At 39.4% G+C, this 72,089-nt stretch overlaps 1 protein-coding gene across 1 annotated transcript; it reads right to left on the reverse strand.

Annotated features, from left to right (window-relative positions):
- Nucleotides 1-31,380: 31,380 nt before the first annotated feature.
- Nucleotides 31,381-32,889, reverse strand: LOC124165990 (jerky protein homolog-like). The gene is made up of 2 exons (XM_046543559.1): nucleotides 31,849-32,889; nucleotides 31,381-31,489 (listed from the first exon to the last, which is right to left on the reverse strand). The coding sequence occupies exon 1, from the start codon at nucleotides 32,873-32,875 to the stop codon at nucleotides 31,868-31,870; it is 1,008 nt and encodes a 335-aa protein (XP_046399515.1). The 5' UTR covers nucleotides 32,876-32,889; the 3' UTR covers nucleotides 31,381-31,489; nucleotides 31,849-31,867.
- Nucleotides 32,890-72,089: the final 39,200 nt, after the last annotated feature.

Genomic DNA, 72,089 nt, shown 5'->3' on the forward strand with positions numbered 1-72,089 from the left:
ATTTCGCACTTTTACGTTATCAGGGAATAATTATGTTAAGGAAACGGTGTAATTTGGTTTTAAATAGAGAAGAAGGTGTATCATAAACTAATATCTTTATACTTGTTTTTTTTGTAAAAATATTCAAAACATATAAATTCTATTCTTGCAAGAGAGTTTGATACCAGTAGGAATAATAATGGCGTCATTTACTGAATATTGGCACGCATTTTACAAAACTTCTTTGAAGACAAAATTTTATACCATTCATCCAAGTAAAATCGCTGTTTGCATTTCGTATACTATTTTCATTTTTTGTTGTCAATTCCCGTTGATAATAATTCTCAAATACTTTCAACACCATGTTTTTATTTATTCGTGATACACGCTCTATTTTAAGTTTCTTAATAGCGATGTCTCTCATAGAAAAAAATTAAAATTCTTCATACTTCTTAGATATTATTTTGAATATTTTTGTGTACTTATTTACGTTTATTTGGTTTAGTTATGGATTCCAAAGGTTTTTAAAACTTTTTTAAAAGTTTACAATCTAAAAAAATGTGTTGAGTCGATGTACCTCGGGCGAGTAATCGACATGGACAAATAGAAACTTTATGGTCAAATTAATAGGTAAGTAGTGAAATTTGAAATTGATTCGTTAGTCGGAAGCCGGTGATTTCAAGTTTCAATGATACCCTATATATCTTAATAGGTGTTGTATCACCGGAGCATATACGGAACGACAGAGAAAACCTTTTTGTTATAATATAGGGTGTTTATAAATGAATATCGGGGTTTTAAGGCATTATAATATTTATTAGTTATAAATTATGTGTCAAATGGAAGAGCAACTCAAAAAATTTTGTTTTTTAGCAACAATGCACATATGCGTGAAATGTTTCTGGCGCAATCCGCTAGAAAGCGGTATTAGCAAAGATGGCGACTAGTGAACAGAAAGCGTTTTGTGTTTTACAGTTTTCAAAGACTGAATCTGTAATTAATGTGCAACGTGTGTTGCACAGTAAATCCATATCCGCAAATTATGAGTGTTTACATGTCCACTGAGGTGAAAGGTCGACTCATCACTGTAGACAACATTATCCAGAAAATCATCATCGTCACGAAACAACATTTCCATGGTGTAGTTGGCAGGTAATCCGTGGTCTGTAGGCTTTAGAGCCTGTAGTAACTGTAAACGGTAAGTGCGTAGTGTTAAGCGTTTCATTAAAACTTTCCAAGAAGTCGACACCGGAATTTCTAATTCACAACTAGCCTTTCGGACTGATTTCTTTGGGCTACGAGTGAACGACTCTCTCACTCGCTCAGCAGTCTCTTCGCTAACTCTTGGTCGTCCCGTGCTCTTCCGTTTACAGAGGCAGCCTGTATCTTCAAACTGATGATACCATCTACGGATGTTGTTGTCACTCGGAGGATAACGACCGAATTTAATGCGGAACGCACCTTGCTCAGGTTCAGTGTTTGCAAACTGTAAAACACAAACACGCTTTCTGTTCACTAGTCGCCATCTTTGCTACTACCGCTTTCTAGTGGATCGCGGCGGAAACATTTCACGCACATGTGCATTGTTGCTGAAAAAACAAAGCTGTTTGAGTTTCTATTTCATTTGACGTATAATTTATAACTGTAAGTATAATGTAATAAATATAATAAAGCGCTAAAACCCCGATATTCATTTATAAACACCCGGTATATGATGATTGGTTTTAGCCGTACCTGGAGTCAAAAATTAAAATTTATTGTCACTTAATGTTTTTCATTGAATTGTATTTTATTTATTTATATTTATTATATTATATATTAATTTAATAAAATTATATAAGCTATTTCATTTAAAAGTTACTTTTTTAAAACGTTCGCTTTTATCTATGTTAAAATCTACAAATGGTAATTTCCACACTTCGATATCCTACTCCTCTATCGACCATTTTTTTGACAATATATATCATTGTCAAGGTCAGAAACTGTCGAAACCATGGTCGGTCGTTGAGTATTATATTAAAAATGTGAAAATAACCGTTTATAGTTTTTATAATAGACATATCGTAGTATTATTTATTAAGCGGTCGTTACCAACTCGTGTTTGTTTACATTGGGCAATTTTTGGCCAAATTTTGACTTTATTTCATTTAAATTCATAGCATAAATATATTTGGCATGCACGGGGTAATTTTGACGGATAATTTTCGGTAAATAATATCTGAAAATTTTCCTCCCAGTTCCTAAATATGGGCTGTCCTACTGTGCGTTTACCAAAACCCAAGGCAATCGTGATATTTCTCTTTCTTCGTGAGCATTCAATGCTATTATGGAAATAATATTTTCAATCGAAGAAAAAAAATATGAAAATGGTCTGTCATGGTAGTGAAAACATCAGATCCATCACGAAGTCTAGGATTCTTCCATATTAATCTTGGCTCCATGCGCAGAATCCGATAAACGCCCTTGAATGTATTTTTTTCGTGTGGATAATTGAATCCCCTCTATTGTATCGTCGCCATAGGAACCACTCATTCACCTACCTCTCGAGTTATCGGAGTTTTCCGAGAAGCGAGAGAAGTTTCAGCGGCAAGTGATGTAAATCGTTTCATTAGTCTCTCTTCGTTCCCCCAAATCTTCAGCAAATCGTTTTCCTTCTCCAATCTTCTCCATCGTCTCCATCCTGATCACCTCGCCTTATCTTCATTTGCGAAACTGCCTTCATCTTCGTTGGATTGGGTTTTGTGTTGAGAGGTGAGATTTTCGGAAACAGATATTTAGTGTCTACATTCTCCAGATATAATTTCGGTTAGAGATGGATTTGGTTGCAATTAGAATCGTTTTAACTAGCAGATAAATAGTAGGAGCCTATAATATAAAATGGATTAAATATTTGTTAGATCTGAAAATAAAATAGTTTTTTGTTGTCTAAGATAATAGTTATTGAATTCATTGGATGTGGAAAAATCAAAGTTTTCAAGTTCATATTCGTTTTTCAACTGTTATTTTTATTCATTATTCGTCATCGTATCAAATAGCCCATAGCTAGTGGCCAGCCATGCTTGAGGAAATTCATGTAACAATAAAGCTGAATGGCGCTAGTTCCATAGATGTGCCGCTCCTAGATAAGTCATCGATATAGCTTTGATTAAAGGATGGGCTTTAATCTTAGAACAGGTGTTGACCTTTCTGAATATGAGAATCTGAGGTCTTCGGCCTTGAATAGGAATGGTATAGTGAAGTATTCCAAAAGACATTTGTATGTATATTAAGACAAGTGAAGTGCTAATATTTGAGATCGAAATAACGCTAAAATTGGCACTTCACTTGTCTTAATACGCATCTTGACATAAATAGTATATAAGCTCTATACATCTTGACCTGATTATTTGAGCTTATTCTCCTGGAATTTTTAGCGTACGTGAGTATCTTTCCGTATGTTAGTCATTAAGGGTCAATGAGTTTCAGTTGAGAGGCAGTGTTTGATTCATGTGGTCTTTTGTTCCATATCTGCTATCCCAAGCGTGAAATACGTTACGTCCTTTGGAGCACATCATTTTACCATTGACTTTTTCCGTTAACTTCAGTCAGTGATTCAGCCCTAAGGTTGGTGGTGATGGGGGAGGTTAGAGATCACCTCATACTAAGCCACAGGCTTGTGAACTTGCACTTTTTCAGGGTAGGGGAGGCCTGATGAGTGAATCAAACATGGAACCCGTAGGTCAGGAGCTAAATGCCCCTTGCCGGACTAGGGCGGATCAAACAAATGACTACAATTCCTTTAAAATCACTTAAAAATTTACTTTAAGTGAAACTATCTTTTTTCTGTAAGTCGGAAAGCGTCTTTCTTTACTATTGTACTGTTGCAAAGGTTGAAATATTGAAAGAATGTGTACGTTTAAAGTTCAATAAAAAGTAGTGAAAACACTGAGATTAAGTGAGTAAACTTCTCTCGGGTTTCCCACCGGGTTAAAGGCTTCATAATGGCCGACGTTTCGAGCTCCGACTCGGCGCTCATCATCAGGGCTACTGGATGACTGATGATGAGCGCCGAGTCGGAGCTCGAAACGTCGGCCATTATGAAGCCTTTAACCCGGTGGGAAACCCGAGAGAAGTTTACTCACATCATTCGCCGGGAAAGCATCAAATCTTTCTTCACTGAGATTAAGCATCTTAAATTTTAATAAGTTATTATCCTTGAATATCCTTAATTTATCCTCCCTCCCTTTGGTGAATAATCTCCATTACTAACTTTTTTTAGTCACCAGTTTGATTTTTCAGCCGCGAGGCAAGTCGAAATGTGGAACGAGAAAAATGAATATTTTTATGTATATGAATATTTATATATCCCTGATGATTGTAACGGGAAACCATTTTCGCGGTAGTGAATGATTTAATTACCACGGCAAATTTATTTACTCTTTTCCGTGAATAAAATGAGAGGGATATGCTAATTAATTTTCCAAAATTTATCGTGCACGAAAGCCTGTGCATTCATCGAAAATGCGAATTGTTCTTGTGTTTGGACCTCTGCATGAAATTTTGGTCGGATAACCTGCAATGATTTCCACGGATTTCCATGGATTAAGTCCTAAGAATCACTTTAAAGGAAAATAATTCTCTGTTAATATTAAAACTTGATGAGAAAGAAATTGATTGTGAGAGGGGAGAGTTTATTAACGTCTACGCCAGGTTAAATTCTTTCAAAATGAATTTAAATCTTTTGAATGGTAGCTGTAAACGAGTATAGAGCATTATTAATTTTTCTTTTATGATGGCGAAACGAGAATTCAATGTTGATTATCCTAAATTGATTTAGCCTTTTTTATTGGTTGTTTAAACATCTACGTGGATAATACTCGATAATTACTAATACTTACACTAATGGTGCTTAATGATGCCGATAGTATGTAAAATGCTAGGTCAAATTAAATTTTATTGGCAATATCCCTCGGTTTTGTTACATTCGAATTATTTTGGGCCAGTAGTCATGTTTTTCTTATGCCATAACCCGTACGCCCTATCATAAAGTATTCGGTAGGTATTATTTCTTGTTGGTTCACATTGATTTTAAGTCTCTTTGTTTGCCAATAGACAAGAAGTATTCGGAACTGAGGCCGATACGTATGGAGGAAATTGTTAGGCTATCTCGAAAACGTCAATGGTACATAATTAGTATCATGCAATGATTCGAACGCATGTATTCATTGAATGTACTTTCGTACGATATTCTGCATTGTTTTACTGCGTTGTCTTTTATTTAAATGGTGTTATTAAACGCAGGCAGTTAAATAGACTTAATACTGATGTCTGTAGAAGACAGAAGATACTTTGGTGTCTAAATAAGCTATTATTATGTATTATAAATTAGTATAATGAGGAATACATTTCAAAATCCTCAATTATATTGTAAAAATTTCGCCGCTCCAGGTCTATTTAAAAATAATTTCTAACAACAAGACTTATATGTTGAATGGTAGATTGTTTTCAAAAGCAAGTTTTACCTTCACCGTCAGTCACAATTTATCCAACCTGAAAGGGATTTAACGTTCTGGTTAACCATATTATGACGTACTTAGTGTTCATTGGCTATTTAAAGAATAGTATATATCTGATTTTCATTCCAAACGCCATTCAGTTATAAAACGTTGAATGAGCTCATAAGTTTTTTGAAAGCGCTTTTTCCTATATCAAAATCAATCATTCATAATTTATGGGAGACGTATGATGAAATTATCTAACAAAATGTTACCCGTCATGTTCACTTTTGGTGTTGTCAATTGTTGTGATTGTGTCTTTCTCTGGGTTTTTCTTCATCGAAGCTTCCCTAAGATCTAATATTATTTCCCTGGAAATGAATTGCCATCTCTACTTGTGCAGTCGGTTATATTGTTGTCAGATTCAAGGGATTTAGGTGAGCATAGCCTGTCAATTAGTCTTGACAGTTCGATGACGGGTACCGTAATCGAATGATGATGTTGAAAATCCAATTTCCTCACGCGCCCATCTTGAAAAGTTCTGAAATTTCGCTTCACCTCGCGTCAAAACGACCTGCCGTCATTTCGAGAAATTTCCTCGCTTCGTGCTCATAGAAATTGCGCGTCGTTATGAGCTACTGACTCATCCGTTGCAGATAAGAAAATTCTTGACTACGCCCAGCTCATCCAATTTCGACCTGGTATTCCGAGCATCGCTCATAAATATGCATGAGTTTTTTTTATTTTCGTTTTATCAAACTTTTTATACTCTCTTTCCGTTTTCGAAGCATATTTTTTTCCGAAAGGAGCGTCTTCGTAATGGCTCCATCATCTCTGTAATAGCTTCTCTTGAGTGGTCGATAATGGTGACGAAAGGCTGTCCCAAACTGTTATGTGGCTTTTTTAAAGATTTATTCCGTGGCTGCTCATAGTGGTTGGTTTTCATCTGGAAATAAAGTTTACAGCTTAATAAATTATATATTTTATTAAAGCAAAGATTCCCTCGCATTGACAAAGGTAACTTGGCTCGCTGTATAGGAATATCTTTTATCGTATACGTGCTTGAGAAAATTTGAAAATTAATTGAAAATCCTTTCTTAATTTTTTACTTTAAATTAAGGTGAAATAATTCGAATATTTAATGATGACTTCAGAACCTGTACTTGCAGTAATGAGTTTAATTTTATGAACTCGTACGTGTTTATAATTTTTTTCACCTTATTTATTGTATAATTCATTTGTTTACGGGTGTAGTTTATTCCTATGCTTGGCATCTAGATTTTTTGTCCTGTGTGTATTGTTCCCACTGAGCTTAGTGACTGGAAAATTCACTCACAATATGCTTTCTTTCTTTATTCAATTTTTATTTTGTACCTATTTTTTGCATTGATGATAAGCCCAATATTCTGACTAGACGTTATCTAACGGCAATAAGATTTTGAAAAGGAGGTCTTCGTGAATTTAATACTCGATGATGTCAGAATAGCCTTCCAGGGCAGGCCTTCAAAACACTAGCGAGCGTCCGTTAATAGATCAATTTTTACTAATTTAGTCCCCTCAGATTCTTCTAGCTTTCTCAATGATTCATATCTGCCGATGCTTATTCTATCAGCTATGCGACATTTAAACCGTTTTCTAGCTATGTTGTGTGAAAACCTTCTCGTGGTCCTCACACTGTCACAGGCGTGAAATTTATTGGTACTTTGAATCCAATTTTCTGCTTTTCATCAAGATATTTATGTCTATCTTTGCCTATAAATCCTTATCCCATTCTTTAGCTTTTCCCCTATTTCATAAGCGCTCTCTCCCTAACTTACCCGACCTGTTTTCCCAACTCACGTATTTTGGAGGTTGTTAGTGTGGTTAAGGACCGATTTTCGATTTTAGGTGTGACCACATTGCGTGAAAGAGACGTTATTAGCCCCAAAACGTCTATACCGTTTGTATATATGGAAGTCTATTGGTAGGAAAGATTTGTGGACGTCCTATTTATATCGATTTTGCATAATTTATTTTCTTTCATAATCCATCAATCTCATTTCTGGCTTTGCCTCAAATTTTCCCGTCAGCATCCCTTCGTTATTGGCTCATCGGGAGAAGAGGTTTAAATGTTAAAAGACATCAACCAGAGATTTCCACTCTCCTCACGTACGTATAGTTTTACATAAGGCTCTCGTAGGGCCCATTTTGGAATATGGCTGCATTATTTGGTCACCCTTTTCTTATGCCGTAACACTTTCTGTTGGAAAATATGAATGCATAAATTTGGTGATGTATGTATTTCCTATGTATTTGTGGTACTGGGTGTATCGATACCTTTGATCGATACTATCGATTGTTAATTGTCGGTGCGGTCTGGTTGGTAACCAGTAAATAAGTTGGTGTTGTTGAAGTTTAACTGTTTCTTCTCTCGCTTGTGTCACGTCGATGACTGTTTAATTAATAAACGCAAAGTCACGCAAAGTCTATATATAAATCATTCAACACCTTCATAGTTTTACATTGATGTGCTTAGTGACTAGAAAATTGACTCACAATCTGCATTCTATCTTTACCCATTTTCTTTATATTTTACTTTTTTTAATGGATGAAATTAAAACCCAATATTCTGACTCGACGTTATCTAGTGACAATAGAGTTTGAAAATGGGGTCTCCGTGATTTAAAAACTTGATGATATCGATGTAGCCTTGCAGGGCATTACTCCAAAAAACTAGCGAGCGTTGAATCCCTAAATGCTATACAGATCCCTCTTTATACTCATAAATTGTAAAGTGGGTTTTGACAACTGTCAAGCACCTGTGTCAATGCTGGAGGTTCAATTTGATCTGCAGCCACTGAAGATCAGGCGTGATATCTCTGACTTCGTGTCCTTATTTAAAACAGTGAATTGCATTATAGACTGCCTTGATATCTTGGGGAAGGTTGACATAAAAATACCCGCAGGAATACGTTCCAGGTCAAACTTCTCCAGAAAATTCAAACTTGTCTTCTATGCCTAAAATTTTATTTTCTGATAAGCTGGTTGTTGAGCGTAACCGAGTTGATTGGTGATGAATTTTCCCCGGGAAAAGGTTTTTGAGACATAACTTCGCGAAGCCTACGTAAGAAAAAAGTTTACAGTGTGGGTTCCATTTATGTTAATGTATTAACGAGTTATGACAAAACATTTCACCACATAGTAAGCATTGACCCTTATTGGATTGTGAATGTTTTGGTCAAAGTAGGCGTATTCCTGCCACACTTCGCTTCACGCTCGGAACCAGTGGTGCTCCCTCCAGTATATTACGACCTCCTTGATTACGCGTGATGCATAGTAAGGAATGAACTCCATCTATAATCTGATTCTCTCGTGGGATACTGCGCCGTGGAAGGCTTTTAAAGTTTCTCACTGGGTTAGAAGTGTTGTGGTCAGCAAATATTACAGTATTAATGCAATGGAAAACCCGAATTGCCTTTCAAAATTACTTTACGTTTATTTTTTTAACAATTGCCTGCGGAATCGGAGGTTTGAAAATATTGCCGTCCTATTTTGTCAAAATTCCTTGCCTAAAAATACTCGAAAAGAAAATGATGAAACCTGTTCTTTGTGCCAATGTTTACCGCATTTACCATTATGTGAAGTGGGAGTTATTACCTCCGCAGGTGATTTTGATCGCCGCTGAGGGATTTTTCGCAGGGCTCATGGTTAATTCATGATTGCTAATACACTCGAGTTTCGGCCTTATTCCCCTCAATTAGCGCAGAGTTTAGGCTTAATTTTCCTCACTGCCGAAGGCGAAATGTTAATTGTCATCGTTTACCAGCTATAATCGATAGCGCTATCAGGCCGATTCCGAAATGTGTATTCCAAGTAGTGATTTAAAATGCCTACGTGTTTATTACTCAGTGTATTAAACCTGTGTCAAATACCTAAAACTTACGAATAACCTTTTTATGGCTTACAATGAAACACAAAATTGACTCCTTACAAGAATCGTATGGATTTCCAACGAGGAGGATGCCTTTTGTAAATGACTTATGAGTCATATAAAAAATATGGAAAACATTTCTCCTGAAGAAAATGTATTAATCCATTCAAAGGATGGATTCATTGCAGCACCTATCCTAGCAAATATATTACTTCGTGGTTGATGCTATAGAACTTAAAAAGCCTAAAAATGCAATATTTTTTGTATGAATCTTTATCACTCATTCTGTGCTGCAACTCCGAAGGTTGGTTTGGACAGATGTGGATAGAGCTCACCCCAGTCCAGGCCATAGGCGTGTGAGTGTCTCTTATTCAGAACTGGGGGACCTGTACGTCTCTCTGAGCTACATCACACGACAAGCTTTTTTTTGGAATCGAATCATATTGGAGGTGCCCCGAGGCCTTATCCGGGCTTTGAATTCTGGACGTTTAGATAAATATCCAAACGCTCTACTCACTGGGCTACCTCCAAATGAATACAAAAATATTTTTCTTAGATGCTGTATGTAATAAACACCGAATATTTTCAACTTCTCCAGTGAAAAATTGACATTGGCTAACTTGATTGAACGTCATGCTTTTCTGTAGCCGAGCACGATCTTATGGTAGAAATTAGGATGACATTATAGATTTTGTATTCGTCCTCTGGGTGAAATAGTCCTCACAGCTTGGGAGTTATTATAAAAAGGAATGCGAAATCACTTACTAGATTAATACTTTTTAGATAAAAATATTGCAATTAAATCATAAGTACACACGTATACATATGAAGGCAAGTTCATTGAGTATTTTTATGGCTTCCTTATCATTCCTATGCTATCCGTAGAGGAACGTATAACTGTATTGTTTCCTCGAATAAAAATTAGTTTAGGGTTTGATATCGTACTAATAATTATACAGTTTCGATTTAGAATAATTTTGGTGCGTACAAAGTTTGATAGTGTGAGCAAAAGAGTTATGACTGCGAATGAGTTATAATATTTGGTTGTCCGTTGTTTAGGACAGTATAGATTGGGTCGCTTCTCCTAGATTATCACTGGCCAGCAATGCTAAGATTGCTTTGACGCAGCTCTCCACTCTTGTCCTATCAGCTAATCTTTTCCCACTTACGTATTTATTCCCTTTCACATACTTCTTTACTTTTTCCATGTATTTTATTCGAGTTCCTCCTTTTTCGTTCTTAAAATCTACTTGTTCCTCGAAGGTTGTCATCATCAGGCCATTGTGTCTCAAGATGTGCCCGTTGCTTCGATTTCTTATTAAGGATTTCATGAGCCTTCTCTTCTCTCATACTCTTCTTTGAACTTCCTCATTAGTAACTCGGTCGATCCTTATGATCCTCATAATTCTTCTGTAGCACACATTTCGAAGGCCTATACCCTTCATTTATCTGCATGATTGTTCATACATTTGCTTCCTTGGAGAAGCACTTGTAATCTTCCGATATGTAGGCACTATATTAAATTCATGGTGGAGACATGGTAGCAAGGTGGGAGCAGTCTGTATGTGAAGATGAGCCGGCCCTACCTCGCTTTTAAATTCAGCTTCTTACACTCTCACAGCCCAATGCAATTTTTTCAGTAGTTATGACGGACAGTGATTCAAACTGAGTACACTTCCTTGAGTAAATTGACACCAGGAGCAATTTAAATGCGGTGTATTCGATTTGCCTAACTACCTCGTTTTCGGATTAGGCCCCATTAGAGTCGTTTACGGAACAATCTGTGGACCTGTATACGTATATTTTAATGGCGAAGAAATTCGACCGCGGCGATTTAAAGGTCATTTACGACCTCCCTCCTATATTATACCCCTGACCCGTATGGCTATCCTTGCTGGTCAGGGATATAACAAATGACGTACGATTTGGGACTTGGGCCCACTTGATTGACCTGTGACGGCCGGCCGCCCAATTTCGCGGTGCTCGCGACCGTAGCTTGCCTTTTCGTCCTGCGTTCCCATGCACCAGCGATTCTCTCGGTGATCTGTGACCTCAGATAATTTTATGCGAGCAAATGGAGCGTGTTTCTGTAAGGAAGCGACGTTGACAACAGCAGAGGAGTCAAGAGTGGAAGCATTCGAAATGTGGTGATACCGAAGAATGATGAAGTCAAATGGGTGGACTGAGTATTGAACTACACATTTAGGCTAAGGATAGAGTAAAGATAAGCCCTTTGACTCATGCTTCCCTTTACCGAAGAGATGTGATGAGTGTAGGTGCCCTTAAGTATCCGACTTATCCTTACAGTATGTGACAAATACCGTGTCGAGTGGATACGGTTCAATATAGGGGGACCTTGAATCCCTTCTTGGAGACCACCCTACTAATTTGAATTATGTAATTTTATTTCTCAAGGAAATCGGTCTGTTTAGTAAAATATAAAAGTTCCTACCTATTTTATGTAAATAAATTACGCATTTGCAACCCATTGAATAAACGATTTGAATCAAATAACTGAGAAGTGGTGCAGAATGACCTAGGCGTCGACGCATCCGAACACTCAATTCTACTACTATTTAGTGGCCGACTAGAGAATCGTCAGTTTTGGTATTCTTGTTATAAACCTGGAATCACGGTCAAGAAACAACTATTGTTTAGCGTAAATTATTGTAAAATTCGGGAGTGATTGGACTTTTGATCAATTGAAATATAAAATTAGTCCTGTACTTAATATTTCGCACACTTGTTGGCCCATCATTATGGCTTGGGGAGATGTTGAATTAATGAGAGTCTTAAATAAATTTATTTTGCATTGTGCAGATATTAATACGACTGTGTTAATAACAAAGGTTTGTTGATAAGGTCTTCAAAAAATTTTACGAAAACGTATTTTTGTCTGTTAATGTCAGTTTTTTTTACTCAATCTTGCTCATATGTTCAACTTATCCTCAAGCCTTGACAATGGCAGAATTATTTTTAGTCGACACAGAAAGAAAACATTGTTTCGAGAGAAATCTTTTGAAAGGGTCTGTACTCATCGATTTTACCCTCTAAATTATTGTTGTTCTTCGTTTTAAGGGTCACCTTGTTCAATTTCCCTAGGATGGTACCGTTTCTCACGCCCTCTCGCTTTGGATATCGTCCATCGAAATACCACGGGCATGATGGCTCGATGATTAGACCGAGTGTCGCGAGTGATTTATGGGTGCCGTGGGGAAGGATGTAGTGTTAGGGCGGACGCGGCAGAAGGCCCGCCCTCGGAAACCTTGATACAGCGGAGCGGTGCGGAGCCGTGTCATGCATCCAAATTTCACCCATTTTACGTAGGCACCCTGATTTGAGCAATTTAAAGACCAGTTAGTGACGAGCAATTTAAAGATCAGTTAGTGACGATAGATGGACAACTTAGCCCTTTCAGTCATAACGTCTGCTGAATAATCAAAAGGCGAAAAAGTTGACTGTATAGGAACGGAATGCCGCCGAATGGTACTTACAAAAATTCGGAGGCTTCAATGCCATGGCGACCTGGCGCGTGGTATCTGGGGCAGGTTCTCCTGGATATCCGTAGCACACACGTTCTTTATAACTACTGTCTTCTCGTCTCGAGGGTCAAAAGAAGGAGAACCTCTTGCCTTCTTACGGCGAACACATTCCAAGAAACGAAAGTAAAACTGAATGCACCACTTCGCGGCAAATAAAATTAAGAAGTTTACCGAACAACGTCCATTAAAATGGTGATGACCTTTAGGGGACTTTTACCTTGCAATATGCGTGCTCGCCTATAAATGGGCATAAACCACAAAAACTTATTACGTTAAAAATAGCCAAACCTCTTAGCGTTAGTGTTCATGGGACTGGCATAAAAGTTAAATAGTAAAAAAAAAAATTCACCGAAAAGGAGAAAAAATATCTGACTTAAAGGGTTAGAGAACGAGGTTATTCTCGTAAAGTCCTGTGCAAAAATTACGAATAAATGAAAATGGAGAAAGGATAGCATGCCATCAGTCAAGTGGATGGTTTGAGGCATGACTTCGTGAAATTGCTTCATGTTGAATGGAAAAACCTTTTTAGATTTCACATATATAATTTTAATATCGACCAGTTTTGTCGCTGTACGACATCGTCAGGTACAAATGCAGGGTCAATAGGGGGGGCCAAGGTGGGGAAGCTAAGAATTAGGGTATGTCATCCTAGCTTCCCCATCTTGGCCAGCCTTGTACCCCTACTGGCTGTGGATATAAGGCCATGCTTCTTATTTATACCTGAAAATGACCCACAGCGACGGGTAGAGATTAAAGTTATCTATGTGAAATTTAGAAAGTTTTTTTTCTATTCAACATGCCTATAATTGTGTGAGCGAACGCAGCGATTGCAGTCAATGGATTCAGTCCAGTATATTTCATCACCAGGCTCTTTTGTGCTCTCCTTCCTAGCCATCTTAGAATTTTTATACATTTCCTCCTTCGACACTCAAGTCTCTTCCGTCCTCCGACTCAGAATATACATATTGTTTCAGGAGGAATCTGCAATACTTCAGGATGTGGTAGGGGAGACAATTTGAAGCACTTTTTGTCCATAAACATGGAGTCGCAATGCCTTAGTTACTGAACTATGGCAACGCAAACATTTTTTTGGATGCACTTTGCAGCTCTCGTTTAATTAAGCTCAAAGATTAATTGTTTCAGACAATTATGATCGCACATTTTCGTCCAACCTTAATAATTTCTTTCCCTTAAAAATCCAGTGTGCCGAATAAAATGTTGAATTGGCTGGATACTCAGGAAAACAGTTTTTATGGTACAGCAAAGTGCACAAAAATGTTTTACGTTGCCATAGTTCAGGAACTAAGGAGCTGCGGACCCATGTTCATGGACTTGAAATGCTTAAAATTACCATATCACCTCATGGAGTATTGCATATTTCTCTTGAAAAACCCTGAATAAGGCCATTCTTTACCTGTATTTAGACCTGATGATGTATCACCTCCTGGAGTATTGCATATTTCTCTTGAAAAACCCTGAATAAGGCCATTCTTTACCTGTATTTAGACCCGACGATGTCCCTCAGCGACGAAACTAGTCGAGATTGAAGTTATCTATGCGAAATCAACTAAATATCTTGCATGATGTTGGGCACGATATGGTGGAAGTTCTTAATATGATTAAAATAAGACATTGCAATATTTCCACATTTTAGTGGAAACTCAGTGGATATATAACAATGTCTTATTTTAATAATAAATTTTTTCGATTCAAGATGCCAACAGTCGTGTGAGCGATCGCAGCGACTGCGGTCGATGAATTCAGTCCAGTATTTTTCCATCACCTGCCTCTCTTGTGCTCTCCTTCATAACCATCTATCATTTTTATACATTTCCTCCTTTGGCGCTCGAGTCTCTCTCTCTCTGTCGAGCACGCATGATCACGTACTCTCTCTCTCCCCAGTTTTTTTCTCCGTCCATCCAGTTTGCGAAGGTCTGCTCCGTGCCCAACCCTAACTCGCTCCCTCCCCTCTTGGAGTCCTCGCTGACCTTGCGAGGACATCTTCTCCCTTCACGGGCAAATAAATACGTTGCCTCTTTCTCTACCCATTTCTCAACTTCTCCCATGCATTCCGAATACTTACTGCCGCACCCTCTGTCCTCCCCATACTCAGGGTGAGGAGAATGTATCAGGGGTGAGGAGCTATTTTTCTTAACGGATGGGTATAAGAATTCGTTTTTCTCCCGAACAGTAAGGGGCGTTAATACATTTACATCGACGAAGTACCGTGCAAGCCACCACTAAGGTGTGTGGCACGGGGTGATTTCACACCAGGCATGCAGCACTCATCCTAGCCTAGTCAGAAACGCCTTCGCTTGTCGGACGCAGGCCATGTACTCAGGACAATGACGCGCAGTCAGACCAGAAACTAGGAGAATTTTCCTGGTTGAACCAATTCATATTTATTGCTTCTTTCCCAATGTCTGATAGTACTACAATTCTTTGTTTATTATTATTATTATTATTTTTATCATCTCTACATTGTTAAAAGTAGGCCATTGGCCTGGTGGCAACATGAACATACGATGAAAAAAAATGGAAAACATCATAATGAAACCCTTGGTCCCTACCTCTTCAACCGCTTTTTAAAAATATATAATTTTTCTGGGAAGGGCTCAAATAGTAACCCCCAAGTGGATGCAGAGAGGTTTCATGGATCTCCTGGATAAGGTGCTCTCAATGTTTGTCATACGAATGGTTAGTGTGGCGAGAGGTGGCGATGGCAAAGATGAAGATGGAGAAGAGACTTCAACAAGTAACACAAGTCTTGAGAGGTCTAGCGTGGTTGAAATTAGGCAGATGAAGGGCCTAAAACCAAAGGAGAAAGGGAGAGTTTTACTGGTAGGTGGTTCCAGTCCCTTATGGCCCCATTCAAGAAGGAGAACTGCTCTGCATTTGTCCTTTGTGATCGGCACTTACTTATCTTGAACTGGTGGTTATTTTTTTCCAACAAAGCTGGGTTTTGTAACGTCCTTCTTAAACTCTTTCCATGCTTTTTCCCCACTTATTATTTTAAACATTCCACATAGCCTGCTCCTTTTCCTCCTCCCCTGCAAACTCTCCCACCCCAGAACTCTGAGCATATCTGAAACGCTCTCCGTTTTCTTGTGCCTTCCCGACACATACCTAGCAGCTTTTCTCTGCACCTTCTCTAAGTTCGTCACATCTCCTTTATAATGTGGGTTCCAAACAAGAGATGCGTACTCTAAGGCTGGTCGCACTAGAGTTGTATAGGCTATTTCTTTAGTTGCCCTAGTGCTGCTAATGACACGAACATGCTACCTTGCAAATAAAACTATTAGTAATAAATAAATGCTAGGCGGGACTCAGTACGCGCGTTTTCTTTCTTTATTTCATTATTTATTTTAAAGGCTGATGCCATGACACCATCCCCCACACGCCCTTTCAGACAGCGTGCGGAATAGTAAGTAGATGTAAATGAATTCACTGTATTCGACAATCGCGGTCCCAGTAGGCAGCTTTACTGCCAGATTGTCCCATGCATATCGCATGCGTTTCATCATGTAAAAATGAGGTACACTAAAAACATACGAAACCAATGGCGAAAATTAACAATATGTATCGAACATAACCAAGTAAAATTTGCTACCTAAATAAAAAAAAATTACAACAAAATTTACAGTTACTTGATGAAATTCTCAATTGTACATATTCCTATTTCTCATGTATATTCCTCTTTACCATACTATTTCTCTTTTTTAACATTTGCCCTACCTTTATAATCACTAAGTTTTTTAGGAATGTAATTGAAAGTGTGCTGTATGGTTACATTCTAATTAGAATGCAACCATAATATTTTACGCTATAAATTGTAATATTTCTAAGCTAATTAAGATGGGAGATTTTTTCTCATGCAGTTGCTTTTATTTTTTTTACAAGGAATGTTTAGCTACCCTTTTTTATGATTAGCGACTTCGCGTATAAGTCCAACTCTGAGCAGTTAGGGATGTGCACTGCATTGGAGCAAAGCATCGCTGCGGACCATCGCGATATTCTTGGGCCTAGCTGCAAAATGAACGTGGTAAAAGCGCCATGGGGTCATTCTCTCCTGGATCCTGGATTGCGTTGTGGTCTGCGCCCTTCCCAGTAAAGTTAATCACCAGGTTCGATTCCCGATTGAGGGGACTTTTTTACCACGATAATTTATGTGAATTTCTTCGCCGTTCACGCGAGGGGTTTGATGTAATTCCCATTTACTTTCGTCCGCGTCTTCAGGGTATGATGGAATTGGTTGTGACGTAGTAGACTGAAAACCAAAGGTCCGTGGTTCCATTCCGTATCTAGGGTAAATTTTTCCTTAGATGTGACGTTTATCTGGAAATTGATGCACTAAAATATTTTATCAATGAGGAAAAACGCTTGAAACTGACCTTTTTCAGTTTTCCAACTACCTTTCACCATGTTATTACCCTCTTAAGCGAAATATATTATGCGGTAGCTACAAAGATTGGCCCATATATATTCCAATGGAAGCTGTACGGAACTATTATAGCATTTTATTCATTAGAGTTAAAGAGTGAATTTGGTGGAGATAATGAGGGAGAATCATAGTTATAACACCAAGAATCGTACCATTTATTGGGTGTTAGTGAGGAATAAATTAAATTCTTATTGTGCCGCATTTTAATTCAGGTTATGGAGGTAAAAAGTATGCTTAAAATGTAATTCGTGTTCATTTTAACTCTCTGATCAAGTCATCGCCTCTTAGCTGTTTTATTGCGGATAAGTTTCTTGAGTTTTCTTTATTTTCTATTTGATGAACGATACAAGGTTAAGAAATTCAATTTATTAATAAAATACCGATGTCTTCTACGAGAATCACTATGAAGTATGGAAACATTTAATGTGCAACGTGCATAAATTTTGAAATTAATATGTTGTCTTTGTGACATGTTAACATAAAAGGCTTTTGAACCTGCGTATCCTTCTTGCTTTATCGTATGGGCAAAGTTCTCGCGTTGTAGCATGTTATTTCCTGCCTTCGAAGGAAATCATTCCATCTGATGAGATATTATTAGTTTCATTCCTGCGTCAAGTTTTGAGTGTAAGTAGCACATGAGGAAATAGGATGAAATCTAATGTGTATTGCATGTTTGTCGGTTAGTTCCTTGGAGATTTTTCGTGACTGGAGAAAGTAATCCTTTCAGGTGTGCAATGCATGCATCTCAGGGAAGCGGCAAAAGACCCATAATTGGCTGAGCGTGTTGGTACGCAGAAACCAATCGTTTAGTGCTGATTACAGGCAGAGCGTGTTATTTATGAGGTTATTGTCAGTAGTTATTCGTAATTATCGGTTGCACAACACACTTTCTACTGCTTCAGTTTAGAAAATGGAAATTTTATTCTGTATCTCTTTGGAACAACTTTCGCGCATCATGTAATACTGTGTGGTCAAGAAAATCGGCATAAAGTCAGCATTGTGGCTGTGTAGTCAAATAGAAATGGGGAATCATTAAACGGGAATGCAAGATTTTTAACTTATAATGCAGTGATAAAAAAAAACGATGGAGGAGAATTCATCCATTTATAGATTAATTAATAATTGCAGTAGTTACAGCCACAGTTTACTAAAGACTGAAGCGATTTCCTGTGCTAGAGGAAGCATAGTTCAAGAGAGAAATATTTAAAGGCATAAAAGTTTATGCCTTAAAATATTTATCGCTCGTAGACGCTTGAACTGAGACTTCCTTTATCTATAATTTTCTCTTTACTATTCAAAATATAACGGAAAGGCCTTCTGTCATCCGATAGTCGTAAAAAAACTTTGGCGGTTCATTTTCCAAATCCATATGCGAATAGTTGTACTCTCCCATCGTCGTCCTCTTCTGATAAATTCGGTTCACCCAACAAGATCTTTTATTACCAGCTAGCATCCGATATCTTACGGGGCAAGTACTGTCGAGCAGGTATAATTCCTCGAAATCCATATTTACTGATAACTTTGTTTTTCAAACGTGGCCAAACTCACATGTCTTTTACGAATACACAAGTCCACTTGCAGCGCCAGTTCGCTTGCAATGGACGATCCCTACGCTTGTAGCTGTTCATCTTGTTTGCCACTTCTTGCCTCTCGAGTACGCTTAAGCGCGGAGCCGCCATAATACGCTTCCAGTGTATGACCAGCCTTAATCGGGCTTTGTGATGCAGAAATAACTATACTCTGCACGCATACCTTCGAAAACGATAGGACGAGGAGCTGGTGGCAGATACTTTCATCTCCACGAAGGTCATCTTCGAACATAACTCAAAAAATTCGTATCGAAATTCCTTCCTTTCTTCGCCTAATGTGTTATCTTACGTGATATTGATCGTCGTGTTGCTACGTCAAGTCAGACAATAACCAGCCTCGCGCAAAACGACCAACGAGGACTAACCGAACCCAACCAGCTCCGCCGCGGGCTATGTCACGCCTCTTATAGTACGGAAATAACCGAGCAAACATAATAAAATCTCCTCTTTTATTTTTAATTCTGGTTTTGACTTGATTTTTTTACGAAGATGGGGAAGTTTTTGTGCCGATTTTTCATTCCTTTGTCCTGCCGGTTCGGGAGCGGATGAAATTTTATTCTATCCTGGGGCGATAATGTTATTAATTCCCTTGAATTACGCTACCAGAAGCTTGTGTGGTATTTCTCCGGATGGCTATGTCCATTCTCGTGAATGCTTAAACACACAAAAGTCCACTCGCTATCCCCAAGGCAGTCTCAACATACATGTTGCTATTGGCTATGTGCGTACCCTTTTAGTATTATTACGTAACATATTTGATCTACAAGTTAGTATTGCAGACTGATTTTTACTAAGGTCCTTTAATGCCCCTGGACTAATTCCTATTTCATGTCGTTCGGCAGCCGGTTTCTCTCTGATTTTGCTTTTCCAGCGACAGTTAGAAAATAATATTCGTCTCTGTCACACTGATATGCATGCACTGTCATGCTCAAAATTGTTCAAATAATCTCACCCGTTTCTTCCATCTCTATGGCGGCTCGCACACAAATCTTTGTAAAACCCGTGTAATTAATCTGAGTCCCCTCGTTGCAGATTTCTACGAATACTGAATTTTATGATATTTTTTTATTACGCGGTTTAATGTTTTCTACGTAATGTACACTGACGGCTATGTGAATATTTTTATGTTATGTAATGGATTCTTAGAATACTACGGTTCAGCGTTGAGACATTGGTAAATATATCTGCTCATGTGAGTGAAACATAAATGTATAGTGCCACCGGTGTTGATAATCAGCTGTAACTTTAGATTTAAAATATAAAAAATAATATACATAGTAATAAAATATAATATAAAAATATAACTAATAACTTCAGGCTTTACTTTGTGAAACCTCTCCATATTGGAAGTACAAAGTTTTATTTCCTTATTTCTAATATAAAAAAGACAGCCTTTAAATTTCATGGGAAAAGAGTTATGTAAAATGAATTAATGAATGAATCATTGCAATTTTTGATATATAGCATTTGATTGTGCATGCAATATTCAATTGTCCATGTTTCATTAGTTGTGAATAATAATAATAATAATAAATAAGCTTTATTGGCTCTAGGAATCCTTTCCTTTGGAGCCTAAATAAATACATAATAATAAACACTCAGACTGAGAAGGTTAACATAAAAAAAAAGAAGAAATCATCAAACACTAAACCAACCAACTCAAACAACCACCTTTATACAGATTTCCAATAACATGAAACAAAATCAAAAACCATACAAAAAACATACAAACCAAAAATTGCAAGTTGCAGACGCTTATATAAATTCAGTTATCATAAAAATAAAAAGAAAACAAAGACTTTTTGAAATTATTGAATCCTGAGATATTTTTTAATTCTTGGGGAATCGAATTCCATACATGGCATGAATTAATATAAAATGAATTTTGGTACATGGTTGTTTTATGAATAGGTACAATTAATTTATTTTTATTTCTTGTTAATCTTGTTTTTTTCATTAAGTTATCTATGTAAGGCTGGAAAATGTAACAAGGAGTTTCAGTTTTTAAAAGTTTATACATAAAGAGACCCATTTGAAATTTTCTTCTTTTTTCAATTTTTAAAATTTTTAATTCCTTATAATATGGAGTGACATGCTCATAATATCCAATGTTACACACATAACGCAAGATACAATTTTGTATTTTCTGTAATTTAGATATCTGACATTTGTTAATGTTCGACATCACCAAAGAACAGTAATCAATATGAGGAATCAACAAAGCATTCGCTAGTTTGAGTCTCAATGGTATTGGCATTAGGTTACGGAAGCATTTTAACTGGTGCAAATATTTAATTACCTTATTAGAGATGCATGCTATGTGTTCGTCCCAAGTTAGTGTTTTATTTAGAATAACGCCTAAATTTTTAACCTTTTCAGAATAATCTATTTCTACGTCATTAACTTGAATTTTAGGCAGTGAGCCGATGTTTATGGAAGACAAGACCTTGGCGCTGCCTATTATAATGCTCTTTGTTTTCTGTGAGTTTAGTTTCAGACAATTTTTAGACGCCCATTCACATATAATTGAGATATCTTCGTTAACTTGAGCAATGGCGCTAGAGATCGCATTGCGATCGCAGTCAATATAGATCTGCAAGTCATCAGCGTATAAATGGTACAGTGAAACCTGTCTTAAGCGGAATCTCTCGGGCCCTTCACTTTTTTCCGGATAAGACAGTATTCCGCTTAACTCAGGGTCTGACAATTCAAAAAAGACCGCGAAAGTCATATCACGTCCATTGAATGCGTTGCCTAAAAGGATGGTTTGACTCAAATTCTACACGTAGACGATTATGAAGTGATTAATTATAATTAAATTATAAAAGAACAGCATCGCATTATTTTTAAGTAGTTTATTTGAAGTAATCAGTCATTTTTGTCTGTCTTTACTTTTTTCCTGTAGAATACAATTTTCTACGTTGCCAATGGCCCCATGCAAGATGTTAAACAAATCAGTGTAATCTTTGGTGAGACTGCATTCTTCTAATTCTTTTGACGAGACCAACATTTCTCTATACGATTTTTTATTTTCTTCACATATTAAGGTCACTTCTTCGTCGGTATCACAGATTTCCTCTTCTTTATTATTGGCTGTTAAGGAACCATCTTCATTGCTCGTGAGAAGATCGTTGTCGAAATCCACAAATCTCTCAGCACTCATGTTATCTCAGTTTATTACTTACTTCAAATTCGCTTAGATCCACCATTGGCTCCTAAATAGCAAAGGTCATATATATAATCCTGTAAATGCGTAAATATGCAATTACATTGGTGATATGTCAGGATGCAAATTATTTTCTTTACCTTCCTCGGGGATCAGCTCTGGCAGAATTCCAGCTTTGGCGAAAGATTGTTTAACAGTTGATGTTTTAATATCTTTCACTGCCAAATTAATCCAATTAATGGCATCCAGCACTGATACTTTTTATACCTCTGATACTGAATTCGCAGTATCTGCTGCAGCTAATAATGATCGCATCATGTTCTTCCTATATTGTGCATTCAGCGATCTAATTACTCCCTGATCCATTGGCTAAGTGATGCTTGCTGTGTTTGCCGGAAACCAGGCTAGCTTCACATTCGCCAGGTGAATTTTAGGGTAACAGGTTGCATTGTCAAGGAAAAGTATGACTTTCCTATCTTTCCTCCTCATTTCGACATTGAAACTTTTAAGCCACTCTTCCATGATTGAAGCCGTGTTCCATGCTTTTTTATTCTGACTCCATTTGACCGGTAGCTTCTCAATTTCAACGTTTTTAAATCGTGGTCGAGCTGATTTCCGGATGACAAGAGGCTTTAGGAGCTCCCCTGCCATATTCCCACAAATGAAAATGGTCAAATGCTCCTTTGAGTGCTTCCCTCCCACAGAATAAAGAATTAGTGTAAATAAAACATCATTGTTTAAATTTTTACACTAATTTATATAAATAAAACTCGGAAATGCATGTAAACTCTTGCAGTTGTCTCCTTTTACACACATTGATTTAGACGGCAGAGCCCTAAAATACATTCCGGTTTCATATCCGTTGTAGATATCACATGGTTGATAATCTTTAATTTTTACTTGAACCCTACATTTCCACTCCACGGTTTCCATGTCAACGTCATTTGACTCGCCAACAACACTGCTCCAAACAACATTGTGTCTTGCTCTGAAGCTCTCTAACCATCCATTGGAGGCCTTAAATCCAATTTTCCTAAAGAAACTGCGACTTCCTTGACCTTTTCTTGGACTATTGGACCTGACATTGGAATATTCCTCGATCTTGCCCGCACAAACCATTCCCAAACTAAATCGTTTATTTCTTCATATTCGCAGAGAGGCGTTTTCCTCTTTGAATGTAAACTAAGGCCTAAAATAATCGACGGAAACAACAATTATTTTATGGTGTGTCGTTTTGCAAACTATTGTGGCATGGGAAAAGAAGAAATATGTTTCTTAGAACCTACCACTTTCAAATTCTTTCTTAATTTCGTCCTTCTTCTTAATTGATTCGTAAACTTGAGTCTTTCCACACTTCAACTTCACTTGTATCTGCTGCAAAAATGGTTTGGCGGATTGGTTAAGAAAGGAGATAGCAGGAGGGAAGAGGGGTGGAGTATTGTTGAGCATTTGATACAATGTACGTGAAACGAAACGCACTGCACTTTACATTAGGGACGAGGGACATAAGGCACTGGAGGAGGATTAACATTAGGTTTAGGGAGACGCGGAAGTGCTGTGGTCAAGGTTGATGCAATATTGTCATAAGTCCCTCCTGCGACGTGATGTCAGTCAATAATGACGTAGACCATGGTGAACGTGCGACGCATTTAGCTGGTTCCGTTGGATTATTTTCTATGGAGATGGCTTTACAAAGCATTTTTAGTATTTTATTTCCTTACGGTAAAAATTGTCCATGGATTTTTTTTTTTTGCAATTCCGCTTAACCAAGAAACACGTGCCCGGAAATCGATTCCGTTTCCGCGTTTGACAGTTTCCGTTTAACAGAGGGCACCAATGCACGTAAAACCCTATTGTGACCGCCAGGACCAACAAAATTTTCCGGATAAGACAGGTTTCCGCCTAACTCAGGTTCCGCTAAAGGCAGGTTTCACTGTACTTACAATGACGTATCTTATTTGGGTAGTCCTGAATGTAAATGACAAAGAGCAATGGCCCCAATAGCGTTTCATTACCTCTTGTGAATAATTATAATAATGTGAATAGTTATTATGACTAAATTGATTATTTTTACTTGCAGGTAAGTCAGAGTTCATATCTGCTTGGTGTGGAACACGTGGCTGCATTGCTTTCAATGTGATGGTTCCAGCAGTTGATGAAATTCTGAAGGTATTTGGCCGGATAATCAATGATTAATATGTAGTTTTGCCTCAATGCGATCCCTTAAGAGTAAGTTGTTATGTTTATCTTTTGATGTGTTCCGTCGTTTTCTCCGTCGGTATTTGTCCTCGTAATGGCTCATACTATAACCTCGTGGGGAACATTTATCAGGAATATATGTGGCAGTGCCCTGAAGAAATTAGGATTCGTCAAGCGTATTTTGGGAAGATTTTCGTATGAGAAAGGAAACGAAAGGTGCTATTGCGCTATCGTCCGACCACACCTTGAATATGCAGCGAGTGAATGGGATCCGGTGCAGAAAGACTTAATCCGTGAACTGGATAAAATACAAAGGAAGGCTACGCGGTTCGTCAAAGACTGCTACTGGCGTACAGACAGCGTTACCCAGACGTTAAGCGAATTAGGGTGGGAGCCGCTGGAGACTCGGAGGCTTCGTGCTAGGCTTAGATTGCTTGAACAATTGAGAATGGATATCTTTAAGAGCGACACGGAGAACATAATATTAGAGCCACACTATATTTCCAGGTCCGATAGAAGCGATAAATTAAGAGAGATGTTTTGCCGAACGGATATATATGGGAATTCGTTTTTCCCTCGAACCATAAAGAACTTTAATAAACGCTAGTCGTAATTTTGTTTGATCAGTTGCTATTTATATGAAAACGGCTGGTGTCCTAACACCCTCTACCACACTCCTTTTAGGCGGCTCGCGGGATAATATGTAGATGTAGATGCATGAAGCCTCATATATCATTAAATATTGGCAGTAGTTTATCTGCAATATAAATGTGTCGTTTTTCCTTAAGCAGCAACTTGTTTAATGCATTTCGACTGAAAATCCTTTTCAGTACTCTAAGGCTTAACTGGATAAAGATATTATTACTTGATTTAGATATTCTGTACTCGTCAGAATTGGCTGTCTTGTGAAGAGGCTTTAAGGCATTCCTTATTTGCTTCCAGCAAACTCCATAAAGTTCCGTATGAAGTTCTTTCATTAGTTTTGCAGGGCGTATAACCTTGACTTCCCTTACTTGGCCTGTCGATCCGGAAGCCCTTAAGGCTTCCTGCTTGATGGGTTATCGAGATATTTGGCTGGGGCAGTGAAGGAAGAAGCAGCGTCCGAAGATATAGTACTTCAGATTACTGGGAAAGACGTATCTTGACTCATGCTGGGGAAATCTTTAACTTTCCTTATAACTCTTCAGCCCTTTTTATAGTACCTAACTTAACCTGACTTAATACGGTTTATCTGTCTGTCAAAGTATTCCGGCATTCATTGCTCACATTGAACTAAAGTTATGAAATCGTATTCGAAGGAATATCGATAGCTTTTAGGGATACCGATCGGATTCACCGATTCCCATGCTATCCAATAGATTTAAAATGAAGCATAGATGACTCAGGGCATAGGATTTCGTACCTACTGTAAAGGTGTATTATTAGGTAGTACCCTGGAAGAATTGTCCAATAAATATTTCGTGAATTCATCATTTTATGGTTTCCCTATCTCACCGTGATTAAATTGCCACCACCACATCGGGATTCGCTTATGCCTTCTATCTGGAGATACTTTGAATTTGAAAAGTTAGCGAAAAAGAAGTTATCATAGAATGGGTGATCGGGTAAAAACTTAGCATGGAATAGCCATATTGTCGGTAAAAGTTTTGACCACTGGGAATATGGGTGAGGACAGCTTATACTCTGCTCTTTAATGATCTAGATGACCTTCCATTCATAATAAAAGTTTATCAATTACTAGAACTCGTGACGCATTTTTTCGTAAAGTTTTTTCCTTGATAATCTTAATGACCGGAAAAGCTTGAAATGTGAACTCAGTGAGTCTCAATGAGACTCAGAATGAATAAGTGTTAAAAATATTATCAAATGCTGCCTTCAAGTATATCGTTTTGTCTATCCGATGTGGTGTTTGAGTTTCTTGTCAGAGCGTGACAGGGTGTATTGCCTTTATCGTAAAGGTTGAAGAAATCAAAAGTTTCCAACTAATATCTCCTTTTCCACATCACGTGGCTATTAATTTGTCGGAAATATTTTAGAAAGGAACGAAAATGAGCAAATTATCTTCGTACTTCCGAGTGTATAGAGCTCTGCCTTGCATTACCTTTTTCGAATCCACCGGTTCTTAGAAAAAGGTCAAGTTTACGACTGCTTTTTTCAAGTCTTCTTTCCTCTCCACCTCTTCCACGTTGTGAACTTTCCACGTCCTTTGGTTCTGTACGCGGGGCACGTTTCTGAGGGTTCTTTGCGGAGAGGCTCCAGGCTTTGGGGAAATGGGATTGGGGTGGAATGGTTGCTGAATGAGGCATAAAGGTGGGAGGTGGAACTTCGAAAGTGCGTCATTGCCTTGGCTGATGTTAATCTCCGTAATAATGAAGGAGGAGTCCGATACGTAGCCTTGGGTCTCTAAAATTATTACAAGCATAACTTTTGTATTACCTTTGAAATGTTGTAGTTAGTGTCGGAGTGTTTGGTATGGTATTGGAGGAGGCGATCCACAGCTAAGGTCATTTTCACCATGAGGGAAGAGTATGGAAGGAAGGGTGGAGAGAAACCCGGCGTGGGCATTAGCCTAATATCCTCCGCATATCGTTCAAGCAGGGATCCGGCAGTCTCTGAAAAATCTCTGTCACCAAGGGGATTTGAATCCGAGCCCACGTAGTAGGAAGTCAACACTCTAGCCACCACACTAATCCGATCCCCTTGACGGAGTTGTAGTAGGTATTTTGTGCGAACCTTTTGAAAAAGTACATCGAACGCTGTGGTTGCTGCGGAAGTTGGCTTGGCTCTGTTTAGCCGAAGTTCACTGGTAATTTTATCCCAAGTTTAAAAAAATAAAATTCCTCAACTGCGGAAAGTTCACGGTATTCTGCGAGATTTTGTAGTACTGGATACTACTGCAGGTTTTCCCAACACATGTTAGGTCGAAATGTTTTCACTCTGCGCTTTGGAAACAAAATGAAAAGCAAGAGTTTCGATCAATGTTAATCGCAAATCCTCAAAGTGTTTTCCTTAATAATTTTGATTGAGAAAGTATTTGGTATTTTCTCCGATTCAACTCTTAGGACCCCTCAATTTTCTCTCTCCTTTTTAATCCTTACTGTTTTTGTTAATTGTAAGTTATTTCATCCAGAAATGTCGTGTACTTTGTGCTGGAAGCTGTTAAAAATGTTGTTGAATGCTGTTTAATTGTCAAATTTTTTCAAAGCCTTACCCCCCTCTCCAATACTTTTGGAACGATATTCAATAGCCGTTGATGTTTACGCTATTTAATGCGTTATTTGATTGCAGTGAAGTATAATGATAATTTTCTCTTCGTACAAGGTAAAAATGACAATATTGTTAAAGGGAAACTAATGTTAGGTAACCAAGGAAATAGTAGCTTTTCTGTTGATATAATAAAAGAAAAGAGAGCAGTTGGGCGTTGAATTGTATCTGCACAACTACCCCGTCAGCCGCCAAGGAGTGTATTGATAGAGAGGTGTTGGACTACTAGTCATGAACCTCAATTGTCACGCGTGTGCTTCAGGAAATTCAATTGCGGATCTGTTTCACTGATAATCGTTTATTTACTAATGAAAAAATAGTTCCTTTATTCTGCATGAAATAACTAACTTCGCTCGCAGTCACTTGCTCTGGTGTAAATATTTTACGCCTCGAATTGATTTCAGAATGAGAAAATCATTTGGCTTTGCCGGGAATTGAACTTAGATCATGTCCCATTTATCGTTAAGGTATGCCAATAGTCTCAGCAATTAGCCGTCTACTTCCAATGTGTATTTCAGCCTTAGTTTTCCGAGCTAGATTTTTTAAATCTCAAGTCCACACTCTGGCATTAGAGATTTAAGTCGTGATTACCGCCCCACTGTCGGATAGAAAAAAAATCATTTACCTATATTTTGTTGTTACCCAGAGATTTGCGTTTTTCTAAGTACTGCATTTAAGGAGTGACTTTTTACGGAATCAAGTGCGCTGGTGCCGGGTTTTTTTCTTTGACTGTAGAAGAGAAAGCACGACTTCCGTCCCCTGTGTCACTATCTGGACTTACGATGCAAATATCTTCGCCGGAAAACTTAGGCTAAAATTCACATTGGAGGAAGCTAGTGGTGTTACTGGTGGCATACCTGCCTCGCAACCGGGGGATCCGGGTCAAAACCTAGGCGAAGATTTTTTTTATTGGAAATTCCATCATTGGTGCTAAGAATGCCTACCTCTATCCATGTGTGCGCCTTTTCTACGCTCGTTCTATACCTTTTACTGAATATTTTTGTTCAGATCAACGAATATGCTGGCGCTTCCAGAATGAGCCCACCTACACTAGCCCTAACTATAATATATCATTTCGAATGACATTTAGTGTTTGGGATCCTCATGTAAAAGGATTAAAAATAGAGCTAGAACGCGTGCAAAGAAGAGCTGCCAAGTATGTGAAAACTCGTTAAGAAAGTCTTGTTAGTGTAACCCACCTCTTACAACAATTGGGATGGCAATCACGGTCAGACCGTAGTTTGAAAACTATAGTAATCATATTATAAGTAAGTTCAAGAGTAGTTTATTTTCGGACGAAGTTAGCCATATCTTACGAGCGCCAACATACTACGGTGGGTCAGATCATATAAATAAAATAAGAGTGAAAGATTGTAGAACAGACAGATTCAGAATGTTTTTTTTTCCACGATCAATAAGAGACTATAACGGCAGCGTTCGAACTCACAAATAAATTATATGACTTATGTTGTAGCCTACTAACTTATGTATACCTTAATACACGTTACCGAATTTTCTTATTATTTCTAACAGCATATTTTGTGTGTTCTAGTTGGCAGAAAACCTGGATGTTTAGTTGTCAAGTTTTGCCTTTGAATGCATGTGGTAGTATAATTTGTTAGTATGCGTAACGTTTTTGTGACCGTGTGCTGTGCATGTAGGAATCCTATTGCACGCTGCATGCTGATGATTGATCACGCCCTGCCAAACACCCTAGAAGTGGCTCGCAGGGTATTACGTAGATGCAGGTATAGCAAGGGCATTATCGGGAGGAATGGTGATATTATGCGTTCATAGCCGTGAGGATGCTTCACCAGAGTACCTCATTGTGATATTGAACCTCATGTGCGTCAGTCGCTGATTACCATGCTCCTAGTAAGGCCCAGTGCGATGCAAATACGTACTGCATTGAATAGAAGTTCAATGCGAGATGTGTCAGATGCATGGTCGATCGTGATTGGCTGTAGCAAGCAACCACCATCGTAATATCTGCGCCCTTTGCCATCCCGCGTTGTATCGAAGGATTTTTTCGGACCTTCGTTCTTTTATTTTCTTTGCATTGAAATAATTGGCTGTCGAATTTCCCCGTCGTAGCTATAGTATGTCATTTTACGTCGATACATCTGTCAGAACTCCTTATTAAATTTGATTTCATTGCCCTTGTTTCGTTATCGGATACTTTCTGTTCGTAAATTATGCGTTCTCTCGCTTTTTGGCGTATTCCCTTCCGGGTTTAGAAATATTATGCGTCAAGATTCGCACACATATCAATTGAGTCAGGATCTCGTAACATGATATTTTTTATCTCTGGAGTAAGGGATTTTTTTAGTAAGTACTAATGCGTGATTTGATGTGTAAGCCAATTAACGATTCCCATGTGGCTATTGCTAACGTGGCCAAAAACAACGTGGAGAAATTACAAAAAACGTTCATTCGAATTGAGGCCGCCAAGTTAAACTCCACCTTTGTTAACAAAAGGTGTTTCCGCTGTCTCTGACCCTTTTTTCATCCTATGAATTGAACTTTATGAATTCTTTTGATAAATGACTTAATGTTTCTGAAGGTATTCATCGCTTCCCTAAATAGTGTCACGTATTGCCCCAAAAACATCCTCGATGGCTGTGAATGAGTAAAAAGTAATTACTAAACCATTTTAGTGCGGCACGCCGATATATCGGCTTTTGCCGCTCGGGCGGAAAGTGTGGGCCGATGTATCGACTCTTATGTAGTACATTATTCAATTTGCTATAACTTATTACATTGATATTTTTATTTCAGTAAACCTAAAAATATTTTGTCAATATTAACCAGTTTAATCTCAATAATGAAAAAATCGCTAATGGATGTGTGACAAAATAGCTTTGTATTGATTTTTTCCTAGTTGCTACAATTTATGAAAATGCCCTTCGCATTTATCCCCAGTACCCCAGAAAGAAGGATAGCACTACGAGATAATGAAATATTATTGATGTTGGCATTATATCGCGTCTGTTAATTGATGTTGTTTGAAATATATATTTCATCAGCTGATGTTGTGTTTCAAATCGTCAACATGGAATTTATTTCACATTATCGTTAAGTTCTGCTACCATAAGACTCAATAAACCATGTTTTCATTTATTACGTTCCTGCAAACTTTTTGAAGAATTTTGGTGGTATTGAAATATTGCGAAATAATTATTTTCTTGGCCTATTTCGTTTATCAAATCATCCACGAAGAAGAATAATGAGATTATTATTCAATTAACCGAGTGTAAGAATCGTCGTGCCAGGTTTACAAACATCGATACCTCCACTGCAAAAACGCTCAGCAGTCGCCCATCGAATCAAATCTGCTCATCTAGTAGCCCAAAAATATGAATCCACTCAGCTGGCAGTGTCCGGAGCATAAACGCTCACCTCCAAGCTTGGAGAATAGGAGATGAGGGGTTATGTTCCGGACACTGCCAGCTGAGCGGATTCGTATTGTTGGGCTACTAGATGAGCAGATTTGATTCGGTGGGCGACTGCTGAGCGTTTTTGCAGTGGAGGTATCGACATGGCATGCGTCCTGTTTGAAAAAAATTATTACTATATACAGTAGAAGATCGATAATCCGGAATGCGTGGGACCAGACCCTTTCCGGATTAAAGATATTTCCGGTAAATAGATCTGTTCCCTGGATGCAGGCAACACTGCAATACGGAAAATATTTTTTTCCGGAACGTGCATTGGCATCAACAGAAATGATGTATTGCTGAGTAAGGGATCAAGAAAAACTCAATAAAATTCATGATGAAAGGCGTGAGAATCTTGGATATTTATTGAATATATATTATGGTGAGAATCTTGGATATCTATTTGCCATCTGTGATTAAAAAAAGGTTCAAAACATTTGAAAATATTCTTCGTCCGTAAATCGCAGAGGTACTCTTGATAAGGCCAACTGTAAATGAAATAAATATGGCAAATAATATTTTTACAATCCGACTGGAATATCAACATTTTGCCTCTCCGTATTTTTCAACATGCAGCTATCGCAAATTCCATGTCGTTTTCACGACTACTAGCATACATTTATCGGTAATTATCAAATCCTCCGATCGGAGGTAATCCCACTTCGAGTACGTTACCGTAAATAACAATCGAATTTGAATGTTAATTCTTCAATTTAATATTAATAGTCGCAGCTAATCTTTTAAGGGCGGAAAACGCGAGTATTTTGGAAAATCTACTTGGCATTAACTTCATAAACAACGCGTTCCCTAGCGGCATGAATCCCGAAAAATTGAAAAAATTGCTTACCATTACGTCCATTGGATATTTATTTGCCATGGGTGGAGTGGCACGCAGTATCTGTGGCAGCAACATCCGCGCACTTGGTTGTTGGTGCGTTCTTCATGAGGTCGGTAAGTTTGACCTGTTTCCAGCGGCTGCGTCTCTCTTGTATTAAATTGTTTTTCAACCTATGCATGTGTAATACCTCCATATCGTTGGAAGAAGAGGGCCTCTGCTCCAAGTACTTTATGAGTTTTTCTGCATAAGTGATTGCGTCCGACGTAGTAATTTTCTCCTCATCAGAGCTGCAGTCACTGTCGGTCACGTCTTCATCAACTGTCGAACCCGTGACTGCATCCATTATCTCTCCATCGGTCAAGCTTTGGTACACTGGGGCATTATTGTCGCAGGCATTCCATTCTTTTAGATCTTCATCACTTATGTCGGCATCCAGCTCTTTCACAAAATTTATAAAATGAGAAACGGGATCATTCGACGGACCCTGGAAGCCATCAAATTCTGGTATGTCGTCAGTTTCCTCACAGCGGTTTTGAAAATCCGGCAGCAAATTACTCCAACATCTTTTCAAAACCTGGGGAGTAACCTTATCCCACGCTTCGGCAATACACCATACTGCATTTTTAAGGGTAAATTCCTTCTTAAATTCTTCATAGGAGAAAGCAGTGTCACGGTTGATGATATTTTTCATAACTTCACTTCGATAGTGACACTTAAGGCTATTTATTATCCCCTGATCAAGTGGCTGGATTAGAGCAGTACAGTTCGGCGGCAAAAAAGACACTATAACATTCTCCTCGACGAGAGTTTCTGCTGGAGGATGAGCAGGGCAGTTGTCCAACAACAATAAAATTTTTGCATTTTCAGGCAGTCCAAGAGCCTTGAAATTTTTTCGGACCTCTTTGACAAAGTTAGTATGAAACCATTCCTTAAATAATTCTTGCGTAATCCAAGCTCGCTTATTGGCTCTGTAAATCACAGGAAACTGGTGTATACCCTTAAATACGCGTGGTTTTGCACTTTTACCGATGACCATGAGCTTGCATTTATGGCTCCTGGCAGCATTGGAACAGGCTGCGATGGTGACCCTTTCCATTGATTCTTTCGCTCCGCTCGCAGTCTTTTCATCGCGGCAAACGAACGTATTTCGGGGAAGACAGCGCCAGAACAATCCAGTCTCGTCCATGTTGTAAATCTGATCCGGTGAAAGATTATGTTCATCCACCAACTTTGCCAGCTCATTGACGTTATCTTCCGCAGCATCGTGATCTGCTGACAGTTTTTCTCCGGTAACCTTCAGATATCGAATGCCATGGCGCTGTTTAAATTTTTGTAGCCACCCTGTCGTATATTCGCACGGTGACGTGATTTGTAATTCCTTGTGGAAATATTTAGCTTTTTCCATTATTATTCCTCCGGAAATTGGAACTCCTTCACTTCGTCGCTGCCGGAACCATTCGTATACCACCTTATCCACTTCATTGTTACTCGGCCCCCGTATATTTCTTCTTTTGGAAATTCCGGCCAACGAGTCAGACTCCGAAACGAACTGCAAAAGTTTTTCTCTCTGTCCCTTAATGTCATAAATGGTCGATTGCCCGACACCATACTCCTCACGAAGCTTTAACACACTAACACCTCGATCCAATTTTTTCAATAACTCCACTTTTTGTTGAAGGGAGAGAGTTTTCCTCTTTCTCTTGGATCCGATCGCTGCTTCCATGACCAATAGAGATGAAAATCAATCTATTGCAGGGTTATTCACTTAACGACACAAACTGCACAACGCTATCTGATGGCAAACGCCTTGTTACTGAAGCTGAAAAGAACTGACAACGAGACCCACGGAGTTACATTATGTTGCGAGAACTATTTCACGTGACCGACAAGGCGTGTCATTGGGACATTGTGAGTCATTTTTGACCTGCGGCGAATACAATGTCTTTGGGAGAAGGGTGGAGTGGTGCAGTCGACGTTTTCGACCAGTCCGCATGACTCATAGGGAGAGTCTTAGGGCCTCGCGGCGGGGGTCGCCCGCCCAACGACCAACTCGAGAATGCAATGCATGGTGGCCTTTCATTTTTCTCTTGGATTTAATTATCGCAATCTCAGGTTCAACCGCGGGTCATTAGGAAGGGTTAAATATGTTTTGAGAACATCTACTTGTGAAAAGGGATTGCCATATCCAATATTAAAACTACTAAAGGGCTCCCGCGATTGAAGCAACTGGTAATTTCGCTCGTAGATTTTCAAAAAAGGCAAATTTCTGATCGGAAAATAGTGCTTTCACCAGGGAATATGCCAGCTGAAAAAATGTGTTTTAAGCAATACGTTGATTCTCACTGCTGCAAAATGAGCGCATGCAGATTAAAGACGTCGATAGAATTCCTCTTCCTGACGGTCGGAGCTCATTGAGTGAAAAAGAAGGCAATCGTAAGAAAATAAGCAGTTATCATTCATGTTCCTTACAGTTTTATTTTAACTGCAAATCTCCTCGGATTAATTTGAAGTAATTTTGGGCGTGCGGCGCGCACAATGTAAACTTCAATCCACTTTCATCCCTCTACTGAAGTCCGGAAAGTTCGAGGAATATACATGGTACGTTGATTCCGTGAAATCTTTTGCGCGAAATCACTACATCTAGGGATCCCGGATCACGAAATGAAATATTTTACAGAAAATAACGGCAAATTAGTTGACTATATCTCTTGGGATTAGCGAGAAGACAGCCAGGCTCTGAGACGGCGATTTAACCACTTAGATAGCCATATTTTCGGCGATGCAACTTAAAAAATAGAAATTTTGAAAAACTCCGGGAAAACCTTCCGTTGTTTAGATCATTCCGTTAAATAGATTTCCGGATTATCGATCTTCTACTGTAGTTATAATAAAGAGAAATATGTTCAGCCTATTAATCATATCAGCAACCTACAAGGTTATTATTCAATCCTTCGACTATAAGAATCTTTGGACCACGTTTTCAAACATGTCATGCATTCTGTTTGAAATAATAAGGTGTATCTAATTGAGGGATGCCGACTTACAAAAAATATTGGGGGTGCCCAAACCGGGGATCTTGACCCGGGAAATTTTATAGGTAGTGATTTTAAGTTTTTTAAGTATTTTAGAAGAGTAATATGATCAACATTAGAACCCTGATAACTCGAATCTCGATATCTGGACACTTCGGGGAAAATCGACAAGTCTGAAACATTTTTTCCTCACACCCATAACGAATTTTTGAGCCAGCCCCCATGGAGTCGGCGCTACTGAACTAGTTTTATAATAATATTGAAACCTGTAATTATTCGAAAGGATTATTTTCTTAGCCTATTTTGTTAATCAAATCATCCACAAATAAATAATATTAGATTATTATTCAATTCGCCGACCATAAGAATCTTCGGACCACGTTTTCAAACCTGTCACGCATCCTGTTTGAAAACATAAGGGATGAGGTGAATTGGAATTAATATGTGGGAGATGAAGACGGTAAAGGCGGGCAGGAAGGAAAGAGGTTAGTGGGAAAGGATAATGTATTCGGCGAAAGAAGGAAGCCACCTGGGCCAGTGGCCCAACTTCTTTCGAGAGATTTGCAGAGGGAGTGACAGAAGCAGGTTTTTAGTATCCACGCGGAATGAGGAATATACGACCCGCCTGTTACGGGACGCAGAGAGAGATGGATGTGGTTCGTGTCGCTTCTTCTGCATAACGATTTCCTGGAGAAAGAGGAAGTTGGGGGATTGCCGGCACCCGAGGGGAAATAAAACTAATGTGTAAAATACAGGCCCGGAACCAGGACGGGGCAGGGGGCACGTGCCCCGGAAGACTGATTTTAGGGGGCGGCAAAATTTGAAAAGCTTATTTTAAAGAATATTGGATTTCTCAAATGAAATTATTTTAGTTAAATAAAAATTATTAAACAATGATATTAATAGAACTTCTTAATAGCAAACACAGGGTGTATGATTTCAACTACCGCATCTCAAAAAATATCTTACGGAGGTACTATAGTTTAGTGGTGGGGGGAGAGGGAGAGAGCGAGGGGGTATCAGAGTAGGGGGCGCAGCAAACTGTTATTCCCCCCACTCTGATAAAACTCCTATACCCTTTTTCCCAACTGATGGCGGCTGGGCGGTAGAGAGCTAGTAGCCAATCAGAAGCGCTACCCCTTCCACCTCACTGTTCCACTCGATCCCCATTCCTTTTCCCTCCGTCCGGCCGACCAGCGTTGCCAGTCCGTTGAAATAACTGTACGTGAGGCGGTAAGAGCGCTATCACCACAGTTTAAGTTTGGCAACACTGCGAGCTGGAGAGCGATGTTCACTGCAAGAAAGTCGGAGAGAGACTGTGGCCTGCTGCGGCCCCTACACACACTTTCACCTGACACTCTTCTGTGATTGGCTAGAAGAGTGGGTGGGCCTCGAGCGCGTTCAAGGTCACCCGTCATCATCTCGAAAAAAAGGGTATAGCTCCGACCTTGATAAAATATATCATGAAGTTGACGCTCGGCTTTGATTCCGAGAGCTAGCTCAATTGGTTCCGCGTCTCCAATTAATTGTGTTGTGGCCTTCGAATTGGGTGTTGTGAAATGGGAAATTCTAATTAACGATATCATGATTATTGACCTCCGATTTAATTCTGAATTTTTAATGCATGATTCATTTGTAGCGCGAATATCGGGTTGGTGTGTTGGCAAGTGTTTTGGGTTCCCAACCCGTGGACTCGGGTTCAAATCCCGGCGGTGTTGAAGAGTTTTCAGAGACTGCCCGCTCCCTGCTGTGTGGAGGAAATTTCTAGCGCAACACTCCGTCCGTCGCATGGGGCGTTAAGCCGTGGTCCCCTTGGCGCCTTTCGATAAAAGGAGGCTAATGCCGACGCCGTGTTTCTCTCCACCCTTACTTCCATACCCTTCTCTCATGACGAAAATGACCTCAGCTATCGGTCGCCTCCTCCAAATACCATACCATCGTACCATTATTTGCAACGCTGGGTGCAAATTTAGCTACATATCTGTGTTGTGTGCTACTATTGCTGCTGTTCATCATTTGAGTGCGGAGTGTCCTATGTTTGGGAGTAATAGCCGCCTTATAGTCTCAAATATTTTGAAATGAACTATCTTGGACGTTGCACTTTCGTGAATATTTACGCAAATCGAATTAAATTTGTAAGTTTTATCCCAGAAATGAGAGTTAACTCCATTGTGTGTTGTCACTTGGAGTTTCAGAAGGAAGAACATGCGTAGTAATATCACGGGAATATTTATTTGTTTGTGAAATTTCCCGAATTTGTTCAGTAGCACTTACCTACAAAAGTTATTTAACCCAATCTTTTTGTACTTAATGCCGTTCATTGTATTCACTTTTAGGAAGAAAATGTTTACATTATTGATTATGAAAACTTCGATTTTATTTGAATAAATGTACATTAGGTACTCAAAAGATAGCTGTAGGTACTTATTGAAGGTAGTGGGAAATTTAATGCCTACGGTAGATTATCGGGTTCCGTCTGCGTTTTAATTTTGATGGCGACGTTTCACCTACTGTGATGTAGGCATCCTCAGGCCAGGCTGCGTATTTTAGAATTCTGCGCTTGCTTAAATTTCAGTGAGGCTCCTGGAGAGGCGGGATAGGGCTATTTTCCCTATGTGTTTCCTTTCTCTTATGCAATGATAAATAGTAGAAACATCCAATTAGTCGACATTCCTTGTTTTTAGTTGTCTTCATTGAGATTTAGTGATCTCAACGGCCACTCGTGTCGAATTATGGCTTATAATGTTGGAATAATGTCGCAGTAAAGTCTCCAATGTCGGAAAACGTTCTGACACGTGATAAATGTTCCAAGAAGCCTTTAGATAGGTTATCAAGGTGTCATAAAAGTATTTTGCTAAACTGTTGAATGTTTACAGTTAAATCAACGATTGTCGTTTTGCGAAAATTTAAATGACCTTTTCCGCCCTATATTCATAATCAACATCTCCAGGCAGCAATCATGTAAATCGATTGATTGAGCTCTCAGCTAAATTATCTTGTGAAGTATCTTTTCACGCTAAGCATAGTTCTCATCTTCCACAATATTCCTCAGCTGTTCCATATATTTCATCCTAGGTTTTCCTTTGCTGTTGCTACCTTTTGACAATTGTTTTTTTTTCAAACCATAATGTCCCATGATGTGTCTAATAAACTTTTTGCATCTATTTCGTAATGTTTTCAGAAAAAATTTCACTCCTCTCTTGGCCTTTCCTCACTTGGTAGATACATTTCATTTCCAATATTCTTCTGCACCTAGCTTCCATATGCTTTCGGGTGCTTTCACTTTTGTCTACACTGCTGCCTTCAGCATCTGTGGTTTCAAATTCTTTAAAGGTAAATAGGCAATAAATATTCGTTTCTGAAACATGTAATCATTTTCTCCAGTCACTCACCTTTTTCCTCTGTTGCTATCTGCGTCTGGATTTACACTTTAGCTCCTATTCGTCCCACACTCGCCGCTCCATTGACGAAAGATCTATCAGCATTTGTAAAGAAAATTTGACTTTCAGTAACTATTTTCGCCTTTTCATGCATAAAATTACTCCTTTCGAACGTTGGATATGATAATTTTTGGTGGGCATAATGCGTACTGGCTTCGTCGCCGATGCAAGTTCCATATCTGACCGTATGAATATTCACAGCGAGAAAAAAATATCGATATGTTCTATTTGAATTCCAAATTTTTAGTGCGTAGGAAAAGTGCCTACAGGAGCATATAAATAACATAGTGTCAGTACCACTGAGGTATTCATTTATGTTATGTTAAATAATTTTCAATACTTCTGCAATTCATTTCCCATTTGGATTTTTAACTTATTATTTTGTTTAGTGATAGTGAAGGATTTTTTATCTTAGTTTCGCCAATTTCTACCTATCCATCTCTACGGGCGTTTTCCGTACATTTATTTCCACTGTTTCATGCTTGAACAGTTCAACGAAGCAAATTGTACGTGTGACGGACGTAGAACTAATAATGTATACATTTTCTGGTTATAACCTTTTAAAATAATGGATCTACACATGAAAATTACTATGAAAGGGTAAACGCACTCAGAAAAGAGATAAGTCTTGTACGAACAGTAGTAGAACGGAAAATTGTTTTCTTCTGTCTGAATTAATGAACGGGAAATAATATCTGTTCTCACTCAGACAAAACTTTAATCTTGTTCATTTTTAATTTGAGCTTTGTCTTCGTTCTTATCGTCTCAATATATTTTTTCTTTATCCGTCCCCCTTGTAATTCTTGTCGCCTTAAGATCTTCCTCTGCATACCGTTGCTATCCCTTCTTGGTCAACATCATCTCCTATTTATTTCTGTTTAGCTACTTGAACTACGATTGAACTATATCCAAACGGTTCAGTGTTTTGTTTATCTCCATGGTAATTTATATTCTCGAACTCTTCTTTAATGGGACCCTTGATTTTCCCATCGATCTTATCTCTTTTCTGAGTGCGTTTACCATTTTATAGTAATTTTCATGTGTAGATACATTATTTTAAAAGGTTATTACTAGAATAAGAATACATTATTAGTTCTACGCCCGTCACATCTGAGTCGATTCGAAAGGATTTACAAGCAAACATCGTTATCGTTGTCATTACTTGTTGCAGTAACTCTTTCCTTTTTTAAAACGCTTTATTGCATCTGCTTAACGAATTTCCATAATGTTTCTTTAACCACCCAAGGATTACTGGAGTTTCCACTAACATACTGTCTGATGCTGATGCATATGAATGCCTCCACTTTTAGGGGGCATTTGGGGATAAAAAAATGCATATGTATTTCCTAATGCATATGAATGCCTCCATGCCACTACTTTTAGGGGCTCAAAAACTCGATTCGCCTCATTCAATTCCGCGGCTCAAAATTTTGCTGATAATATTATATTTATCTCGCGGTAAAAATATAACGTTGCATGCGCAAGGTGCATTTTCCGCCGCCGATTTTTAAGCCGCACCATCGTTGTCGTTTGAAAATTCACCACGAGTGAAATAAAACATCATTCTATCCGGGATGGCGTTTTGCATTTTTCTCTCTCGCTCGGAAGAGCAGCAGCCAGGCCGCGAAATGGAGTGTAAAGAGGAAAGTGGTCCTTTGTGGACGAGCACGCGTATATCACTCGCTTGCTTTCATGAACGCTGAAAGGGTTCGGCGCTTACATATCTGCGGTCGCCGTCCTTGTCCTTTCGCCGGAGACACTTCAACAGCAGACGCCCGCCATGTTCGCTCGCATAGTGACATCAAAGTGTCCACCCTACACCAGCCTCTTCGACATCGGTGCAGCGTCTGGTCAAATATCCGATGGTGTGGAACGTTGATGGCTTTTGGGGGATGGGTTGTCGAATAATACTTTTCACATTTTTATTACGCTAAAACCTTAACGAGGGAGTATAAACCAATTGTATACACATTTTTATTGGCACAATTTAACCATCTTATAATGGTAAAACATCATAAAAATTAATCAACAAACCTAAGATAGGTTTGACGCAGCTCTCCATTTCTCTCTCTTATCCGACAGCCTTTTTATAGTGACGTATTTCTTCTCTTCTACATCCTTTATAACCTGTCCTATTTAACTCATTCGGGGCATCCCTTGCTCTTCTTCCCTTCCACTTGTCCTTCTACGATTATTTTCATCCGGCTATGTTGTCTCATGATGTCGGTTTGTGGAAGATTTCTCTTTTCTCTCACACTGCTGAGTACTGTCTCATTCATTACTCGGTGGATCCATTTTGTGCTATCATTTTTCAGCACCGCGACACGAATGTTTCTACTATTGAATAGGGTAGTTAGTTTCCTTAATCAAAGAAAACGAAAGGCATTGATTGCGATTCGTTACCCACCATTACTGTATTCATAATATACTAATTATTTCGTTTTAGAAATACCGGTTTAGACGAATGGCAATGGTCCATTTTTATCCTCATTTGAAAAGGGCCAGATTGGCGCCCATGCGATGCCACTCCACGTGACGTCACAGGGACCTAGTTTCTGTAGGAGAAAATAGGAGTTATACATCGTCTGAGGTTACCAATGCATGCATGAGGCGCAGACCTCAGGGAAACATGTCTTAATAATCACTTATTAAAACTGGCTAAGATCGGAAAGTTTTCTTCATTTGATAAGGTATTAATAATCCTTATTTAAGCCAAGCGCTACCAGCCAGCAGGGTACTCAGCTACCCGCTAGCAGCCTGCGTCGTATCAGCGCTCATAGCCTCGCCCCAAGGTCACCTCAGTTGCGGCAGCAGGAACCAGAGCGACGTCACACGGAGAGATTTCCCGGCATTCATACTTACGCGTCGCGTTTTCGCGCTTAAAAATCTAAAAGCGTGAAATACGTACTCCAGGAGTAATAATCTTTCGATTCAGGCAATAAAAAAATAACAGGAAACCACCCTATTCTCTTGAGATGACTAATAGAGCACATCATTTCGATTTATTTTTCTATTAATCATAATAATTTTGATTAACGTAGAAATATAATTGTCCTACATATTCATTTAATAGTTTTATCGTTCCTCCTTATTTTTAAACGTACATTATTTTGATTATTATTAAAAATATATTGCGTTGTCCGTATTTAATAAGTCATAGGCCTTTAGACCCTTTATACTTTTGATAAACTCTTATGCATTTTTACGCAAATATTTACTTGTATGACTTTACTTCGCTGTACCAATTAGATACCAACTTCAGGTGATTTTTCAAAATATTCGTATAAATTTAGAAGAGATAACCGAGATATTCTATTTACGAAGTCATATTGGAAAAACTACCTGATTGTGACATTAACTTCTTGCCTCTTCAATTCGCAATATGGCCTTTAGTCCCGTTCATTATATTGTTAAGTCTTTTTTTCTCCTTTTACCGCTTACCTGACTATCTTCCTGCAAAAGAATGTATTTTTGCCATCCATGGAGAATTAAGTGACTCTCATCGTAATATTGGATCGTCAGGATTTTTCGATAAATAGTCTGTTCAGATGTCGCCGCATCTTCTGCCATTGCAACTTGGGTTTTCTCATATCCTCTTAGAGTCAACAACAACTTTCATTCTTTTTTGAACCTCATCTGGTGGATGTACCGCCGGGAGCATTCGATTTTTTGCGTGTTGAAATTTCTCTTGCAGTCGTCTGTCTGCTGTTTTCTTTTTAAACGTCTTTTCTGAAGTATTTATCTCTCTCGTGCCGAGTTATTGAAAAATACGTCAGCAGACCGAAAAATGAAAGTTACTGTAATCGTCGATTTTTGCTGTAGTCTACCGAAGACGAGACTTACAATTAGATGTTTTTAATTTTTTTGTGATGGTGAGATTGATAAAATATTTTTATCCTTGGGAATTCCCTACTTTTTAGACATATTCTCTGAAGTACTTATATCTCTGGTGCCGAGTTATTGAAAAATACGTCAGAAGACCGAAAAATGAAAGGTTATAATCGTCGATTTTGCTGTAGTCTACAAAAGATGAGACGTGGGTGTTTTTAAATTTATTCTCTGTAGACTGGTAATGAATACATTTCGACATGCTTGTGTTCGGTGTCATAATTATTTTCACATATATGGCTAGCATTACAAGGGACTGGCAGCCAATCACTTGCTATTTTCATTGGACGCAATTTAAGTGTCCTGCAGAATACTTTTGGACCCTATAAGTTTGATTTGTTTTTCACTAAGGCATATTTTTGAATATTTTTTGCGCAATTTTAACACAAATGTACGTACTACTTATTTATGCCGACTGTAAATACAGTGGTACTTCATTAAATGCTCGTATAAAAATAGATAGATGAGATGAATGAAAGAAGAGATTTTTAGAAGAGACGAATGAAAGATTTTATTCGTGAAATTATATTGGAAAGGGCCCTTGATAGTTATTCGTGGCCTTTACTTGATAATTCGTCGCTAAAATTAATATTTTACGGTATTAAATAGAATCAAGGGCGTTGTAAGAATCTTATCGGAATCTTATCAATATTCAAGCGCCGAAGAGAATGCGAGGGTTCTTGGATTATTCCTCATGATTTTCATTTATTAGTCAACTAGCAGGCCACCCAGCGTTGCTCGGGATGGATAGTACGAAGCGAAGTGTGAAACTTGGAACTTGGCTTACATGGTCATATATAGAACCTTTAAGTATTTGAGCGTGTCAAGAGTTGGGCCTATCCGTCAGGATGATGAACAGCAGAAGTTGTATGACGTGACCTAACTAACGGTAATGAGAAAACAACGCAAAGGACGCGTCGGACGCAATCGATATCAGCACTACGGGGTTTGATAACTTTGACAACTTTTTCGGAATGATTTTGAAATTATGATGATTGAAATGATTTGAATGATTTGAAATTGGGGTGTCGCATATTTAAACTCCTTGAAACCTGCCGTTTTTTTTTACAAAAAAGAATTGTTCGTATTATTTTGAAAAAGTACAGATTTGAAAAATCCTTCCCACTTTTTCATCATTTGCGTTTGCTTCCGCTGAGGCATATATATATTTATAAGGCCCTACGATGTTTTTATGCTAGAAGTGGCAACTCTAAAATATTTCAGTCCCTGCCTTCTCCCTTTACCCTGCGTAAAATAAGTGTTCCCTTACCACAACCAAATTTGACTTTGTTGAAAAGATGTTTTTTGTACGTAGGACCAAAGGTTTTTAATTTGTTACCCCAGTCGTGCTGAATTTCAGTCTTTGAAAAAGTTTTTGCAAAATGCACATTCTTGGCTTCTCACTAAAGAAAGTGTAGAACAAATATTGTTATAAAATATTGATGTATACGAATTATAAATACTACTTTATTTGTTTTTTCATTTACGCACTTAAGCTTTGTTAGTATAGATTATCAAGGTAACACAAAATGAGCTACACTGTATATAAAGCATAATGTATCATTATTTTGTATGGTAGCCTCAAACGGGTTATCCTTCGTGGCTACCTAAAATTACTCAATTTTGCTATTGCCATGTAATTTGTCTGTGGAGTAATAAAATTATTTATTACTATTATATTTGAGCGAAGTTGTACTCAAATTTAGGTTTAATGAATGAATTCATGGGAATTGGTAAAATAATAAGTTTGGGTTTTAGCATCTTAAATTTTGAGGAAGATTTAATATTGAGATGTAATTAAATCCATAAATATTATCGCGATAATTAACATTGCCATAGCTTGAAATATATTCAATGAGAAATATGAAAAGTCTACAGCAATTGTTTGTGCGGAGTGCAGTCACGATAGAATATTTCGATGAGAAATATTCAGAGAAGGGCGCCCGTGAAATAACTATTTTTAACTTGTAGTCTAGGACGAATGTAATCGGAGAGCATGTCCTCTGAGATGTACACGGAGATCTTTTAACATTTGTCTTAGACCTAGCAGTGTTAAATAAAATGATCTTCGTTTAAGAAGGCAAAGCACAAAGATTCCTAACCAATCCCTATCAAATCTCTCTACCAATTGTCTCTAGGCTATTCGCTAATTGTTTTTGTTCGGTACTCTGCTAATACTGTAAAGTTTATTTGTTCTGTCATCCTCACAATAATTGCAATATTTATCTAATAATTTTGAATTATGTTTGAATTGCTCTGTTTTTTCATACCACAGACCATATTACTATATCAGTAGTATTATTTGTAATTATTGAGGTGTGGTCTCGGAATTCCTTGTAGTTCCTCAATGAAATTAGTGGCAGAAGTTACGCAAATAGATGTAGAAATAAACTTTTGGTACTTTTAACATTTGATCCATTGTTGATAATGTTTTTTCGATCCTACCACATTCTTTCGATTTGTCCCTCCTGTCGCCCGATGCTTCTCAGAGTGGCGCCTCTTGAGCCTGTTTTCTTCTTGGAAGTCGCCGGGTCTTACAATTAGCTAGAGATCGAGTGGGAAGCCAGAGTCGGCCCTTGCTCCGCGAAGTACTAGCTGCTGCATAGCCAGAATTTACACGGCTTCCTTCCTTTGTAATTGAGTTCGCGTTCGGTGGCGTTTCTCATGCAACGATCCCACTTGTACCACCCGACCCTGTCTTCTTCATAGAAATCTTGCTTTATAGGGAGACATATTTTTGTTAGCCGAGAAAGATCGCAATTTCTTCTCTTATATGAATAGCGGAGAGGATTAATGAATGAACTTTTTTGCTCCGTAAAAATGCATGAAAAATGAGAAACAAATAAACAACCCTTGCTTCCAGTATTCACCAAATGCTATTCGCTTGAGAGCGGGACACCGTCAAAGAATGTATGCAATACTGCTGACGGAGAATTTCAATATCATTTTACATAGCACTCATTAACTATGTAATCTTTCAAATATAACATTCATGATTTTTTTTCTAGTAACTAGGTTTACCTCTAACCATAATACCGGCATAATGATACAAATCGAGTGCAATGAGAGCTTGATTGAGAAAAGAATTAATTTACATTTTATACTAAGCATCTATTGTTAAATACATCTTAAGAAGCCCCTTATCATCTTCACCGTCTCAATATTTTACACAACGCCTCTGGAATAGGCAATATTACAAATTTACGCCTAGGTAACAATAAAGATTTTGGCCTAACAACATAATCCAGACATGCAATACACTATGAGGTTTTACAGTATTTATTCCTACAGTCCGGTGCTATACAAGATGATGATTTCTTTTGACGAGGTCATGGGCTTCGAAACTTAGTGTGAAAACTGCAAGGATCTTTCTTTTTCACCGTTCGCTTGCAAGTCAGTTTCATCCACAAGCATGAGACGGCCAACAATATTTATTTCTCTTTAATTATCATTAAATACGGTTGTATAGTGAAAAACTTGATGATGTTTTGCTCTTCTCTTGCATTCTCCTGATTCTCCGGCATTATCATAAGTGAAACAGGTATTTAACAACTATTGTACTCAAACCGTGTTTATTTGCTTTTCCTTGTTTTTCTCTTCATTCTAGTAATATTTTTACTTCCGCAGTTGTATGACAAAACATATTTGACTTGACTTGTCAGTTTCTGCATTACTACTTTCGTTTGACTTGCCTTTGTACACAAACGAAGGTGCCAGTAAACATTATTATTATTATTTGAGAAGACAAAAAATGTTTTCTCTTCAATTTAATTTGAAACTTCTCTACGTGTGTATTCCTTTGCGAATTAAATTTCTCGGACGCAGTCTATTCTCGCCCTTCACTTCATACATACTGCGTTGGATATATTATGTTTCTGATCTCTGCATTTCTCCAGGGTTTTCTTCCGCGTCAGGTTGTTGGTTGATTGACAACAGTTTCGCTGGCAGGACAGCCAGCGAAACTGTTGTCAATCAACCAACAACCTGACGCGGAAGAAAACCCTGGAGAAATGCAGAGATCAGACCATCGCCGCGGAAACCTACGCTCTAACATATTATGTATCTGTTTTATTGCTCTATTTCTGTGGAGGCTAAACAGGAAGATTCCAAGTGTTCATTATACTCACTGATGAATCTTAAGCCGTTAACAACGTCTGAACCTTTTATGAGACACATGGCTGGTAAAAATTTCAGCGATTTCATGTCATATATAATATGTCATACATCTCGCTCTATCTAGTCTAGTCTTGCGCTTACTAAGCCTCTATGAAAAATTAAATGATGTGGGCAGAATAGTCGAATTTTTATTCAGTGCAATCATAGAGAAATTTTGGCCTAAAACCTTTTCACCTCATTATTTTAATTTCACTTAAGATTATAGGAATTAATAGTAGTGTTACTCCGGGGCGTTTAGAATGTTATTAATATTTAATTATGCAAGATCTTAAGAATATTTTTCAAATATTTGTCAATAGATAGTTGAAGTTGATTCAGTTGGAGAGGAGTTAGGCGTGGGTAGTTATGAATTAATATTAAATGATAAAATAGCAGTCGTTAATTAGTATCATGCGCATTTTCGACCTTAAGCCGTTGATAGAGATTTAGTTTAAAAATATTTTATTTTTTTCCTTAAAAAATAATTATTTTTATTTTGCATAATACAAACAATACATGAAATACGTATCAACAAAGATTTGGAATCAGACACCCTCTGACACTTTTACCTCATTTTAGTGTTGTCGACTCACTCATTTACAAAAAATTCAAATTTGCAAATTGTAATTTATCCCGTGATGCATACTTTTGTTATCTCTTTTTTGAACTTTCAGCCCACTGCTGGAGTGCGGAAACAAAAAAATGTGACTTTTAAAAGCTTTCTTCTCCTTCGCCTCCTGATTTTGTAAAAATAGCTATTGAGTACGTTTTGATACAATATTTTATTCAGGGTTAAGTAATGCTGTTAACAGTGTTTTGTTTAGCTGGAATTTCGTGTGAAACAATCTTCTAGGGAGGCAATAAGCCTTTCTCTTGGGATTCAATTAAATGCATCGAGTGTAAATCGCGAAAGAGGAAGCTGACAATATGGTAGCTGTATTAAACGGAACGGCCGCGTCTTGAAGACACTAATGAGGATTTAATGTTTGCATTCGGGTTTAGTGGATTACTTGAGATCATTAAAGGATGGAGTTTCTATCGTAATTGGATGGCTGTTAGACCCTTAATGCCAGAATGGAACCATTTTTCGTAACGCAGGAAAGAGATGGAGATTGTGAAAACGATGAATACCGTGGAGGACGACAGCCTTGTCAATTAAATAAAAGTTTATCGAATATCATCAGAAGGATTTGGAAACGGGTCTCTTGGCGGAAGCGATGCCATTGTTCCGATAAAATTCTTCGTTTCTCTCTCCCATTTTATCTTTCATTCTTGGGCTTTATTTGATAAAATGTGACTTATGTTTTATACAATTCATTATTTGATACAATTTTCTGTTCCTTATGACTGGAAATATTTGAGTGAAGTGGCTTAATGCTTTATGTAACACCGACCTAATTAATAACAATGAGTTTTTAAATACATTTTATTTTAATCGGTTTCTGCACAATCATGCTATCGCTATGATTACGTTTGAGTAGTTAATTATTGATAGAGTATCATTTGATTATGACACAGGACTTGCGTATTGAAACGAATAAGGTTTTATTGGGAGCATATGATTAGAAAACTGCAGTATCAATTGATACTTTGCCTATGTATTTTTTATGTTGCTAGTGGCGTCTTATCATGTATTATCAGTTCACATTAATTACCATGAGAAAAAATTCCCCTTTCCGGGCCGCTGCCTAGATCACTACGTTTTCCGCGTACCCAGGGCAGTTTTACCAAGGTTCAACGGTGCTTGGTGTAGTTGCTCGGGGCATGACTGAATGCCAAGGTCGTCTACGACATGGAAAAATGATCAATGATAGCGTGAAAAACTGAGGTAGGGGCACGGAAATCCTAAGGCCCTTGGTCCAGGGGAATTTTTTCTCACGGCTGTCGATGTGGAATTCACCGCCTACCGTTCACGCGCCAGGTTTGCAATAAAACACTTGTATTCCCTGTGTATAGGGAACTGTTTCTTGAATCATCGATTTCCTCCTAATGACTAATAATTATAATCGATTCATCTCAAGCAGATGATTTTTTTCTGACAAGGTAAATGCTCTGCCTTCAATTTAATCATTTTGTTAATGAGGAAGTCCGAAGAAGAGTATGAGTAGAGAAGAGAAGCCTCATGAAAACCCTGACACGAAGACGGAAGATCCATATCTGTCATATCTTGTGACATAATAGCCTTATGAAGACAAAAGTCGTGGGACAAGTGGATGGCAAGAACGGAAAAGGAAAACATCGAGTGAAATATATGGAACAGATCCAGGATTATGTGAAAGAGAGTAAATAATAAGGATGAAAAGATTAGCTGATAGGAGAATAGAGTGGAGAGCAATTTCAAACCATTCTTAGGATTGTTTGCCAGTGCTGATGAATGAAATGAAGGTGTATATTGATACGGATGCCAAGCTGCCTCAGTGTTTTAAGATGTCATTGATCACCTGTCCATTTTGTACTCAACCTTGGCTTACCGTCTCTTGCCATCAAGATCTACTTGCTGTATATGAAGATATAAATATTTCAATTTTTTACAATCGCAGGTGGTATGCTGCGAGCGTGAAATACGTGAGTCTGATTTGAACCGTTACTTCATGAAATATCCTTTCTTCGCGTGTCTGATATTAGCTAAATCTACCGTAAGGTGTAAGTTGACACGTATGAAAAACAACCTCAGTTTTCCTAGTTATCATTAATCATATGTCCACGTTGTAGTAGACGTTGTCTTTCACTGTCATCCCATCAAGACCAACTGACCAATGTCGTCAAATAGCGGGTGCTATGCTGCGAACGTGAAATGCGTGAGTCAGAGTTGAACCGTTACTTCTTGCATTATTCTTTCTTACCCGTATCTGATATTAGCTAAATCTACCTTGGTGTAAGTTGATACGGATCCCAAAAATCGCATCTTTCTATGCTACAATTAGGGATGGTCGGATCGGATACCTCGGATCCAAATATCCACGGATATTGCCCATCATCGGATACATCGGATCCAAAGTCCCGGACCACATCGGATCTGGATCCGTAATTTTAAATAATAGCTTCAGTGAATGCTACACCTCATAAGGGTGGAAAGAGTTCCGATTCCCTCTTCGAATTCGCCGTCGCATGCGATTCTTGTCCTACTCATGAACTGTTTTGTTTGAAAGCTCTCGCAGAGGTTACGTAGGAGAATTTCAGCCGTGGAAAATAAAAAAAGGCAAAATACGTCTGGCACATAGTGTAACTCTTCCCTAGAGATAGAACAATCATCGGGGGAATCTCAGCGTCAGGAATTTGAAAATGCATTTGGATCCGAAAATATCCGATCCGAAAGATCCGGCTCCGAAAATCAAGGATCGGATCCGAATCCGGATCCGAGGAAAATCCTGGATCCGTCCATCCCTAGTTACAATTGATCATCTGTCCATGTTGTGGACGACCTTGGCTTTCAGTCTCGTCAATCAAGACCGGATAGGTTGTGGACGAGGATCTAAATATCCCATCAAGGCCAGCTAGGCTGTATATGAATATCTAAATATTCCAATGCCGTCAAATAGCAGGTGCAATGCTGCCAACGTGAAATACGTGAGTCAGAGTTGAACCACGCGGACGTTATCTGAGATTAGTAATGGAATGCTATGTGGGTTATCTGCTTCGCGTCGTGGACGCTTAAGCGATATCCAATTTGCTTCGCCAAGGGTTCTCGTCGGTTTGGCGCTCCACTCTGTAATCCGTTTGCTCCGCTCCGAGGAGATTAAGAAGTGCGGAAGTCGACAGTTCCTCATTGCTTGCGCATGCATTGTGAAGCCACGCCCTCTCCCCCACCCCTCGTTGTTCCTCAGCCCCATGTCTTATCTCTGTCTCTTTCTCGCTGGCTGCTGTCTTATATTTCCTCGAGCATGGCCAAGAATGAAAGGGTTCCATTCTGAAGACGTTGAGAAAAATCCCTCGCCTTATCACTTGCCGCCTCGGATTTTATACGTGCTTTTTCTTTTAGCTTACTTCGTCCCTGTTTGTCTGTTTCATCGATGGAGTCTTGTGATTGATTTTAGCCCATTTCCCATTGTCGGATTTGCCTTTAATTTAGCACGTTTGCTTGCTCTTGATGACTGTACAATGTTCAATAATCAAACGTTCCACTTTGAAACTTTGCTCCATTTTTCTTTAATTAATTAACTAAATTTCCATGTGGATAAATTGTTTTAAATTTTCTCAGAAGTTGTCGTTAATTTTCATTTTTTGGCAGAAATTTGATTAATAGCTGTCGTTTAATCGATTACATGATTGATTCACTACTAAAAAGTTGAAAATAATGGAAATAATATTATAGAAAAGGTTTAAAAGTTATAGCTTTTTCCCAAAAACAGCATCAAACGACCTAAAAATACAAAAATAATCTTTTCATGGCTCGGAGAATAAAGCATGAGTGCTGATTAGGTTTAGATGTTAACATTGCTGGCCAATCAATGCTCTTGTTCATTTCAAAATCTATTTTGTTATAATCTGCTGGGGCAGTGCATTCATGAACACATTGAAGTGTGCACTTGTTTTGCAAAAAATATCGGGTAATACCGTCCAAAAATTCTCATGAACACTCAATTGTTGCCACTAAGGCATTTGCATTTATTCAAAGTCCTAAAATTTTTATATGCCAGAAGTGGCAATATGCCGAGTGTATCTGATAAATATAAATATAATTCAAGGAGTGAGTCGCTCGTTGTAACTAAGAGACCAAGGTTAGCACTAATTAAACGTTGCTTTCTTTACATGGGGCCAAAGATATTTAATATACTGCCCGCTAAAATTAAAAAGAGTTACATCCTTAAATAAGGTGATAAAACTTGCCAAAGACTGGCTTTTCTCTCAAGAAATGATTGAACATTTATTTTGATGTTTTTTCTTTAAAACACTTATTTACTGCATTATTTTTTTAGCATAGATTTTTTTAAATTGATGGTGGCTCAAATCTGGTCCTATGACCTTGGAGACCACCTAAAGCTCCTCTTCGTTATCTTTGTTATTTAGCTGTAAAATCAAAATGTAAAAGTAAATAAAATTACTATTATTAATCATTATTATTCACCTATCAGGCTCTTCTGCACTCATTTATTATTAACCTAATCATCACCCGTACTTAATTCTCCAAACGAAGAAAAGCTTATTTTTTTCTTTGCAGTGCATATTGCACTATTTTCGGAAATAAGCCTGTTTTTTCTCTCCTCAGCTGCGGCTGTTTTCGCGTTCGTTAATTATTAATGAGTTCAACTTGTAAAAATTTTTTTCAGTCATAATTATATCGTTGGCATAGCTTTATCATCATATTTAAGTTAACTGTGGGACTTAGGAGTAGATGGCGATATTTTTGGAACCGTTTAACATGTAACATAGTATCAGAAAAACGATTGTACAGCCCTCAGATTTTTGCTTTACAACTCATGTTTCGGCCAACTAAGTCATTTCTTTGTCATATTAATATATGTATGTCAAGGTGACATAGTTTTCCGAAACGTAGGTCGGTACGTAAAACTCTTCTGTCTGTACCAACGTTTCTATGTCATCATGTTATTTGGTTAACCGTCCCTAGATCATAGAGTACCGGTGTTATGTACCTGGAATAAAAATGTTTTCATTTTAAATTATAATCTCTGGATTTGTATACGATTCTAGTTTAAAATTCAAATTTTGTTCCACATTCTTTCCTACGTTTTTATTTGTTCGCAATGGGAATTAAAATACTGCACGATCATCAATGGTTTGAGTTCATTGATAACTATGCGGTCCTAAGATTGGCGTACTGCAGGCTTCTATTTCTCTCTTTACGAAGCTAGTTCTTTTAATGCCCCGATGCTCTTCTTCCATGTGCCAATTTCGTCTGCTCCAACTACTTATCTCTTGACCTTCCTTGTGGGAAATTTCTTTCAAGTTTTCCCTCCATTATATTAATCATGGTTATCGATGTGTCTTAAAACATGACCTATGACTTTTGGGGTCCTATGGCATGACCTATGGTTCATGTTTTCTGTAATAATGTCAAGGGGAAAATTAACTGATACAGATTATTCAGTGCAGATAACAGTTCTTTGGACAATTAAACTTATGTATAATGCATTGTTTGGTGATTCAAAAACTCTAGGAGATCGGGTTGGTGTGGTGGCGAGGGTGTTGCCTTCCCATCCCGTGGGCTTGGGTTTAAATCCCGGCGGTGGCTGAGAATTTTTCAGAGAATTCCCGATTCCTGCTTGAATGTTGTGTGGAGGACATTTCAAGGGCAACTCTCCGTCCGTCGGATGGGACGTTAAGCTGTGGTCCCCTTGGTGCCTTTCGTTAAGAGCAAGCTAATGCCGACGCCTGGTTTCTCTCCACCCTTCCTTACCTACCCTATTAAATGACCTAAGCTGTCAGTCGTTCCTCCAAATACAATGCCATGTCATACCAAAAATTCTTTCGTGTAAGTCATGTGCTTTGGTATTTTCTGTTAATAAATACCGTATAAAATTTGCTATAGGTTGAGCATATTTTACGGTATAAATGGAATGTAATAGAATCCATCGAAATTTGTAACTTTAACTTTCGATAGAATATTTAGCTATAATGAGTTATCATTTAGTATTACCTATTAATACGCTCAGTTGTGCTAATATGTCGATATTTACATTAATTTTACGCCATGATATTATTTTCTAATATACTTACTTGTTGACCTAAGTGCTGTCATGGCTGAGGAAGTGGCGCATACCTGATGAGAGCTGAACGCACACAAGCTATCACCCAATTATTCACATTATTGTGGCAGCACTCACGTATAGCATACAAGTTTACTTACTTGCTTACAAGCTTACTGTTAAGTGCATATTGGGCAGTTGCGCCGACTCCATGGGCCCTGAGGGGGCCCGAGCCTCTTCAAAAATTCGTCCTGGGGGTGAGGAAAAAATGTGTCAGGCTTTTCGATTTTCCCCGGAGTGTCCAGCTATCGGGATCCTAGTTATCAGAGTTCTAATGTTGATCTTATGACTCTTCTAAAATGCTGAAAAAACTTAAAACACACTACTTATAAAATTTCCCGGGGCAAGATCCCCGGTTTGCTCCCCCTTCCCAATATTTTTTTTAAGTCCCTGATGTTGGGTGTACACATTTCCTTTCAAACTCGCTAATGTGGGTCAGAAGATTTACCCTAGATGTAAGTACGATTTGTAAAGAGAATCGTTTCTGTAGTTATTACATTAATACCTTAGAAATATTATTAGTATTTTACAAAGGGAATAAATTTATATTAACTCTCGGTTAATTTTCCATAATTTTGTTGAAAATGAATGGAATAATTACATTGAATTTTTGTTTCTTCTTCAGTTTTATCTGTCTTCTTCAGTTCAGGTAGCGTAAGTCAGTGGCGAATTCAGGAGGGGGCATAGGGGTCATGTACCCCCCTCCCCCCCGAACTTTTGCAAAATATTTTAAATTTATATTATATTTACAGTTTTTTCATTCTTACATTTCTAAAATTTCTCAATTTAATCTGTTTTTAATAATAAAAACGATATTTTAGTCTCCAAAATGCGTAAGAAATAGGTACTTTAAAAATTGTAGCCGGGAAAACGACTCTCTTACCAGGGGGATATTCCGTACTCCCCTGGCACAAATATAGTAAGAGAAAATAGACTGTGGAACAGAAATTCAGAATGTCGTTTGTTCCGTGATCAGGAAGAGACTATAACGACAGAGTTAGAACTCACAAATAGATTGGTTGACTTGTAGTGTAGCCTACTAACTTATGTATTCCTTAATGCTTTTTTTCTGAATTTTCTTATTATTCCTAACAACATATTTAGTGTGATCTAGCTTTATTGGCAGATTACCTTGATGAATAGTTGGCAAGTTTTGCTTTTGTATGAATGTGTTAGTAGAATGAAATAAAATAACTTTGTTTTATTCCACACTTTATTTTAAATAGTACGAACCGGGTTTCATCAGGTCAACGGGTGGAAGGGGGGGGGGGATCCCACGTTTACCTATTTAAGAGCGTGCCACCCATCTAATTGTACCTGATGATAACACTAGATGTTGAAACCCGGGTCGTACTATTTAAAATAAAGTGTGGAATAAAACAAAGTTATTTTATTTCATTCAAAAATGAAACAATTCCACAGAATAACGCCTGAGACCGTGTCTTATAATGTGGTAGTACATTTTGTTATCATGCATAACGTTTGTTTGACCGAGTAGTGTGCATGTGGGAATATTGTTGCATGCTGCATGCTGGTGATTGATCACCCCCTGCTAAAAACCCTAGAGGTGGCTCGCAGGGTATATGTGGATGTAGATACAGATGACTCCCTCCCAAATTGATGCTGAATCCGCGCTTGCGGTGAGTCACATAGATTTCTGCTCCAAGTTAAAGGAAAGTGATGTAATCTGGAGCATGTGTGACGTCACTTCTCAACCGTTAGTTAGATCCCAACAGTTATTCGGGGTGACATCACCGATGAGAATTTCTTCCCAAATATCTCTTTTAATCCTTTCACACTCCCTCGCACTCCGAAATTCTTGGAAAGGTCGCCTGAGCAGGGTATAAAACAAGGTTTCGTCATAAAACTCGGTGACGTCACCCCAATCTTGGAGCGGACGGAGTTTTATGCCCCTCGCTTTGTGATGACACAGCTATTCTCGTGGTGACGAATGTTCCGCAATCGAATTTTTTGTTCGTGTTGAGGGAGTCGAAGAATAGTAAATGGGTGATAAGGATGCTGTGAAGTTTTTTTTTTTTGTGGGAGAAGATACTCTGGATTCTGGATCAGCGTCGCCGCGCGCATTCAAGGGCGAAGGGGTATATTGATTGAAAAAATGCTTGCAGCTTGCGCATCACATTCTTACTCAGCCTTTTCCGTGAAATTGAACCGAAAGTTAAGAGAAGCGGGCTACTTTTTCCTCGTGAAGCTTACCTACATGTGGAGCGTGCTATCAGAATTGGGGATCTTATGTAGGCGTACTTATTGGCGTGAAATAGAGCATAAAGAATCAGGGAAGTTCGTAAAGTTATACAGTCCACGTAGCGTATTGTTAACTTGTTCACCTCCAGGGGTTACGAGTTGGTTAAATATAACTTAGATTTGTTCCGCTCTATCTGCCTAACAATAGGATTTTAAGAATGACGAAATCCGCAGGTATGTATTATTGCTGCTTTGGTCAATTAAAGAAGGTATAGGGGAAAAAGGCGTTGGTTTTAAATCGCGCTGTCATCGTGGTGGCTAAAGAGAGGCTAGGCTACCAAGATATTGAACCATTGGTACAGTTCTAATACCTGCATGTTGACTCGATGACCTCCAGAGGTTTTCTACATCTACATCTATTTAATACATTGCGGGCCACCTCTTGGATGTTTGGCAGGGGGTGACTAATCATCAACATGTAACATGCAAGAGGACTGCCACATGCGCGCCGCACGGTAATAGAAATATTACATATTTGAGCAAAATATACGTGCATATCCAATGGATATGCACGTATATTTGCACGTATATCCAATGGATATTATCCATGGAAAGACAAAACATGCCAACGGTTAGTAATTATTACAGCAAATACATGAAAGGTTAGAACTATGGAAAAAAACCTGCAATGAGTCATTCTAGCGAGTGACGCCATAAATCCTATTAATTGAGACAACGTTGCCATTTTTAATGGTACGATGGAAGAATGAAACTTTAAATGTCTCTGTTTTGCTGTCTATTTCTTTTATTTTCTTCTCATGGTCACGTGTACCGACGGTAAACGAAGTATATGTTTCTTGTCGTCTGCGAAAATATCTTCTTCGAATTCTATGGTTGATGGTTGTCTAAATGTCACTTATTGTGCTGCTTTATCTGATCAACCAGCATCCCCAACCATAGGATCTTAAGGTTGATTAATTCATTTAGATATGATTTATCTACATCTATATACTACCCCGCAAGCCGCCTCACGGTGATAGGACACCGGGCGTTTATTCATAAAAAGGAAATGCTCTAAAGAAATTATGTTTAGCATTTATTTAAGTCATTTATGGTTCGGGGAAAAACGAATTACCACAACAATCCGTTCGGAAAAATATCTCTCAATTTATCTCTGTCGGACCTGGACATGTAATGGGTTTGTAATAGAATGTTCTCCGTGTCGCTCTTAAAGATATCCATTCTCAATTGCTCAAGCAATTTAAGCATAGCGCGCAGCCTCCGTGTCTCCAACGGCTCCCAGCCTAATTCGTTTAACATCTGCATAACGCTGTCAGAACGCCCGTTGCAGTTTCTGATGAATCGTGAAGCTTTCCTTTGTATTTTATTCAGTTCCAAAAATCTTACCACAATACGCTTAACGAATCCGATTCTCAGGTCTCTGCCATAAATTTTTCTTACATGTGTTGCCCGCGTTAGGTTCGAAGTTATTGTACCTCCCACTATAATTCACCTTTCGATTCCTTTGTATTTAAATAAGTGCCTGGATTGAGGTAGCAATTATAATCGACATTCAGTTCTATCTTATAAACGTTAGCTTATGTTATCCACATATATTTATTACCCTGCGAGCAATCTGTAGGGTGTTTGGCAGGGGGTGATCAATCACCAGCATGCAGCATGCAATTGGATTCCCACATGCACACCACACGGTCCAAAACATGTCACGCTTACCAACACATTATACTATCCATGCTGTTAGAAATAGTAATAAAAATTCTGAAACACGCATTAAGGTATACATAATTTAGTACGCTACACTTCAAGTCATCTAATCTATTTGTGAGTTCTAACGCTGCCAATATAATCTCTTATTGATCGGGGAAAAAAGACATTCTGAATATGGCTGTTCTACAGACTATCTCTATTATTTTATTTATATGATCTGATGTAACCAATGAAGTTATCGGTAGCTGCAACCCTTAGTCTTAATATTATGTTTTTCGGATTCCATATGCTCGCAGCATATTCAAGGTTCGGCCGTACGAGTGCGAAATATCGCTTCTCTTTTACTTTATCTTCCGTCTTCTTCTTCCCAAAATAAACTTTACGAATCCTAGCTCCTTCAGGGCTGTGCCACAAATATTTCTTATTTCTCCTGTTATTGCTATGCTGGTCAAGCGATGAAGATATCGCTGAAAGAAATGCGTTGATTACGATCGTACAGTCACCGTGGATTCTTTTTAATAAAAAAATCACGCAGGTTACATCATGTGGAGCATGAGAGGGCGTTTCCAGGGGTGAGCGTTTTGGCCTTTCGCCCGGCCTAGGGTGACTCATCGCCTACATTCCCCCTCGGAGGTATCCCTTTCCCCCCTCGCTGTCGAAACCCAAGCCATCCCTCAATCCTCCGGCTGCGGAAACAAAGTCTCCACTTCTTCTTCCTCTCCCCCCCCCCCCAATAGCTGCACCCTTAAACCACGCAAAATCCTTTCACGTCAACCCCATGGCGTCTCCGCTGTGAAAGGGTTGTCCTTGCGTCAATAGAGTTGCAGCTACACCCCTCAGAATGTACAGCACGCTAGTGCCTGTTAAATTCGTCAAGGTGGGGAACATTGTGCCATACCTTACGAAACCGAAATGATATTGTCATCCCTGAAGGCTTCCGCGGAGATTATGACGGTAGGCAGCGATTTTTCCGGGTTTCCTTCCGCGTATATCCATTTTACTATATTTCGCCAACGTTCGCGAAATATTGTCAAGTCTAATGGATAAATGTGGAAGGGAACCCGGAAGAATCGCTGCCTATTGTCATCCCTTTCAGTAAAACTGTTTCTCAGGAGTGCGATTTCGTAGGATTTGAATAGTTTTGATTGGAAGGCAGAACATTTGTAATTACTTATTAATTTACCTGAAGGAGAAACACTCCTCAAAATACAGTGCTTAGTCCACCAATGCCTGTTAAATTCGTTAAGGTGGGGAGCATTGTGCCTTACCTTGTCGAAACCTAGATGATGTTGCCACCCCTGTCGGAAATCCGGTTTTCTCAGGTGTGCCATTTCGTAGGATTTGAATATTTTTGTGATTGGAAGTCAGTGCATTTGTAATTACATTTTAATTTATGTGAACGTGAAACACCCCTCAGAATGCACAGCTTAGCCCGCCAATGCCTGTTGAATTCGTCAATTCTTATCCCTCTCGGTAAATCTGTTTTCTCAGGAGTTCGATTTTATAGGCTTTAAATAGCCAGCCGTGAAGTAGTATCTCAAAAAAATCGTTCCATTCAGGCGTATGTTGAATTTCTAGGCCAGGAATCGTTTATGTAAAATTTGAGTTATATAATCGTATCTGAAATTGCCATCCCAGTTGTTCTAAGAGGTTAGTTGCACTAACGAGACTATCGTAACGACTTTTCATCTACCTGGCAGCTCATCTCATTTAACAAATGTTCTTGAAATACGTGTCCAGCGACTAATTAACAGCTGCATTAGATTTATATTTGACCTTCGCAGAGACGATCACGTTTCTGAGCACTTTGTTGCCTTGAAATGGCTGCCTATTAGCTCCCGAAGGAAGTTCTTCCTGGGGTCTCTTCTGTTCTCCCTATTTCGTACTCAAACGCCTGAATACCTGTACAACTTATTCACTTACAGGACTAGTGTCTCCCTCCGAAGAAGCCGGTCAGACCTTAACCTTCTCCATATACCCCAAGCCCGTACCAACCTATACCTAAATTCCTTCCAGATCACTGCCTCTAAGTTTTGGAATTCATTACCCCCCTTAATAAAACGCTCCTCCACCCCGGAATCTTTCAAGAGTAAACTGTATGATTATTTAAAACCGTAAATGTATTGTTCTTAGTTGTACAAATCTTTGAGTTGATTAATTTTGTTTATGTTGTGCTATTTCATATTTATTGTATTCTTGAGCAGAATGTTTAATTGTATTTAGGTTTTTTGCTCTTATGGGTTTCCCAGAGCATCAATAAAGCATTCATTCATTCATTCATTCATCTCTGTGCGCGTTCTAACTCTGTTTTTAAGCCAATTTTCCGAGAATCCCAAACGTTGGCAGCGTAATCCAAATGGGGTCTACTCTTACAATATACTGCAGTGTGTGGATATGTGCAATCCAGTGAAGAAATGTTGAAAACAGGTTCATATGATTGTATTAACATATTTTAAAGCATTTTCTCCTCCCTTCCTGCACCGATGCACTCTACCCCAGAGAAATCCTTTCACGTCACCCTTCTGCCATTTCCAAACGTATCCCAAAGAGAAGGGTTGTCCCGGCGTCAATAGATGTACACCCTCACCCCTTAAATGTACGGCTAAGACGGATATGCTCTTGAAAGCGTCGAGGTGGGAATTGGGGAACGATTTACCTCACTCGCACGAATCCAAGACGATGCTATCATCCCTTCCGGACTGCCTGTGAAAAAGTGAAGTCTTCTTAATTTTGTAGTGAATTCCTGGAATCCTGTAACGTTCAGATTCTATAAATTTTATTTGTGTTAAACTGTAAATAAAATTTATAAATTTTATTACCATCAACTTAGTTTGGATGTATTAAGTTGGAAACTGTGACTCATGTAATAATAACTTTTGTAAGCTTCTCTTGCCTCTATGGGAAGGTCTTTTCCCAGTGCAAATAAAGTTATTTATATTTTAAACTTATATTTTAGCCGTAATACTGTATGTTTTGTTTTAACTCTCGACCATTTCGTTATTTATGATCGAAGCACTTAGTATTTTATATCATTCTTCTTCGCTTTTTAAGTACTTTACAAATATGCTATTTAGTTTGAGATATTACGAGAAAGTAAAAAAAGTTAATAATTCTGTTAGAGGTGCTAATGGCCTCCGTCGGGGGGAGGAAAGGGACGGGCGAACGGACCCTCCAGCTTCCTGTGTCGGCCCCATAAAGTTTTTTGTCGGTGCATTCCTTCCCTCCTTTGCTCGCGGCTCAGTTACTTCGCGGGACTGTGCGCCAACATACGGTATACACACTGTAAGTTGTTGCTGGTAAGTAATGTTGCTTTTTATTTACCTATTGCGGTTGTGCAATGTTAATAACAAGGAAGGAGAGGAATAGGCTGAAACATATGTATCTGGGCGTCCGATGTATGTGGGGGAGGTGGGGTGGTGTCTTGGTCACCCTCCCCTCCTCTCTCCACCCTACTCCTTCCACCCCTCCCCCCGCGTCAATTGCCTTCCCCTCCTATTCCGGTAAAACCCTCGCTTTTGTACTCTCCCTCCGTATTGATCTAGCCTCCCCATCCTCCTTCCTCTCTCCGTCGGAATTCCGCATGTCCGTTTCCACGCGGCCTTCTTCCCCCCGGCGCACCATGAACTCCCACGCTATGAATCGGGAGCACATCAATCCCTCCTCCTTCATGAACCCTCTTCTCCGCTTCTACCTCATGCGACACTTCTCCAAACCCCGACTGCTGCGTGAAATTGGAATTTGAATATGGAGAGTTGTGGTGTGGAATTGCTAATAGACGAAGCGCCCTTCATAATGTGAGCTCTCTGCAAATTTAGAAATTGGTGGTGCTGCGTATAGTTCTTGGTCTGACATTATAGCGATAGAAAAAATATCGGTCTAATTCTATTTTTCGAGAAATCCATTTTTAATTGAAACGGAAAGCTCGAATTTTCAACAAAAATCGAAATTTGAACGGGAAGAACGATTAATCGGGAAAAATCGACTTTTCTAAAAATTAAATCGAAATTATCTGTAATAGGAGTGGAAAAATTTCGGTCGAAATCGATGTGAAATCGAAATGAAAAGCTCGAATATTCAACAAAAATCGAAATTTGAACGTGAAGATCGACGATTCTTAAGTGAAAGCAGTTTGTACCAGAACATGTTTATTATCCGTATGGAAAACACTAGAAATGCACTTTTTAGTGGCTGAAAAATCTAATTTTCGATACACGGATGAATAATTAGCAGTACTTACAAATTTACAAATGGACGCACATTAAAGTTTTGGGATCACCGCTGGGCACCATTCAGTTTCACTAAAATTTTTAAGAAAAATATACAGATTGAGATGCTTTCCAGATGATCGATGGCGTACCATTCCAATTTATCCGCCCTTAGGGAAAAGTTTTTCACATTGGACGGATATCGGTATCAGAGGTATTCCTTTTATTGGTAGCTGGTACCCTAACACTCCCCACCACACGCCTATCGAGTCGTCCTTCAGGATAATGTGTAGATTTAGATGAAAATTGTATGATGTCGTCCACTCATTGTAGATTCGGAATCGCATTTGATTGAATTTTTAAAAACATTTTCGGAAGAAAAAGTAAAATAGAGGTGGTATTTCGCTTTCGTCCGCCCACACATGACTGTTTCGCGAGCTTATGTGATCCGGCCAAGAAAGATTCAATCCGTGAACTTAGTAAAATACAAAGGAATGCTGCGTGATTCTTAAAAAAATGCAACGGTCGTATAAAAAGCGTCACACAGATTTAAAAAAATTCGACTCAGAACCGCTAGACACTCAGAAGCTACTTAGCACACATTTTAAAAACCCAAACACATTCATTGAACATTTTTTAATTAATTCAACAGCTTCCCCTCAGCTAAAACCAATCAACACATCCATTTTGAGTTAAATCAGACGTAACAACATACTCAAATATATGTAAAAAATAATTAAAATATATATGTACTAAATCTTTAATGTTTTCGGCACTCTCATATGCTTTGTAACATTTTCAAAAACGGAAACAAAAAAAAGTGAAAAAGTATTCGTTATGAGCCTGCTCAACACAGGATCTGGTTCCGGCAAAAGAAGTCACTCATTCACGGGCAATAAGAGCAGGATGCTCTTCCGAAAGAGGAAGAAATTGGAACCGCTACGAGATCGCACCCCACTGGAGACAGAGTAATGGTGAGCGGTTTATCTCGCCGACTTAATGAGTCGACTGAAAAACAATTGACTACGCAGACGGTGTCATTCCGCTCATTTTCACGTCGCGACGAAAGGGGAGACAAGACGAATTAATGCGGAGATGAAAAAGGTCCGCCAGGCATTTATTACATCCCTTTATTGTTCGGGGAAAAAACGAATCCCTATACCTATCTGTTCGGCAAAATATTTCTCTTAATTTATGGTTTCTGTCTGTACTGGATTTTTAGCTGAGTTCTCCTAAATAGTTTTGTCCCTCTTTTTTGTCCCTCTGTTTGCTCAAGAAATCTAAGTCTAGGGCGTACTTAGCTGAATGTTTTTGGGATTTTAAAATGTGTGCTAAGTATTAAATTTAGGTGGAATTATAATTTTTTTCACATTTCATTATTTTTTAATTTCATTCATCACGAGCTAGTTGGAGGGAGAAATTGAAAGACTATTCTACGTTAATTTCTATTTATTTTTCTCGTTTGCTGAGTTGTTTGAATCACTCCCATTTGGCAGGCGTGGTCTGAATTCGCTCATATTTCTCCGGGGGTAAAACTGGCTGGGATTCGAAATGTTTGATTTCCTGGTGTCTGGTGTCCATCCTGTTTTCACACCCATTGAAAAAATTCTTCCCATCGCCAAGCTTACACAGTCTCAGACTACTTCCTGAGTTATAATTTAGCTTTGATCCCCTGGCAGCAAATGTTATTGCCCTCTTATCTTACTTTACTTATCTCGTCACCTTAACGTGCTAACCCCCATTTCATTTATTACTTAATTATATCTTTTATTCAAGGTAGTTGTGGTAATCGGAAGATACTCTGCGTGGCGGGAAAGGAGGCGGGACGCTACTTTTCCCGCCCTAGGGTGCGTGGGTCCAAGTAGCATTTCTTAGAATTCGGACCACGCCCGAGGGTACTCTACCCTTTCCCGCTGCGACCCCTTTCCCTCCACCCGCACCCCAAGAAAATAGCTATATAGGGCAGAAATTGTGGCCCGTGGGTGACAGTTTTTCGTGGGAGTACAGCAAGTGCGGAGTGCTTGGGCAGAGCGAGTTCGTCGTTCGGGGACTGCTACGACTCTCCTCGGGGGACTCTTCGGGACCTAGACGCGGGAGCTGCGGTAGATCTCGAACGACGACTCGAGTGGGAATCGAGCCGGGTACAACAAGATCCACGTACATCGGCACCGCCTCTCCCTACTCGCCGCCACGTAAGTTCTCTGCCCAAGCATTCCACCTCCGTGCGCGCCAGCCTCAAATCCCCCCCGGTGCAAGTGCAAGAACTGAATAAGAACGAACAATAAAAGCTGTGTTAATTACTCCCAATGAGCATTTGATTCGCTCTCCCTTCGGGACCTTACCCAGGCAGAAGACCTACCTGTAGGTAGCAGTGTCGTCCCGTCGCGACATTTTGGTGTCAGGTGGAAAATTAATTGTAATTTTCGGGAGCTAGTTTTACAGTGAATAATCTAAAGGACATTTATTCCGATTTTTTGTTATTTTCGTGCTTTATTTTATTTTTGTTTGTGTTGAATTTTGGTATTACTTCACTATGGCCTGGCCGCAGGAAAATTTTATTTTCAAACAAAACACGAATCCATTATTTCGGCACGAGCATAGCGCGGATTTAATTGATTTTCGTCCATCAGTTAATACTATAACCCCAAATCATTCTGAGAATTTACCTAATCCGCCATCCACTTCACCTAACTCCGCCATCCCTCACACTCTTGGGGGACAAGTATATTTTATTCCGCTATTCAGTGGGGATGATGACGTATCGGTAGACACTTTTTTAGAAAAATTAGATTTAATTCGCAATTTAAGCGCTTGGACCGAACCTCAAACGTTATGTGTCGCGCGCTTACGCTTGGCAGGTTCCGCTGCTGAATATGTGTCGGCTAATCCACACGTAGTCAAAAGCTTCAGTGATTTCCTTAGGTATTTAAAACAGAGATTTTCTGCCCGCATTTCACCTCTGTCTCTCGAGCGCTTATTTTCCAGCTGCACTCAGCAGCCTTTGGAAACAGTAGCAGGCTACGCAACAAGGCTTCGGAAAATTGCAAGGCAATTGCTGGAAACGCTCGCGGATCCCTCCTCGGAAGTGGCCACGGCGATGATAGGAAACAGGCTTCTTTTGCAATTTTTGTCGGGATTAAGAGAAGAAATAGGTCGCTTTGTGCAAGTCAGACACCCAAAGAGTATGTTAGAGGCCGAAGAGTATGCTCTGCAGGAGGAAGCGACTGTGAAGAGTTACGCCGCCAAAAAAATAGACGCGCAGTATGTGCATATGTTGGATAGCTTTCCCTATGACCCTGCCTTCCACATCCCTTCACCCCAAGCCGGGAGAATACCCTCACTCTCCCTTTCTTCGTCCAGCTTTCCTCAAGTGAACCACATCCCTGACAGACAAGGCCTTCGCCCACACCCTTCTCCTAGACCCTCTCCTGCCCATAAACCTGTCGTTCAAGATCGCCCAACAAATGACAACCGAAGCTGCTATTCTTGCGGAAAGACAGGTCATATTTCTAAGTACTGTCGCTCGCAAGCCCAGCGCTGCTATAATTGTGGGGAAAATTCACACTTCTCCAAGGAATGTCCACTTCAGTGTTGTGGAATTTGTAAAGAAATCGGCCATCGCCCGCTCCATTGCCCCATCAAGAAGACCTCCGAGAAACCGGGAAATGGGATAACCCCGGCCGCGAGGTCGGGGACGAAGTAATTTTGGCAGTATCACCAGTATCGGGTATGGCAGTAAGAGTTCAAATATTGGGAAAGCCTTACCGTTTTTTAGTGGACACCGGAGCAGCAGTTACCATTATAAATGAGAAAAAATTTCCATTTCATACTCTCCAGGTTTTGCCCTACAATCGACCAATTAAGAGCGCCTCGGGTCATTGTTTAAAAACTTCTGGCCAAAGCTACCTTCCATGCTTAATAGGTGGAATACCATACCCCCATGATGCTCTTATTGTTGACTTGGGAGAGACGGAGTATGATGGTATACTAGGATTAGATTTTATGACGCAGTATGGAAGTCAAATATGCCTCGCTAGCGGCACCTTCAAAATTACACCGGATCACACCGTGGAGTTGCTCTCGAGAGATGCCCCTTTGGAAGAGATAAAATTAATTTCTTTCGAAGAGACTAGTGGTAGCAAGGAAAATAAATCAAACTATATTCCAATTAACGATACGGATTTGCTTTTCTTTATGGAAGAAGAAAAACTTAAGGACTTACCGGAACCGATATTACCCCAACAGGCCTCCATCGCAGTAGGAAATTTGATCGACATTGACACATCCTGGTCGGTTGAAACAGAAACGCAAAATAGATTGAGTAATTTTCGGGAGACAAATGATATAATGCTTGAGGAATTTTCAGGACCTTTAAGGAGAATTAGTGAAAGTGGAGAGGAATACGAGAGAACGCCAGTGGACGAGTCAAATGGAGAGGATGAATGTGAGGTTATCGAAATCATCCCGGCCGAAAGGCAAGAACAGGATCATCTTGGAGAAATGGGAGAGATTGAAGAGTATTATGGGCCGTCAGGGACTCTACCAGGGAAATTTTGGAGTACTGACGATGAAAGGGTATGTACCGCAGTCTCTTCCGCCGAGAGGCAATCGCGAGATGACCTTGTGACCAAGGGAGAGATATGCGATGGGTATGAGCAAAGCATCACTGATCCTCTAAAGAATTATTTTGGGCCGTCAGGGACTCTACCAGGAAAATTTTGGAGTACTGACGATGAAATGGCGTGCACCGCAATCTTTCCCGCCGAGAGGCAATTACAAGATGACCTTGTGACCAAGGGAGAGATATGCGACATGTATGATAAAAACGCTGATCTCCGACAAGAAAAGTTTCGAACGTATGCATATTTAAAGAAACGAGAAAAAATTCCCCCCTATTCTGCAGTATTAATCGCCGCCTGGAATGAAGAATTAGCTGGAAAAGTCGTGTCAGTGGAGGCAGCGGACAATGAGACACTTGTAATCCCCTCTGTCTCTAAAGTTTCCGACGCTGGAGCCGTGAATGTTCTTCTAGGAAATCTTACTAGTTCCGAACAAGTCCTGAAAGCTGGAACAGGGATTTGTGTGGAAGAAGAAAATGAGGAAATTGTGTTCTTATCCATTCAGGAGGAAAGGGAAGAACCACCAATTTGGCCAGAAGAGGCGAAAAATGGTGATTTGTTATCACTATTTAACTTTGATAGCGTGCCGGAAGGCGCGAGAGACTCCTTGAAAAATTTAATCAGCGAATATTCCGATATATTCACCCACGGATCCATTCCTCTCGGATGTACAAATCAAGTGAAGCACGCTATTAACGTTGGTGACGCCCGACCGATTAAAAAACAACCTTATCGCGTCCCCCATGGCCTTCGACCTATTCTAGAGAAAGAAATTAATGAGATGCTCGCTCAAGGTGTCATATCACCTTCTACGAGTCCTTGGGCTGCGCCTCTCATTCTGGTGAAAAAGAAGTCATCATCAAATAATGGTATCCCGCAGTACCGTCCTTGCGTAGACTACCGGGCGCTTAACAATGTCACCGTTAAGGAAGTTTTCCCTCTGCCAAATATCGAGGAAACGTTTGATCAATTAGGAGGGGCAAAATATTTTTCTACGATGGACCTCTGCAGTGGGTATTGGCAGGTGGAGATGGATGAAGCAAGTAAACAATACACGGCCTTCAGTACACCAGACGGGCATTACGAGTGCAACCGCATGAGCTTCGGACTCGCGAATGCACCCTCTACGTTCATGCGCTTAATGATGAAGGTACTTCGTGGGATGATCAACCATGGATGCGCCTGCTACCTGGACGACATAATACGCTATGATTCTACCCCCGAAGACCACATCAATGGGCTCCGAGAAGTTTTTAGCCGATTGCGTAGTGCAAACCTACGACTTAAGCCGCAAAAATGTAACTTCTTCAAGGAGCGAGTAGGATTTTTGGGCCATGTGGTGTCGGTCGATGGAATACGGCCGGACAAAGAGAAAGTTGAGGCCATAAAAAACTTCCCTATACCTAAGAATGTTCAGGCAATACAATCCTTCCTCGGTCTCGTCGGATATTATAGACGTTTTATACCGGATTTCGCGGACGTTTCTTGCCATCTCACACGGCTGATTAAAAAAGGCAACGAATTTGTTTGGGAAGAGGAACAGCAACAGGCGTTCGAGAAATTAAGATTGGCTCTCTGCACTCAACCCGTTCTAAAATTTCCTGATTTTTCGAAACCATTTCTTCTTTACACGGACGCCTCTACTCAAGCGTTGGGAGGAATATTGGCGCAAAATTTTGAAGATGGTGAGCACCCTGTGGCCTGTGCCAGCCGGCAGTTGCGTAAAGCTGAGAAGTCATATTCTGCAACAGAACTAGAGTGCTTAGCAGTGGTGGAAATGATTAAAAAATTTCGCGTATACTTGCTCGGACGAACCTTCACCCTCTATACAGATCATAAGCCGCTAAAATGGTTGCTAACCCAGAAAGAGCCGAAACCGCGATTGGCGCGCTGGATCATGGAGATCACTGAATTTACGTTCGACATCCAACACCGACCTGGCAAACAACTGCCCCACGTAGATGCGCTATCCAGAATAATTCCCGGGATTAACGCCCTCGAGGTGGAGATGGTCACTCACGAGCCAACGTGGGATAAGGAGAAAATACTGCATGAGCAACAAAACTGTCCCCATTTAAAATCCCTCCATGACTTGGCCCGAATTCATGACCCATCCTTTTTCTACGATGAAGATGGACTCCTTTATAAAGTTATCCCCGGCACACCCGATCCTAAATTTTCCCTATGTGCACCAAAAGCTATGCGTCGATACATCATGGAGCGATGTCATGACAATCCATTAGCTGGACACTTAGGCGTGACCAAGACTTTGGAACTTGTTCGCAGGCACTTCTTTTGGGATGGATCCTCGGTCGATACGACTAACTATGTTAACGACTGTCTAACGTGCAAGAAGAGAAAGGCAAGAACCCAAAGGATACCGACTCAGCCCACAGAAGAAACCTCCTACCCCCTCGAAAAATTAGCATTGGATATCGTGGGGCCTCTTCCGAAATCTTCCCGCGGAAATCAGTACATCTTAACCTGCCAGGACCACTTCACCCGGTATCCCGAGGCCGTGGCCATTCCCAACCAATCCGCGGAAACAATCGCGCGAGCTTTTGTGGAAAATGTTATCTGTCGTCACGGAGTACCGAAATACCTTTTGACAGACCGTGGTGCGAATTTCACCTCCAACCTAATGAAAAATGTCTGTAAACTTTTGCAAATTAAGTCGATATTTACCTCCCCTTACAACCCCGCTGCCAACGGTCGCCTAGAACGAGCGCATCAATCGTTCGCGAATGTAATTTCCCACTATGTCTCGCAGGACCACACAGACTGGGATGACCATTTAAATTTTGCTCTTTTTGTATACCGGAATAGCAAAAATAGGATCACCGGGTATTCCCCTGCCTATTTAATGTACGGAAGAGAACTTAAAATGCCGTGGGATGCCGTATTAGAACCCTCAAGCGTTTCTTACGCCGAGGAACCCCCCTACGAATTGGTAATAAAAAGAAGGCTGCAAATAGCGCATTCGCAAGCCGCAGAATTCAGTAAAGAGAACTTAGAGAGCGACAGGGAGAGGAATAATCAAGGGATATCTCTTCCCCCGCTGATGGTCGGACACATGGTCCTACTGAGAAATATGAAGCTTCCAGGTGGCGCGAGTAAAAAGCTCGCTTCTCGGTGGATTGGGCCATATGAAGTAATTAAGGTGAGAAGTCCAGTCACCTATGATATTCAAAGCACTCAGCACGGTAGAACCCTGATTGCCCACCGCCGTAACCTTTTACCCCTACCACCTGATCCTGTGCCAACGCAACCCACTTTCCGTGCCGACTGCAGTGATCTCTCATCCCCCTCCCCCCCTTGTGAGCCTCGCCGGACGCCCTCTCCGAGACCTCTCGAAGAAGAAAGTGCGTCGCTGCCCACTCCCCCGACCCCCCGAAGTCATCCTTATAATCTTCGACCCTTACCAGGTCGTGGAATCCACCCTTAGAAATTACTCCCTTCACCATGCCGCACCCTCGGAGACGCCCTGCACTCCGACTCACCACACTTTTGGTGGGAACGTTCGGAGGTACGCGTTGGAGGAGAAGGATCCACCGATTTGACACGTCGGACGCCCGAGGACACCCGGACAATTTCCCCCCCCCCCCCCCCAGTGCTCCGAGCCGTCAATTCTTTTTGTGTGTGAAAGGACAGGAGACTCGGTTTTATGCTCTATATGTTATGCTTATTTGTTTTTTCCTCAGTGTGACTTTGGACACACAAGTGTTATATTTTTTGTGCAGTGATTTTAGAGATTCTTTTTATTAAATGCAGTGCAGTGTTTTCTTTAAATATTTTATTCTATGAGTTTATAGTGACGATGGACACAGTTATCCTTTGGTAGCGTAAGTTGTAGAGCTTTTTATATTTTATTTTAGGACTAAACAGTTATTTTGGACACATTAAGTGCAACATTCAGTGATTTTTTAAAATATGTTCGTGTTTTTTTTCAAGTTATTTTTTATGTTTAAGTGTCTATTCTTGATATTTGCATTGTTAAATTGTTTTTTCCCCTCGTTGAAAATTTTGTGAATTTTTTCATGTGGTTTCTTTCAATGTTTTTTGTATGTTGTAATTGTCTATTTTTGTCAATTGTGTTGCGAATTGTTTTTTTTTTTTTCGTATGAGTTCTTATATGAAATATTTATGTTGACTTGAGGCTGGAGCGCAATGAAACCTACCCCTCTCCTTTTCAAATCACCCCCCCGTAGATTTATTTGCCAAGGAGGTGATGTGGTAATCGGAAGATACTCTGCGTGGCGGGAAAGGAGGCGGGACGCTACTTTTCCCGCCCTAGGGTGCGTGGGTCCAAGTAGCATTTCTTAGAATTCGGACCACGCCCGAGGGTACTCTACCCTTTCCCGCTGCGACCCCCTTTCCCTCCACCCGCACCCCAAGAAAATAGCTATATAGGGCAGAAATTGTGGCCCGTGGGTGACAGTTTTTCGTGGGAGTACAGCAAGTGCGGAGTGCTTGGGCAGAGCGAGTTCGTCGTTCGGGGACTGCTACGACTCTCCTCGGGGGACTCTTCGGGACCTAGACGCGGGAGCTGCGGTAGATCTCGAACGACGACTCGAGTGGGAATCGAGCCGGGTACAACAAGATCCACGTACATCGGCACCGCCTCTCCCTACTCGCCGCCACGTAAGTTCTCTGCCCAAGCATTCCACCTCCGTGCGCGCCAGCCTCAAATCCCCCCCGGTGCAAGTGCAAGAACTGAATAAGAACGAACAATAAAAGCTGTGTTAATTACTCCCAATGAGCATTTGATTCGCTCTCCCTTCGGGACCTTACCCAGGCAGAAGACCTACCTGTAGGTAGCAGTGTCGTCCCGTCGCGACATAGTTACCCGTGAGATTGTTTTTGTAAAAAGGGGGTTGTTAAGGAAGCGACAAAATTTCACCAAACATCATCACAGGGAATTGAAATCAAAGTTACTTCCTTGGCATTCTATGATTCTAAAATTGAAAACATTTAAAAGTCATATGCAACCATGTCCAAATGTATTTTTTATTTTGACAACCTTGTGCATAACTGCTGTAAATTATTTTACAATTAAAAACTAAAGGGTGAAGCAAAAAGGATTTGTGGGGCTTGACAATAGATTTTTTTAAAAAGCACAGTTTCCCCTGTATATCCTCAGTATGAAGTTGGAGCTAACATTTTTCTGCCTAAAACTTCTGAATTTTACCTGGATGTATGAAGGTTTAGTCATTTATGCCCTATAGGACTGGATTTACTTACAGTCGTTGTCCATGTTTGTATAACAGTGATGGTTTCCTATCTTCTGACGGATTAAAAAGGCAAGTTAATTGATAAATTTACTTTATTTATCTTAATTTGATTTACATTAACGGAAGGATGTTGTCCATAGGACACTATCCTGGTCGCATTAATGCCCAGGGGAATGAACTGTCATCTGATTACTGATCAGTGTAATTATCACTACAGGGGACAAATTACGATATATTGGTTTCAAATAAATAAGTAAAAGTAGGGATAAAAATGCGTCTGTGTTTTACGAAACCAGATTTTATTATGATATTAACGTGATTTAGCATTTGTCATGCGGCCTGGAGAACAAGTAGATGATTCTTTAGTGTTGGAAATACGATAGAAAATATACATTGATGAATATTCAGAGAATAAGAACCACTGAATCAGGAAATATCCAAGTGATCCGTACGGGCGGGGAAATAGCCGGTTCTGTGGATTCAGAACCGGCCTATGTTGCCAATTTTTCTCAGGTGAACATCAGCAAACTTGAGATCTAGGTTTGTAACTCAAATGATGAGTTGTTGCTGCTATGACTCCAGAGTACTATTACTGAACTCAATTTGTGCCATGAACGGAGAAGAACTGGAACACGGAAAGACATGGAAGATTTTTCGGGTTTATGACGGGGTAAGATTTTCCTTATCTCCTAGAGGAATCCCTCTTGTCACGCCCCTTCTTTGATTCCTAAACGTCTGAGGGCGATGGGCAAGTCGCTCAAAACGTCGCTTGAAACGTTGGAAGGAGTTATAGACAATATTACCCGGTATAAAACCCGAAAAGGTATCTCTTTTAATGTTCGCCGGGAAAAACTGCCATTATGAAAAGGTGTCTTAACATATTTAAATAATAGATACTAGCACTTTTCACAATTGTATGGCTAGGTGCCTTTATGCCTATATGGATAGATGCGTTCTCGTAATGTGTTTTAATCTCGGCAAACAATGGTGCACCTGGTGATGGCTCTCTGAGCCGAAATACGTCGTACGCATTGAATAACTGTGGG

The sequence above is a fragment of the Ischnura elegans genome, chromosome 9, assembly GCF_921293095.1.
Source record: "Ischnura elegans chromosome 9, ioIscEleg1.1, whole genome shotgun sequence".
In the NCBI taxonomy this organism is placed as follows: domain Eukaryota; kingdom Metazoa; phylum Arthropoda; class Insecta; order Odonata; family Coenagrionidae; genus Ischnura; species Ischnura elegans.

Coding starts and splice junctions, on each gene's coding strand:
- LOC124165990 (XM_046543559.1), bottom strand. CDS start 32,875: ATGGTCATCGGTAAAAGTGCAAAACCACGCGTATTTAAGGGTATACAC.